This window comes from Aphis gossypii, chromosome 1 (genome assembly GCF_020184175.1).
Source record: "Aphis gossypii isolate Hap1 chromosome 1, ASM2018417v2, whole genome shotgun sequence".
NCBI lineage: Eukaryota > Metazoa > Arthropoda > Insecta > Hemiptera > Aphididae > Aphis > Aphis gossypii.
Genome location: NC_065530.1, coordinates 23,980,473 through 24,050,929, shown reverse-complemented (window position 1 = coordinate 24,050,929; position 70,457 = coordinate 23,980,473). Strand labels below are relative to the sequence as shown.

At 27.4% G+C, this 70,457-nt stretch overlaps 5 protein-coding genes and 1 long non-coding RNA gene across 8 annotated transcripts; 5 read left to right on the top strand and 1 right to left on the bottom strand.

The window, feature by feature from the left end:
* Nucleotides 1–1,210: 1,210 nt before the first annotated feature.
* On the top strand, nt 1,211–14,062 carry LOC114124064 (protein masquerade). The gene is made up of 8 exons (XM_050198640.1): nt 1,211–1,899; nt 7,100–7,332; nt 7,744–7,804; nt 8,363–9,166; nt 9,310–9,546; nt 10,467–10,728; nt 12,168–12,600; nt 12,885–14,062. The coding sequence occupies exons 1-8, from the start codon at nt 1,782–1,784 to the stop codon at nt 12,972–12,974; spliced, it is 2,238 nt and encodes a 745-aa protein (XP_050054597.1). The 5' UTR covers nt 1,211–1,781; the 3' UTR covers nt 12,975–14,062.
* Nucleotides 14,063–24,180: 10,118 nt separating this feature from the next.
* On the top strand, nt 24,181–30,054 carry LOC114124098 (uncharacterized). Of its 2 annotated transcripts, none has more exons than XM_027987276.2 (8): nt 24,181–24,306; nt 26,053–26,141; nt 26,684–27,461; nt 27,740–27,879; nt 27,946–28,074; nt 28,131–28,222; nt 29,166–29,296; nt 29,770–30,054. In XM_027987276.2, the coding sequence occupies exons 1-8, from the start codon at nt 24,290–24,292 to the stop codon at nt 29,786–29,788; spliced, it is 1,395 nt and encodes a 464-aa protein (XP_027843077.2). In that variant the 5' UTR covers nt 24,181–24,289; the 3' UTR covers nt 29,789–30,054. The 2 variants fall into 2 exon arrangements, with proteins under 2 accessions (XP_027843077.2, XP_050054598.1); XM_050198641.1 differs by having other exon boundaries at nt 24,221–24,306; nt 26,034–26,141.
* Nucleotides 30,055–33,794: 3,740 nt separating this feature from the next.
* LOC114124097 (proclotting enzyme-like) lies at nt 33,795–54,671 on the top strand. Of its 2 annotated transcripts, none has more exons than XM_027987275.2 (9): nt 33,795–33,966; nt 43,240–43,305; nt 48,602–48,969; nt 49,470–49,750; nt 52,014–52,213; nt 53,222–53,414; nt 53,545–53,822; nt 53,892–54,031; nt 54,091–54,671. In XM_027987275.2, exons 1-9 carry the CDS (start codon nt 33,939–33,941, stop codon nt 54,244–54,246), a joined length of 1,710 nt encoding a protein of 569 aa, XP_027843076.1. In that variant the 5' UTR covers nt 33,795–33,938; the 3' UTR covers nt 54,247–54,671. The 2 variants fall into 2 exon arrangements, with proteins under 2 accessions (XP_027843076.1, XP_027843075.1); XM_027987274.2 differs by having other exon boundaries at nt 48,602–48,973; nt 49,462–49,750.
* On the bottom strand, nt 36,235–37,905 carry LOC126549459 (uncharacterized). Its single transcript, XR_007603568.1, has 3 exons — nt 37,822–37,905; nt 36,462–36,624; nt 36,235–36,379 (listed from the first exon to the last, which is right to left on the bottom strand). It is a non-coding gene; the product is annotated as an uncharacterized LOC126549459 (long non-coding RNA).
* Nucleotides 54,672–54,780: 109 nt separating the features above from the next.
* LOC114124076 (aldo-keto reductase family 1 member B10-like) lies at nt 54,781–59,834 on the top strand. Its single transcript, XM_027987244.2, has 6 exons — nt 54,781–55,748; nt 58,065–58,232; nt 58,302–58,418; nt 58,490–58,693; nt 58,770–59,125; nt 59,215–59,834. Exons 1-6 carry the CDS (start codon nt 55,674–55,676, stop codon nt 59,255–59,257), a joined length of 963 nt encoding a protein of 320 aa, XP_027843045.2. The 5' UTR covers nt 54,781–55,673; the 3' UTR covers nt 59,258–59,834.
* A 2,357-nt stretch (nt 59,835–62,191) lies between these two features.
* On the top strand, nt 62,192–64,837 carry LOC114124075 (aldo-keto reductase family 1 member B1-like). Its single transcript, XM_027987243.2, has 6 exons — nt 62,192–62,561; nt 63,493–63,660; nt 63,718–63,834; nt 63,908–64,111; nt 64,184–64,539; nt 64,621–64,837. The coding sequence occupies exons 1-6, from the start codon at nt 62,487–62,489 to the stop codon at nt 64,661–64,663; spliced, it is 963 nt and encodes a 320-aa protein (XP_027843044.1). The 5' UTR covers nt 62,192–62,486; the 3' UTR covers nt 64,664–64,837.
* Nucleotides 64,838–70,457: the final 5,620 nt, after the last annotated feature.

Here is a 70,457-nt window from a genome sequence, read left to right as displayed (position 1 = left end):
TTTATTAACTATTATTAATACTGATTTTGGTGCTTTTTAACTAATGTTAGAATGCTACTGTTTTCCTGACCTACACGAACACGAATATGTTGTCTGATATAGTATTCGTATGTAAATATAGTGTTTTGCAAAATGATTTATCTGGTTTCAACTGATTATACATTTTGAGTTTTTAGGTTTTAATAATTTGTACAATAACAATAAAAGATTAATATGTTTAAAATTTAGCTTAAAGTATTTATAAAAGGTCTCCTGAAAGACTTTCCTTGGTTACACGAACAACGTCAAATCGATAGTAAAATTCATCGCACAATAATTATTCCATCATATTTGTAAGTATATTGACAGTAATGCAATTACTTTTTAACACATCTGTTATACACTTATACACGTTGTTGGTTATTACGCAGTATATTATTCAACACAACCCAAAAATAAGTACACACGCGGAATAAGACGAAGAGAACCATCACAGGAGGATGGCCTAAAAGGCCAGGTGTTAAGCAACATGTAAATAATCGTTTTGAATAATCCTGTATAATATTTTATATTTTGTGTAAATTGTTATTGTTAATGTTATTACCTATACGCTTATTTTGAATCAGAGAAAATACGCCAATAAACCGTAGATACAAACGTCGCTGTGATGTATAGGATGATTGAAAACTGCACTCAGGGAACTATATAATATGTACGTATTTTATCAGTTTTCTACGCGATCGTGTAAATGACTTTGACGAAATCTTATTAGATACCCAATCAAAATATATATAATAGCCAACACGATTGAATATAATAACAAAACCATTATCGTGATCGAAAGAAAAACCTCCCTGCAAGAGCGCGGATGATAATAATTCAGTTAATATGTCATATACATAATATTCTCGCTCTTTTCCGAAAAAAGGATCACAATCTCCCTCGTTGCCGGTTGTAGTGTTTTGGCCCATCCATATATCTTCTTTTTATCGCATGAATATATAATAATATTTTTTATGCGTGCGGGTGAAGTTTACTCACAGATTTCTATATATACACCAAGTACGAGATTCTCTTATTATTATATTATCTACTCGGGTATAGTGCGGTATAATATGTACGGTCGCCGGTCGCGGAGAAGCCGACGTCAAAGAGCTGGTAGAGGGGATCGGTGACGACGAAGACCGGACCGCGCTCCGACCCGACCGGGGGCCGGTCCAGCTGCGACGGCGGCGGCCACGGTCACAAACGTTTCGCGTGAACCGCTAGCAACGGACGTCACGAGCGCGCATCACGTCGTCGCATCTCGTTCAATCCACGCCGACAAGTGCACTTCACCCTTTTCCGCCCGCGCGCGCGCTACACTCGGTTTGCGGTGTCGTACACGCGTTTCGACAGTCGTCCTGTCCTCCGGCGCGACGGACGTTTGCTGTGTGCAGCCGTCTCAAGCAAGTGGTGCGCACCGGAAGCAAAATATAATAATACACATACGACCCGCACGAGTGTGACCTGCGGCCGACGAGGGATAAGTTTTCGGACCGTGGACGCACGGGGTGCCGCACTGCAAGCGCGGTCGAACCGACTCGATCGTCATGACAACGTGCCGAAGTCTGCCGATTCGCAACCACGCGGCCCGTGAACGACGTCGTTGACAGGTGTTCGAAGTCGCTCGCCGCCACCGCTCTCCGCCGCGGGTGTCCGTCCGTATTCCGGGTGTAGCCGTCGTCGCCCCAGCACTAGCCGCCGCCACTGTCACCCCTCGTCCGAGGGATCGCCCGTCCCGTCGTCCACACCGCCACGCGATGGCCCGATCCGGGTTAGTGGCGCCTCTCGTCCAGTTGCTGCTGTGCGCGGCCGCTCTGCGACCGGCGATGGTCAGCGGCCAGGACGCAGACTCGCTGGCCAGTAGTTTTTTCTCAGGTATGTCGCACGTTTTACTATTTATGCAAATATTAGTGTCTGCGGGACAATAATATGAGGTGATACTAACGTATATTCAGTTATATGCGTTTTACTTTTACTATTATGTGTCAATATGGTCTATTCCCTCCCCATATGATATACCGTACAGTAAAATTTACAAATTTAAATATTTTTTTCCGACTTTGTTTAAATAAGCCATAAGGATTAAAAAAAATACTCAGCAAGTGATACTATGAGTAATATATTATAATGAATGATTTGTAAAAAATCAAAAACGATTCTATTAAGTCCGTAATTTTCACTTTTCAACACCCGCAGTGTATATTTTTAAAAAGTTCATACAAATATACTTCACTACACACATAATTTTACCATAATATTATTATGGTATTTAAAAAATTATTAACTAGGATAATTATTCGAGATAATATTTATTAACATGCTAAAAAATCGATTCCTTATTTTTATTTCTATGAATTCTTTAGAGACAACAATAACTACCATTTGTATATCGTATTACTCGATCCGTATATAGATGAGATAATTATTGTTTTAAAAATTCCTTAGTTGTGTGCGTTTTCTCAATGTATTATTCAGTAGTAAATTTAAAAAAATCCAAAAATATGGTAATACGTCTCAGCGAGGGTAGTTTTAATCTTATAAGTTTAACTTTACTATATCTGTGTATATCTGTCCATAAATATCATAAGATCATCACACCGTCATTATCGATTGAACTCTCGATAATCAAAGTTCAAATTGTTGAAAAATAAGTCAACATATATGGGAATGGGAGACACTAAAACGTAGGTACGAACGATTTGCATTGTCAAGTGGCGTGGCTACAATAATATAAAGTAATCGATTTAAAAGTCTCGTTGTTTTGAAAACTCAAGTTAAAATTTTTGAAAACAATTTTTCAAATTATTTAAAATCAATATAAACAGGATTTCTAAAAAGAACATTATCGTTTTTAAAATTGTTCATCCTATATATTTTTGGTCTCATATTTCTATCATAAGTTTTTCGAATAACACTTAAACTTGGATGATCATTGTGTATGGATATACGTATAATAGTTTTATATTGATTCGACTCGTACGTCGCGTATAGAAGAACCCGGAAAGATACGGTGAAATGTTTGAGAAAACGGAAACGTCTTCATCTGCACCGGCAGGATACAATAGCGATACAATGTATATAATATATCATAATCGTCATTATCATCATCGCAGACATCATTATCATTATCGTATGAGCGACCGGATGATAGTGACGACGACGACGACGACGACGACTAGGATATGAACATTTATAATATTATATCGTTGTCGGAACGAGGACACGAGCGACCGACGACCACTGCGACGACGTAGGTCTAACGGTATCTGGCGTGCCGGCGCAAAACAATCGGCGTGCGCGAGTATAGGTACGACGTTTTGTAAAGAAAGCGTTTGACCCCGATCAGCCGCCGCCGTACAAGTCGTCGTCTTCGTCGTCGTCGTATATAATATATATATAATATTATAAGCACACCAAACATACCTATACGTATAATAATATAATACCTATATTTATTACTCGTTACAGTGATCGAAACGCTCGTCTCGGTGTCCCGTCGTCATATATTATAGTTTCACGCCCACTTAATATATATACGCGTACCCATATTATTGCACGCACAGAGTGACGATATAGCGATGACGACGGTATTTTACTATTACCTATCGTTGTCCTGCCTGCACGGACGAACCGACGGCGGCGGCGGTGGTGATGTCGGGGACTCACGCGACCTTGCCGGTTACTGAACCCGCGCTAGACGATCGGCGAAATCTCCGCTGCCACCGCCCGAAATCGTCTTGTCCTAGTCCAGGACAACTCCTCGTCCCGACCGCGATGACCATAATATAATAATACAATAATATATTACGTTATTGTAATAACTATAACGAGGTAAAACGCGTGCATGTACGCCCTGTTATAATAGGGGCGTTTTGAAGGAATGTATGAAAAAATAATAACCATTGTATCGCGATCCCCAAATCCCATATTATTACTATGAATAAATCGGCAGAGGTCGCCGAGCAGATGAAACCGACTTTTCAAAAACGCTTACAGGCAGTTCGTTATAGCTTTAAATATATACCTATACCTATATTATAGATTATTGATTTATTTTAGAGGGTGTAAAATTCGAGAAAAATATAATAAAATCAATCGTGCCGTGGTGATGGAACGTCTGTTGTCAGAGGTACGCATCTATTGTTATATTGGAAAGTTCGTAAAATTCTACTTATAAAATGATTATTATTTCGGTATGTCGTCGTCGTCGATGAATAAAAATATAATATGTACGTGAACAACGCCACGTCATTGCAGTCATTCATTAATTGCTTCTAAATTCTCATTAAATATCGTTACTTTATATTAAAATATAAATACAAGCTAGCGCATATGTGTATGTTTTTAACTTGGTTCCGTGACCAGGCAGTTTTTAGGAATATAAAATATTATATTATACTTGTGTGTTTCGAATTATGAAGATGTTAATTTTGAAACCTGTTCCTCAAACGAAACCCGTTTCCGTTATGTTTTTAAGGTGTTACTCCTAAGTACGATTTGATTCACAAAACCCGCCGTTATACGTATCGACATATTAATATGAAATATTACCGTGTTATAGAACCTTCAGTACGTATTAATACAACGCACGTGGTTATTGTGTTATAGTTATAATTTTGTAATTATAATTATTAATATTCGTTCGATCGCTAACGTTTTTTTCGCGTGTACCAACAAAGAATGTTCACTACCTGAGGCTTGGATTTTTTAGAAAAATAGATCGTACTAAAGTATATTTTATAATAATTGCCAAAAAAATCATTGGTTTAATTTAAGCTTGAAAAATACAACATTAACAGATTTAAATTTATATTATGATCATTAATATTAAAACAAATTTACTTCCATAATATATTCAAATAAGGTTAGCTCATTAAAACTAATTTATTTAAACTATAATTATTTTATATTTATTATATACATTAATAGTTAAAGCAGTATCATTATGAGTGTTATGAATATTTTGAAAAAAAAAACATAATTTAAATGGTGAAACACGAACATTTTACCAATTTCTAGAGATAAAGTAGTACTTTTAGGTAACCAGATTGATAAAATACAATCATTTAAAGAAATCCATGAGATTATTGTTGAAATAATTAAAAAACGACGTAAAAGTTAATAAAAAATTACAGTCAGGGAAAGAAGCAAAATATAGTTTATTACACGCTTTATTACTCGTAAGAACGGTACGAAACGAATTTATTACAAGGGTTACGTTTACATCTCACTATAGTAACCAAAATCGCATTAACTAAAAAAACAGAGTCTTAGTGGTAACTGAAAACGAACTTTTTGACTCTTCAAACCCAGTCCATTGGCCAATAGAGTATAATATACTCTATGACCCAGTCGCTATATTACAGACTACGGTGTTATCGCACATTAACTATTCCTACGCATAGTTATGATATTATTATCATACGAAGAGTTGCCTCTACATCGTCTGTATTTTATAATATAACCACTACCACGGTATGTGTAAGGAATATTATAATAGTAGTTTGACGCGCCCCGGGAATGCCGTTGCCGAGACTAAACCATATTATTATTATAATATTGCGGCAAACCGCGACGGCTGCTGATAAAGTGTGGCCGGCTGACACCTGCATTTTCCTATGAGTGTATAGATCACGAGCTAGCACCAAGATCTATAATTGTATAGATCATGGGCTGGCACTTCCTATGACACACACACACCACTGCATCACCATTGCCGCCACTACCTCCGCCGCCACCGCATGGATACCGTTACGGAAACGTGCGATCCGCGCAGGACCGTTATACACACGCCACGCATACAATGGACCGGGAAAATATTATACTTTGGCGTGTGACCCGAATACCTACTTATATTTTATTATTATTATTATTATTGTTGTTGTTATTGATATGGACGAAAAGCATTGTGATAATTTCAGATAAGTATTATTGTTGTTGCCACCTTCCACTACTGACAGTGACGATTCCAGTGAGGGGGGGCTAGCAGGAATGCACTCCCTCCCAAACATGTATTTCTAAAAAATTGTATACTGTTAAAAACAAAATTACAAAAAAAGAACATCATATTATTATAATATCGATTATTATTGATATATTGTATAAGTGTGTAGTTAAGAGCGTTTACCTATTGTCTATACGATAAAGTATAAATAAACTATAATACAAAGTATACTATGCTATGATGTTATTATGAATATTATGATTTAATTCCCACTCTCAATCAAGTCTCTGAATTCGATGTTGACTGTTGGTTTGGACATTTCGATTCACGCGTATACGTATAGGTTCATATTATAGGTATAGTATAGGTAATTATTATGTATTTATGCGTCTTACGATGCTTCTCCTACTACGACAAAATAAACCACTTAGTATCCAACTATCTTTTATTATTGGATCAATTATAATTATTAATTATTATTCTAAATTTTAATTAATTAATTAATAGCTCGTATCTACAATACAAGTTTTAAAAATATTATACGTGTCTACTTTATTACACACTATAAAATTTTATTCGCATATAGTCTGTTTATATGCAGAAACTATACCTTTAACAGTCTTGACAAAGTGGAATATTTTAGAGATACACATTACTCCATCTTTTAGAGTTTTCTAACAACTAATAAGGATGATTATACATTTAAGCTACCCAATTTTCCTTTGTCATAATAAATACATAATATATGCATGGGGCCGAAATTGAAAAATTGGAAATTTTTTTGTCATAGGTACATATACTAATAATTACATCTATAAGCAATAAATATACACTGCCTTCATATAAGTGCATATCATTATATGCTTTATGATTTTCATCGCATATCTTCACATTTATGCATCAGCCATCGCCACGTTTGCAAATCGTATGCCTGCAGGCCAATAAGGCCAACTCGACCAGTTGGGGGATATACCTACCTACTACAAATTTAAACGGAAATCAATAATTCAGCCTACATTTATAAAATAAATTTTTCAAACGGTAGTCAATTATCGGCAATAGAAACAAATTTAACTATACATATTATTATAATTATAAGTTATGATTTACTACGATTTTTGTTGGACGCAGGTTTACTGGACACTATCACTAGTACGGCAGACAGCAAAGACTGTCCGGGCGTATGCGTACACACGCTGGCCACACTCATATGCTACGAAGTGTTGGAGAACGTCAAATGTCCTAGCCCGACGATGCGGTGCTGTGTGGAACCTCCCCCGCTGCCAGCCAACGGCACAGTGGCCGCCGTCAACAAGGTGGACCAAACCACACCGACCACAGTGTCCAGCGCCCGTCCACAAGCGGTGAGTGATATCCCTCTGTTCGTTTTAAGTTCGTGCCGTTTTGAATTTTCAATATAGTTGGGCAGTTCTCAATATAAAATTTGTTAAATTTTATAAAATACCAGTATAATATTATAACATGTAGTAGGTACGTCATTGCGATGTACAAATAAAAATAAAATTTACGACAGTTGAATTTCTAGTTTTTTCATTTAATTACAACAACAAAAATATTCACTTTAGAAGTATTGATATTTTTGGCTTTAATACATTGAATAATACCCGATTATATTGTATTCATACTACATTCTTAGCACATATCCAAATCCAGAGTCCCGAAAAATAGACAGTTATACCGATCTCACTATTACAAAACTAAACTAAACTTTTAACAAAATTACTGATGAACTGTTTTGAATTTTTTTCATTTAGGTCTCTTCTAGCAGCCAACAGCAGAGGCCGGCTGTTAACTCGTCGTCCGCGGACAATCCGGGTAAGAAGGTAAACTGAAATAGTAAACGGGCCATTTTTTGACATGGGAACGTACACGCGCTTTAAAGTGAAATGACTAACGAGACTAATCGACAACTCGGCGATACGATTTTAAGCGAAATGAACAATGTAAATTTATTTTGGGTACACTCGTATAATATACGTGTACATATATTACGATATATTTTGTTTTTACTTGTTAGTATTTGATAGTACAGACTTTAGAAGGATTTTTTTATTTTCACAGTTATTTATATTTATTATTGCGTATACATACTACCTATTATTTATTTGAAATTTCCATTGTGTAGATCCGAAAAACTAAAAAATTATTCGTAATAATGCGTTTCATCAGTCCAACTATTTTCTCGCGGTATCTAAAACCGTTTTTCATAAGAATGTCTTAAAAGAAAAAAAATAAGCACTCAATAAGTATTTTTATACAACGAACAAATTTTACAAAAAACTTAGCTACAAATGATTACGGATTAGGTTAGGTCAGGCGGCCCATTATAATAATATCGTCGTATAATGGTTATCGTATGATTTCATCTCGAAGGGATCGTGTGTCCGGGAGTGTGCGTGGCCGAAAGGATAGCGGACTACTGCGAGGCCGTTCTGAACGTGACGGAAATGTGCAAGACGGGTCTGCGGTGTTGCGTGTCCAAGGACGCGTTCGCCGGCGCCGAACATCTGGTCGTGTTGGACAGGAACTCGACCAGGATCAGTTTGAACAACGCCCCACACCGGCCGCCACCACCGCCGTCCACCACCACGACGGCGGCGACGACGACGGCGGCCGCGGATACCTCAGCGTCTGCGGCCGCGCCCCCGCCCGGCAGCAAACAGTGTCGCGGCGAATGCGTCAGCGGGCTGTTCGCGCTGTTCTGCGATGACGTGGACGCCGACGCCTACTGTCCCGGCGACGACAGCAGCTGTTGCGTCACCGCGCCCGCCGACGGCGGACAGTCGGGCCAGCAGCAGCAGCCGCCGCCACCGCCGCCGCCGCCGCGTCCCGCCCAGCCGCCCAAACAACAGTCGACCAAGCCGTCCACCGCGGCCACCACGGCCGCGGGACCGCCGTTGCCCAAGTGTCCGGGCTTCTGTCTGCTCAACCTGATGGCCGCTTTCTGCGAACGGCCGTCGGTGTTGGTCTCGTACACGTCCACGTGCAAACGCGGCTCGGTGTGTTGCGACAACACCAAAGCGGCCGCCCCGTCGCCGGCGCACCAGACGCAAAGGCCCAAGCCCCGGCCACCCGCGCCGACCACCACGACGGTGGCCACGCCGCCTGCGCCGCCCGACGGACGTCCCGAGTGCCCGGGATCGTGCATTGTCCCTTACTTGTCGTTCACTTGTTTCAGTAAGTCGTTTGTTGTTGTTATAATATGCCCTTTTCTCTATCTATACATAAATAATTATAGATATCCGCGAAAACAAAGTAATTTGTAAGTTTTCTGAATTTAAAAATAAAAAGTTCATAAAGGGTTTTGTGTTTGTTTTTAGGAAACGCCGAAATGACGGACGTGTTCAAATGCCGAAAACCGGGGACGCAGTGTTGTGCTTCAAAAACTCAAATCCGTGAAGTTGTCGAACAGAAGACCGGTGTCATCAACCAAGGGCCCAATTCGCCGTCACAATCTACGCCGCAAACCTATGGCGGATTTACGCACAGAAACGACACCATACCGCCGTTTAGGCCGCACGTGCCCAGTTCGTTGCAAGTATACACTCCGTCGCCAGGTTAGTACATATGTATGAGTAATGAGTTCACATAAAATGTATCATTATAATTTATAATAAACATGAAAGTTACAAAAAGTTTTGAGCAACCCTCTAGATTGAAAATTAGATACAAAACGATATTTACACTTCTCGTGTATATCTGAACTTACGTTTTTACTGGCATCATTTTTCTTTTTTTAAGCTGTAAAATATTAACAATTAATGTTGTCTTGACGATCTTCAAATTATAAGAACTTACAAAAAAATTTTTATTGAATTTATTCTAATGGTTAGGTACATGTATTTGTATTATTTATAATTGACTATTATAATGGACATGGGCACATGGCACATCTCGCACATGTCAAACCGGCTTCAGTTCAAAGTGGGACACCTATACATAATGACACGGTTGCTAAATACTAAATTTGACAATCGAAGATTCTAATTTGTAGTTGGACTATAAAATAATATGGTCGATTAAACATATTATCGTTTTAAATTAAATAAGAAGGATTTCAAATCTTTTAACACTATAGGTTCCGTTGATTTACACGTAAATAAGTTTTATCGTTCCTTTTATTAACTGTTAGGTATATTATTTATATTTTGATACCTACTTACAAGTCCATTATTGAACGCTTTCACGAGAGTACTGCGAGTACTACTCAGAATTGATTTTTGAAACACAATTGTGTAGTTTATGATATTTTATTAACACATAGTATAGCATAATAGCTCTCAAATTTAAATACTATATTATTAAAATAATTTTATAACATACACGATGCATAATACGTATACATGAATTTGTACTCAATGATACGAGTATCGGAGACATCCGGTCATCTCTATGAAAGTGTCCCTATACTTTTAGTATAAGTCTTGTTATGCATTATTATTTATTATCTTACTAATTGTTGCGTATTTTTGCTTAGTCGATTACTCGGCAAATCCTACAGTGTCCACGCTGACCACGTCAAATCCTGTACCTTCCAAACCGTCGACGTATAGCAAGTACGTATGTGGGGTAAAGGGAACGTCTAGGACGCGGACGTCAAGAGTAGTTGGTGGCGAAGACGCGGAAGCGGCCGAGTGGTGTTGGCAAGTGGCGTTGATAAACTCCTTAAACCAATACCTATGCGGTGGAGCATTAATCGGCACTCAGTGGGTGTTGACCGCTGCGCATTGCGTGACAAAGTGAGTGATTTGACTTGATCATTGGCTTATAACTGCACGCCTTGATACGAGTTTGTACCTGTACTTATATATCAGATGTAATTGTGAGATGGACAAAATATATTAAAATAAAAAAAGCATTTAGTTACACTGTAAATTATGGCATAAAATTCAATAAGAGTCCAAATAAAAATGGAACACTCTGCACATGTTTGTTCATAAGGCATTAGAACTTTTGACTATGTTCTTTTCTTCATGAAATACATCAGACATTTTCTAATTCTTCTGGCTTCAAGTATTGTTTCACCCATTCACTGCCTTAACACTTTGATATTTATTATTGTTACATACCCAAGTCCGGTTTTAACTCAAATTATGAACTTATAATTATCATTTGAATGCATTATTATTTTTTTTAAGTTATTAAGTGCATAGTAAGTTGTAGTAAAATATAGGCATAGATAACGGTAAAATGCTATATAATATGTAACTGAGAATACTGACACGAGAATTATAACGGTTCCTACCTAGTTCAGGGTACAATAACATGGAAACTAATATATGGTTAGCGAAAAAAAGTATCAATTACAATTAAATTAAATAACAATATTGCAATTTTTTGCTAGATGCTTATTACATATAAAAAATATATTACAGTTATAAGTTATGATTGTATTTAAATTACACCATCTCAATTATTAGTGTATTATTACTTACTATTTATTATTAGTATAATTGTGTTATAATATTATGATCTATAATAAATTAGTTATTCGTTTATAAACAACATTCCAATTTCCAAGATATTATTATTTTTTACTATCTTAATTATTAGTGTATCATTACTAACTGTTTATTATTGGTTTAATTGTGTAATAATATGATCTATAATAAATTAATAATGTGTTTATAAACAACATTCCAATTTCCAAGTGAATATTATTTTCTTACGCCCAACTGAAATATATTTAATATTTATATATATATATACATAATTGAAATGTTTTCTAGCTGATTACTCCAAAAATGTAGGTATTATAATGTGTACGGTGTTTTATATTATTTCAATAACATAAAATAATATATTATAATATAATTCCATAAAATTCTGCAAAAATTTGATAAATTATAATATTATTTGATTAACTACGAACAGAAATTATTAATCATAAAACCGTATTACATTAGTTTTCTTCTTGGCACTATTGTTTTATAAGTCTCAACGTAGTGGTTCGCAATACAAATTATACTGTGGATCGGGTTATTCTTTCGGAATCACTCGAATAACGAAAGGTGGATATAAGTATAACTATCCACTAAAGTTTTTCATTTTATAGTTTTAATTTCAAAGATATATGCTTCTAATGATATTAAAACTATTCGCCTATTATGAAATTTGTCATCCCCCACCAGCATAAACCTATAATATATAATGATTGTAACGTTTATGTGATTTTCAGTATTGTAAGGTCCGGCGACGCAATTTACGTGCGCGTGGGCGATCACGATTTGACCAGAAAATACGGAAGTCCGGGTGCCCAGACGCTCCGAGTGGCCACCACGTACATCCACCACAACCACAATTCTCAGACTCTGGACAACGACATCGCCTTGCTCAAGCTCCACGGTCAAGCCGAGCTCAAGGATGGCGTGTGCCTGGTGTGCCTTCCGGCAAGGGGTGTCAGTCATGCAGCTGGCAAACGATGCACGGTCACAGGATACGGATATATGGGCGAGGCTGGTCCGATACCGTTGCGTATTCGAGAGGCCGAGATACCGGTGGTCAGCGACACAGAGTGTATCCGCAAGATAAACGCAGTCACCGAGAAGATATTTATACTTCCAGCCAGTAGCTTTTGCGCCGGTGGTGAGGCCGGAAACGACGCCTGTCAGGTGAGCTGCACTGCTACCGGTCCGGCCGACAGTATATTATAATATTACATAACAATTAGGACTGTAAATGTAATACTATATAACACCTTAAAGAGTATATTTCAAATTTTAATTAATGCATTAAGTCATGCATTTTTAAAAATGTTAAAATCTCAATTTAAAAATACAAAGAGTGTCAAGTCCTAATACCTAATAATAATAATAATATACCTAGGTAAACAAATAAGGAAAAAATTAAAGAACTAATATATAATTTTTTACTAATGCTAAAATTATGATTATAGGGAGATGGCGGTGGTCCTCTTGTGTGTCAAGACGACGGATTTTTCGAATTGGCTGGATTGGTATCTGGGGTTTTGGATGCGGCAGAATAGACGTACCTGGTGTATATGTTAAGGTTTCATCGTTTATTGGGTGGATCAATCAAATTATTAGTGTAAACAATTTGTAATTTTAAATATTCAAACATTAAATTGCGTCAGTTCAAATAAAAAGTCGAACATTGTTTAAATTTAGCTTAAATTCATCAATAATTTATTTATTATTTATTTGTATATAAACCATAAAAATTATTTTTATGATTAAAATGACATAAAATATAATATTATATACATTCTTGTCTAATCATAATATTAATGCAATTTGTAAATATAAAATAAAACCGTAATTTACGTATAGATTAAGTGTAAAATTGACATTGGTAACTTATTGTAATACAAATATGTTGCCAATATTAATTATTAGCTATAAACAAATATTAGTCTAATTAAAAATATATGTTTAAAAAATTACTTTTTATCACAAATCATTTTTATTATATCTTTTAATGTTTTATATTTAAATAAATAAATCATTGTATTAGATATGTTGAATTTAATGAAAGTTTAATAATTTTATATAATTAAACGTTTTATACAATAGAAAAACGTCAAGTTGATGTCATCATGTTAAAATTTAATTTTTCATTACTCTAACAAAATATCATTACTTTTATAGAAAAATACAAAAAAAATTTATTTGAAAAAAATTTTAAGTTAAGTATAAATTCTATGGTAAAACTAATATAATGATTTTTAAAAAAGTTGCCTTCATTGTAATAAGTTACAATTTAACGTAAAATGTCGATTGTGTGAAATATGAATACTCAGAATTATATTATTGTTAATTAAATAATGAAATAACATTTACCCAAAGGTTTTTCAATAAATTCAACAATATAATTATATAACCATCATTAAATTATTATCTGTATTGGCGTTTGTTTTAATTCGAGTTACATGATGTTTAGAGACATTTCAGGTTTTGTACCTCGAATATAAAAATATTCACTACCTATAGCATTATACTAGTTAAAATAAATATAATGTTTTATGGACATTTAGAGTTTATTTTAAGTTTTTGTATTTAAATTTAAAACTTTATTATAAATTAATAAAATTAAAGATAACATTGTTAATCTTAATCTTGTATTATTATAATTTATAACAAAGTTTTAAGGCGAAATTGAGTCATAGGGTTTAGAAAACAATTCTCGAATAATTACAATTTAATATTAATAATGCGTGGTATTAATAATAGGTATAACATTTTTAATTTTATTAAAACATCTAAATGAATTTATACTTATAATTTTTATTTTTATAAGAGTAGTTTAAATATAATCTAATATTAAGAATTTAAGATAAAATAAGAACTAAGAAAATATTATAGTAATGAAAACATACTCACCTCGGCGGTAGGATAGTCGTTGTACTGGAATATAAATACTTATAAAATTTGAAAATCACGAAAAATTTGAACGAAAATTAAGTGGTGTTCAGTTTATTGAACCTAAACTGGCTACACTTGATAATATTTATTCACTAAGTTATCACAAGTTATCATTAAATTTTTGTTTGAGCTTAGAGAAATTATCGAAACAATTAAATGTAACTCCTTTGGAGATTCAACAGTGATATAAAGACTCGATTTCCAATCGGTAAAAATATTACATCAAATTCCCTAGTTCGACATTATTAATGCACATTCAAACATAACTATAATTAATAATCTAGTCATTTATCGGAATTTTGTTCAAAACATTAAATAAATAAGGTTACTATTTGAATGCCAATGTTGATTTATATGATTTATGAATATTTGTACAGTGAAAATAATTTTTTTTTTTGTTTATCGGATGGATCATCGAATATTTGGATAAATGTATTATTATATGATGATCTTTTGGCATAACAGATACCTATCTCAAAGTAAGAAACACAATTATTTGAACGATTATTTAACAAATTATAACTTATAAAAAACTTATTTTTATATTTAATCTGTAAGAATTAATACTTAATACATACTTATATAAGTCTTATTTTATATTTAATTTTATAATGATGTGAGCATTGTGAGCAATAAGCATGTCCAAACTTCAAAGTCAGGATTTACCATAAAAACAGTTTGAGTGGAGTTTAGTAAACTAAGCACATTCAGTTCTGAGATTGATACCCTCATTGCCATTTATGAATAATTATAGTTATTATTGTATATTAATAAATTAATAACCTAAATTGTTACTATACTAATCAAACCTACTTAAACAGGAAGTGTGAAGGGTAATGTGTAGGGCTCGAATTTTAAAGCGTATGTTTCTTTTTATATATGAGATAGAAATCTAATTCTTATAAATAGATTCGTTTCACGTAATTTTGATTCCAAATAAACCAATTTATTTTTGCTTTTTTTATGTAAAAATCTTGCTTTGCATTTTTTATGTTTATTATGCTATTGTAGTATAAAAAAAAAGTTATAAAAAATGTAAAAACCCAGAATACTGGAAAAAATTGTTTTCGTTATCAGCTTATTTATTTAATATATTAAACGTAAAGATTATCGATTTACATACAGCATGCAGTACCTATAATATGGTCAGTATGCCTATTACATCGATATCGAACACTTCAAAATTTAAGATTTAGTGTTGTAATTTGAAACCTCTTGTATGCACCGATCACTTCAGTAGATGTAGAGAGTTCGTTTTTTACGTATAAAAATATTCTGTCGGACAATTGAGTCAGTTTCACTACTGACAATCTAGGGAAATACAAGGTAGTTAATTCTCTTTTTTAATTTAAATTAATATTTCAAATTTTTTTTATTCATTTTTATAACTAGTTCAATTGTTAATTTTTGGTCATGCTTTCTTTTTGATTTTTTAAAAAATAAATATGCTTCTTTTTGCTTTTTTGAAACAATCGTGTGCTTTTTTAGTTCCTTATTATACTTTAAAATCCAAGCACTAGTAATGTGAAATCATTGTGTAAACTGTGATCGTATAAGGCTAAATTAAAAAAATGGGGCTTCACTGCTTCATCATCCCAAGCTTTTTCATTTAAATTAAAATTGCCACTATTATTACGTTTAATTTTCAATTTGTTGTATATATTATACTTTCCTATACATTGTGTTGCAATTATATTGTTTGCTAAGTATTTTCTTTAAGATGTCAAATCTCATCATTTTTCATTCATTCTAGTCAATAAATTTAAAGCTAATAACAAAATCTCTTTGGTATACTAGAAATCATATCTTACACAATGAAATTAAAATCTGCACGCTTCCAATTCTTATCCGTATCTACTATTGAAACTTTCACGCACATACTCTCAGCCATCCTAGCTAACCCATTAATTTCCAATTTTTCCTTTATCACTATTCCCGACAATCCCCCGCCCCACGTCTTAAACGATTATACGTATTATACTCAACTTGTCATTAAAAAAAATCATCACTCCTTGTAAATATTATTATCAAATTTTTCTTATGGTATCATTGATTACAAATTGTAAATACTTATTTAAATAATAAAAAAAAGGATTTTCTGTAAAATTAAATAAAACTATCAATAACGTAAACGTATTTAAATTAATTATTATAATCTGCTTATTTTATTAAATTATAAAAAATAATATTAACAATATACCTATCTTTAGTCGACTATTTTAACTCTCAAAAAATAATTTATTTTTATAATAAACCATATATTACGAAACCAGATATTTTTACAATTGTGATAGTTTTTAAAATGTTAATTAAAACGTTTATAATTTTTTTTTTTTCGAAAAATATAAACTGGTGCTGGCATACCCACTCGACTGTGGACTCATACGCAAATAATAACTACGGTAAAAATTATAAAAACTCGTCATCATTAAAAGGTCACGAATAGATTTAAAGTTTCAAAATATTATCGAATTGTATATCTACTAACGAGTAGGTACCTACTATAAAAAACCCATCCTAAATAATAAATATATTATATATATACACTTATACATATACACACACATATATATTAATTATATAATTATATTAATATAAGGCATATATTGATTGATACCTTATTCAATTATTCAACTTCTGAAAACCCCAAAAATGTTGTTATACAAAATGGATGAAAATATATATTATTGATATCATGTATATCTTAAATTAAATAATTTAATATACATCGTCAAAAACTTAAAATTATTCACCTTTTAAATTTCATTTTGTTATTCAACCAAACAAAGACGCCCTTACTATTTGTTTTATGTTTTAATATAAACTGCAAATAGTCTCCTTTCAAGAATGATGCGGAATGCCAATATAGAACGTTATTTCTCTTATTCATAACATTATATAATATATATTCTTATTTCTGGTAAACATCCCATTAATTATGATAATTATTATTTTAAAATTATACCTATCTAGGAATTTCAAATTTGAGAAAATGTTATTTTAAATATATTTAAACATACAATTCAGCAAATTAAGAGGTTGAAAAAAATTACAATTGAAAATAACATAATCCTAAATCTTTCTACTTCTGATCATGACACCATTACCATTGTGGGCTACCAGCTCATATTTTTAATAGAATTGAAATAAATAAATTAAATAATTCACCCTTGTAATTTATTATGCTATTAAAATAAATAATATACTGTTAAATTTCGTAGAAAGCACAAAGCTAAATGACTTTTTATTTTTATAAATATTTACCAGAGTTTAGCGTTAACAGACAAATCGATCAATTCTAATTTAATGAATAATATATATTTTTTTCGCTATATATTTACCGTTTTTTTTTTTTTACCATCTATAATATAAAAAATTCACGTACTTCGTCTGTTATGATTGATCAAAGTGGTATTGTATTAGTATACACTGTTATTTGTCTGTATAATGTCCACGACCCCAATAGTTTCGTGTCCGTTTAGTTGCTATAAGTATTTAAGTATATTATTTATTATACCGTTTACTGCAATCAATAATAATAACGAATAAAACCTAATATATATATATCAGTATATATAAATGTATTGTACTAGTACGTAGGTATATGTATAATAGATATCATTCGATATCTTTATGCTATCAATAATTTAATTTGAATTAAAAACTTTCTATACTAATAAGAATCTGTATTAATATTAATGTTATTATTGTGCGCTAATGAGTATGTATAGTAAGAATAGATACATTGTATACTCTATAGGTATTGAAATATGTTTTATGGAAATCATTGTACAACTAATTACACGTTTTGAAATTTGAATTCATATTTGGTACTTTACTGTAAGCATATATCACATCACATTTCATCAAAATCAGCCCTGATCATTATTAATCATTTTTTTTTCGTACAAAGACAATACTATAGTTTTTCTATGTATAACGTAGGTATATATATATAAATATATGACACTTTTTATTATTTTTAAAAGTAACATAAATTTCTTTAATTCAAATTTAAATATGATTATAAACTAATAGCAAGGTGCCAAGGTGCCAAGGTAGCTTATAAGATGTACGTATATAATTTAAGTAAAAGCAGGTTCATACAATAGTTCTTTATTCCACTTAAGACTAATATAATATTACTTAAATTTAAATATAAATAAATACTTTCTTTGTCAAAATGTACCTATTTGTATGATTTCGTGACGGGAGTACTCAATGTATAAAGAAAAATGAAAATCAGATTGTATATTAGCATAAACATAAATAGTTGCATATAATATGTTTATTGTGTGCACAATTTATCAACGACATAATTCTTAGAAAAATTGTATGTCTATAGGTCAATGTTAAACGTGTTACATTTATCTTTTAAATGATCTTTTTTAAAAAAATCACATAAATAAGTAAATAAATAGAATTCTGTTCAAACCTAAGTGAAACCAAAATTTAATCATTTACTGTATGACGTATAAGATATAACTGTAAATTAATATACTTACCTTACCTATATGAGTAAGATGTTACATATTTGGTATCTCATCTAATAAAGTGAATAAAATTATACTGATCGTAGTTGACATCAATAAAATTTTAAGTTTTCATAACAATTTCAACCAGTATTTTTTTAATAAGTTTAAAAATGAGATAAGTCTGAGATCTATTTTCCGTTTTTAAACAATGTAATTCGCACTAAAATTCTTTTTTGCCCAAGCGAATTTCATTTAGTGAATAAATATAGTTGCTATAAGATAAAACTGATATAATCTATGAACCTCAGATTTTTCATTTTTCTATTTCATAATTATAGGTACTTACGTAGATTTATTGGAAATAGTTTATAAAATAATAAATGTATTACATTAGTCCCTATATAATTTATTCAATCAAACACCTATATAAACTTACAATACTTGTGCATACATAACACACTATAATTTTAAAAACATATTTGATACTTATAAGAAATACAATGGAAATATTATTATAAAATATAATTCATACGATTTGTCTGATATCATTTTACCTGTCCGACTGTTATACAGAAATGCCTAAACATGTGATGTGATGTGATCGCTGTAATGATCTGATTCAATGGATCACAGCGGGAGGCCAAAATTAATCATTTTGAACTCAATAGGTGACGTCTATACATGTCTATTCAATAAGACCATGTGTCATCTACGCGCCTTATAGAACTTTCATACGGATCTTAACAACAGTGTTGTATATCATAATTTAGTGAAAGTCAAATACACGATTAAGCACTAAATTATATATTTACGAGCACGTTACTGGGCAATTTAAAGAAGTAAGAATCTGCGTTTTTTTTTTTTTTGCAAGACTCGCTCATCCTGGTGGTCGTTACGCCTCCTCTGATCGCTTGTCTTTTTTTAGTGTATTCAAGTCCGAAGGATTACGGTAATTAACATGTTTTTGCTTCTTACAACCAGTAGTTGTACATCAACAAATTTAAGTTGATTTATGTGCACAACCAGAGGTAAGGTTATAATTACTTTCGTTATATAGGTGAAAAAAAATATTAGATTAGATTTTAATAAGAATGCATATTATATAGTAAGTAATTAATCAATTAATTAAATACAGTTAAATAATAATTATACCCATATAGGCATCTGTAATACACATACCATTGATTAATTAATATATGCAATACCTACGTAGTATATTAATTAATCAAAGCACATACTAATAATATTATATACTTGTTATAAATATTATTTATTATCATTATGAAAAATGAATACATCAAACAAGATATAGTTTTGTAGGTACCTATAAAATACTTTTAAAAAATAAAAAAAAATTAAAACATCCATATAAATAAATACTTAAATCAAGTAAAAAAAAAAAAGTCTTAATAAAAGCATAATGTAATTAAAGTTAAATTAATACAAAATAAAATCTTATAATTTCATATTATGTTAAGCATCTGTTTAAAAATAAATAATGAAATCTGCAATTTTTTATAAACGTAACAATTGAAAAAAAAATTATACTCCCAAATACTATTATTTGAATTATTTAATATTATTTCTATAAGCTATCACATATTTATTTAATATATTCTACGAATAAAAATATATTATACATTTAAACAAATTAAGAAGCATACATCCTACGAATATTTTTACTTAAGTTCTGACGTATTTTATTAACACCAGTTTTATTCTTCCTACGTATATAGTATAGGTACCTATATATTTTTTTATCACTGTTTTGCACCAATTGTCAGTTTTCTAACTCATAACTTAATAACTTAATGTATCCTTTGTATACAATAAAACATAAAACTATCTTTTCTCACTAATGATTATAATGATTAGATACAGTGAAATTTAATATGGGATAGATCTTTGTAAGTATGATATTATTACTATTACTTTTTTTTCAGTCATAAAAAAATAACTTTTTATACTTTTAACGAGTAAAACAACTTTTATGTATTAAACGGTAAAATACATTAGAAACAAAACAGTTTGCACTTTCATTACTTATATTTTTTAGTATAGCTGATTTTTAAAACTTTCTAAATAATAGATGTTATATATTATGTCATTATATAAATATTTATCAATATAGTCAAATATAGGTATACGGACAGATATAAATTATTTCTGATTACCATATTTTATAGTTATAGTAATAATTGACCAGTGGGTTCATAATATTATGCATATCGCACAAATAAAAACATCGAAGTACAATAAATAACATTTCACTATCGAGATGCTTGCATTGTTATTCTGATGGTTAATTTATTATATAAATTATTAAATAATAATGTTTCATTTAATATAAAATTTTAACATAAATCAATATTACCTATGTATTTCAACTTTTAAATAACTATTGATAAAAGTTTAAGCTGAAAAATAAACTAAAGAGATTTACAACTATTTAAAACCGTTCATCGATGGTATGTATTATAAGTGATAAATTACATTAACGACACATTAGAGATAATTATATTTTACATTTTTCAAATATATATTGTCCAAAGATAGATAGATACTAGATAGATGTAGGTATGCATGAGAAAAAAAATCGTACATCACAGTTAACACAACTTTATAACATGAATATACTGCAAGTCATATACGATGATAAGATATACTCATTAAAATACTTTATTAGTATTAATTAATAATAACACGGTAGAACCAATTTTTTAGTAAATTAATGAGTTTATTTTAAAAATAGATTCATGATCATAGTTTAATTAAAAATGAATAATTTCATGGCTGTACTGTACTATACTGTATTTATTTAATAGGTAGTAAGTACTTTGGTGGTTGATAATTTAATTAATTACTTAATTTTAATATTAATCATATTCAAATTATGTAACTGTAATATAAGTAAATAACTAAGCAATATATCTACTATGATATATTTTATTTGTTTGTGTATATATTTAAAATATCATATTATAAAATATGATAAATAAAATTTAAGATTCAAATATTCAAATAAATAAAATAATTTTTGAGAATTATTAATTGATATTACAATAAAAAAAAATGTATTGTTATACATACTCACACATGTTTAAGCAATGTAAATACAAAGCAAAATAAAGTATTTCAATACGAATTTTGCTGTATTCAATTAATAATTATTAGACTATTGTTTAAAGCGGAAAACGGTACTTGGTCATTTGGCAATAATACGATAAAAATAGAAGTACCGTTCTCTGTCAATCCATCAATACATATTAAAGTTTGTAACCAGTTATTGACTGTAACTAAAATAAACAGTTTATACAGGTTTTTAAAGCTGCTTATTATTGTACATCATTAGAAAGACTGTAAAACTAGACTCATTACAATACTAAAACCACTAATTTATAATACTATTCTGTTAAAGCTGCCTGTTAGCTGATTGATGCACACATTATATATTGTACACAACACATATATCCAATCAATAAAATACATGAAACAATTTACATCATACATTCATACATACATAAAATGATAGACTTTATAGGTAAGTACTAGAGCAAACATAACTTAAAAAATCTAAAAAACATTCTGAGAAATAAGTAACTAATAATATTTTCATCATTTTAAATTACATTTATTTATAGAAGTAGAAATTATTAGTTACGACGGTGAACCGTTTTGTTATCTATTGTTATAAAATTCCAAACAGAAGAAAGTGGTTTAACAAGTAACAACGTATAATATAATGCAATAATGTTACAATATATTTATTTATATTACTTTATATACAGAGTATTTACATATTTATTTGTAATAAACATGTTTATCATTTCACGAAAACTTTTATTTGATTTTATGATAAAATCTTGTGAATACATATTTTATTATTATTATACACATAAAATTGTGTTTACCAGTAATCTACCACTAATGCATTATATTTATTACAGAAAGCATGGACAATGTATGGTCGTAAAATAGTTAGACACTTGGCAACATATCTTTACATGAGCAACCACTTACCTCATTACTACCTATAATTATACGTAAAACGAACACAACATCAACTTACTAAATATGAATGCACATCTAAGTACAAACTAATAATAAATTCTATTAAATGGGACAAAATAGAATTATTTTTAAGCTACCTTTATTTGTATTAAAATAAAAGGGTACCTACTTAAAATAATCTCACATATTTAAAACCTAAGATGTATATTACAAAGAAATTAACATAGGGCTATATAATATACTAATAAGAAATAGGAAATAAATATTAATAAATATTTGCTTTTGTGCGTTTAATTTAAATATACAATAACTTAATTACATATTTTTATGTTTATAAAATATATGTAATCGAGAACTAATTCTTTTAATTTACCAAAATACTAAATACTTATATTATGCTTACAAATCACAATATATCATAAAGTAAATAGGTATTTATACAATACGTTATATTTGAAACAATATAATCTCTAAGGGCCTATGATATTGGCCTATAATTTTTTTGCAATTATAATTATTCTGAACTGTAAGTCGTATACTACTTTTATTTATACAAAATACGAATTCAGAATATTATAATTTATTTAGTTCATACATACTTAATTGGAATTATATTATAAAGTACAAAGTACGATGTATTTAAATACAGTATATATATTATATGATATTTAATCAGTCAGCGATTTAAAACATTTATCTTATATAAATATCACTCATTAGAAATTAGAATCTTTTACAATGTAATATAAGTACATGTCTCTTAAAATGTAATATAATACTTTTATAACCATTTATAGATATGGATATATGTTTACTAGTAGGTATATACTATATTATAATGACTAACGTATTTTTTTAGGGAGAATATACCTACAATAATCATTAATGTATTGTGTTTTTATGAAATTAAAGCAGATAATATGATGAACATTATTTTAATTTAATAAAAATGATTATTATCTGATTACCTATATTTTAAATTATTAATAAAAGTTACGTCTTACGCGTGGGGTTCAAACTTCAAAAACAAATACGAGTTTATTAATTCAAAAACTTATTTCGTTTGGATTATCTATTATACATATAATACATCTAATATACTTTACGATCTAATTAAAACCTAATTTATTTATTTTCTGTACACCCTATTTCAAAATATATTCCATTAAATAACCAGAGGCACTATGCTTGAACTCGTTTGACGAGATACAAATTATTGAAGATAAATAATATTTGAGTAAAATACTATTAATTTTATTAACCTATAAAATGTATCGGTAAAACTTTGATTGATTAACAAATAATATTGGCGGGGGGAATTGTAGAAAGAAGAACAGTTCATTATAAACTAACAAGTAGTCTGTGGATAGACATTGTTCGTTATCACGGTAGTTGGTTAAATATTATTTAACCAATCGTTCAAGTCTCTCAAAATGGCACATAATACAAGGTAAATAATAGGCAATAAATGTCTATAAACAATAATCACAAAAATAATATATTAACATTAACTAACTATACTGCTTTAATACATTATTATGATTTATAGTAATTATATAATAATATAACAACTTTACTGTTTTCAAGTGTTTAAAATCTTAATTTTTATTCGCTTAAGTAAGCGCTCTTATTTGAAAATAAGTAAAAAGTTATTAAATCAACTGTTATTTACAGCACGTATTTTTCAATAGCATCTATAATTAATTATTACTGTTAAAAATATCGTTTAAAATTATGTACTTTACCTATATTTACTCAAATCGCATAATTGAAGTAAATAATAATAATAATTATATTTAGCAAATCAAATCCAGTATACATAGTTGAAATAAATAACGAAAAATACAAAGATTTATAACTTTCCTATCAGCATATTGATTGTGATGCAAAACTATATGCATTTGAATATTTATTTTAATTAAAATTAAGAATTTAATACTCTGTACTGACATTTTAATTTACATTCAATTTTTTATATAAAACTAACAATAGTAATAAATCTATAACATATTTCTTAAATAGTATATAAAATAGATATATTTATTTTTGATAATATTATATTACGATAAGATATACTATAAAAAAGTACTAAAAAAATATTGATGTTAAGTTTAAAATATAAATAGTTATGTGAATTGTACTACTTCTATGGTAAAAAATATCAATTGAAATTTAAGGTATGTGTTTAGAAGACCTTGACCTGTAATGTACGGTCTTGAATCTTAGTAGGAAATTATTTTGTATTCATCATAGTTTAAAAGCTATAATAGACCCAAATATAAAAAGTATTATCTTATCTTAGACTGTTTAAAAAATAATAAGATTATTTAAAATTCTATTCAGTTATGAAAACTACTAAAACAATTTCTATTTCTCTCCATTTATATATATTGCATTATTATACTACTTAGGACTACTTTTTTACTCTTCATAAGTTAGAGGGAAAGTGATGAACTTACACATTTTACATTCATTTCGAAATGAATTCGAGGTAAATTGAATAGTCGAAAATAATATAAAATATCAATCATTTTAAGCTATAAATAGTTCCTTATTTTGTAAAAATATAATTTCACTAGAGTACACTTTCATTATAAATAATTCTTTAGTTCATAATCAAAATATATATTTAGTATTTATATACTACGAATGTATAATATATTACCTGTATAATAAATAATAGTTGATACTTTTGTATTGATTTTTGTTCATCGTGAACAAACCATGTCAATAAAACATAATGATCGAATACTGATTGTCATTCTTGGGGAAGTTTATCAACATATGAATAGAAAAATGCTAAACAGCGATGCCCTATAATTTAAAAATACTTTGTAGGTCATTTTGGTCTCAGGTCATAGAACTTTACCATACACATATATATATATATATTGTTCTTCACAATTAAAGTTACGGTACTCCAAGTACGTGTCCGTACGAATTGCACTGTATACCATGAATACTAAATAATGTATGTCAACCAGAGCGGGTGTGTCTTAGGCGAATTTATTTATTTTATTTCTTTTGACACTGTAAGACCAGAGTCAAAATAATGACTCATATATATATATCCTATATGTTCCGATATCTCACGAAGACGCAAAACTGTGAAACTGCTAAACACTTTGTAGCTGAACGTCTCGCGACTCGTTACTTCCGCATTGAACACACGGGTAGACTTGTTTTTCTGTTTTAGGCCCATCATCGTGATGTTATTCCTGATAACCCTTATATGCATCGTGACCTCGTTGCCAGCATCGATGAACATGCCACTAGTAGACCCAGGTAAGCAGATCATACATATAATCATTTTTGAATGTTTTCAAGTGAAATTGTAATTATTCAATATATTCATTTTGAAAACCTGACCTAGCCCAATCTGAATAATGAAATATTATTCATAAATTAAAACGTACGAAATAATTCAAACCCCTGGTGATTAAAAGTCAAACTTAAGTTATTTAAATTATCAATCTGAACTATAATAACTATTTTGTTTATAATCCGATGTATTTATGGTTTAAAATTAAAAAAAATAAATATATATATATATATATATATATTATATATAAAAATTACTTTACTCAAATCATTTTACGAGAGTGAATTTTATTAAATTTATTTTTATTTTCATATTGTAGTTAAGTATCTAAAATAAAATATTTACATTTACATTAAAAAAAAATTCCATTTGATATAAAAATCTTTTTTTACCTACCTATCTATATTTTATATAATACATAAATTATACATTTTACGTTCATTTATTTACAATATTTTTCTTTTACTTTATATGTCAATTATAATTATAATTATTTTATTTAAAGGGCTCTTTGTAATATCAGGCGTAAAAACTTGTGGGAACACCCTCGGTTATTGTCTTCTGGGTAGTGATTGCACCATGGATGATGATTTTTTGCCTGACCCAACTGGTAACTGTGATGGTTTGAAACGTGCATTCACTCCAAGTGCTCCTTTTGCTTGTTGTAAGTTTAATCAAAGATCAAAGCAATCAGGGACGCCGATAGTAGACACTAATACCAAAAAGACAACTAATACTGTAACTAAAAATAAATTTGGAAGAAATACAAGAGAAAATATAGATTCTTCACTAATGAACAGTGATCAATTAGCAAAACTAAATGAAATTGAGTTAGTGGTTAAAAAAATTGTCGAACAATTAATAAATGAAACTGCAAATAATATTAAGACCGAAGAACCTATATTAAATAATGAAACAAAAATGGAAGAAAATACGATTAGAAATATTATAAATGATGAAAACCCTACAATGAATGATATTATTGAAATAAAAGATGATACTACTGTGGATCCTTCAATAAGTCCAGAAGAAACATTAGACGAAGAATATTTGAAAAAAGATATACCTCTAGAAATAAAAAACGACAATGAAACAAATATATTGGACACAGCTGAATTAGAAACGGAAGAGTCAACCATTGATGATGAATTTAAAGCTGAAAAACGTATTTGTCAAAAATCCTGTAAAAGTGAAGTAACTTTTTTGGTTGATAAAAAACCAATGTGTTATGGAACGCTTTTAGATGACATATGGATACTAACTTCTGCCACATGCGCTTCCAGGTAAAAAATTAAATAATATCAGAATCTTATTTTCGTGAAAATAAATGCAATATATTAAAATAATTATCAACTTAATCAGAAAATTCATTTTTTTTTAAACTTATTAATATCTATATACAATTTAAATCAAATATAATTTAACATAAAAAAAATTATATTTAGAAATGTTTGGTTATGCATATAAATAAAATATCAAAATCCAAAATAAGTAGAGATCATTCCCTACATTTTGTATGACTTACATTTTGCTTATATTCCTTCTATGATTATCAATTTAGGTTAAATAAATCAGGTATAAGGAAAGTAACAGTAAGTCGAAAAGATTCAGTGGGAGCTACACTGAGTATTTCAAATATATTAGTGCACGAGAATTTTAAATCTCCAGTTTCTAAAACTACACCAGAAAACAATGATTTAGGTAAATATTATTATGTTAAAATGCGTTCATCAATATTAATCTAAATTTTAATGAAATATTATTTAGCACTAGTTAGTTTAACTGTTCCACTTGAAGGTCAAGAATGTACTCCGTGTTTTAGCCAAAAAAATTCTCTAACAAATGAAGTATGCAGGACTTTTCAAAACTCCAATTTTAAGAATACAGTGAAATCAAGTTTGTATAAATTTAAAAAGAAAAAAACTGTAACTTTATTATACAATTTATTTTAGGTGATAACTGTGAAGGTCGAGTACAGATACGAAAGTTGATTAGCAATCCATATATAATACTGCCGTGCCATCACTGGAGGATGCAATACAATGTGAGTCTATGCGCATTTAGTTTATGCGTATACATATCTATACGCAGTTCTATTCACACGAGGTGTCCAAATATATATTTGTTTATTTAAAGAGTTCTGAGTAACAGTTCAATAACTAATTATATCTCTTGTTATCAAAAATAAGATGTTAAAATAATGGTGTATTATGTATAATGTATATGTATCATTGTACATTAGAAACCATATAACATTTTCATATAGTAATAAATACCTACATAACTAATATTAGTAATAATATAGAAGTAGAGAAAGTAACAATAAGTTATACAAAATATTCTAATAGAAAAATATTCATAAAAGTGTATAAATATTAATGAATTAGGTATTTAATAAATATTTACAGGGTTTCCGCGTAAAATAAATAAAATGAAAGGAAATAATTATTAGTAGCGTATCTAATAAATAGTATATTAAAATTAAGTATAATATATTCTTTAGAAAATCTAATTTTAAAAGTTGAAGAAAATGTTAAGAATCCATTAAACCAATTTAAACACAAAAGATTAACCTTTGATCAAATCTTGAAAAAATAAATAAATAAAACGAGACAAAACCAGATATTGTATAATTCTATATATTTATGAATACTATTAAAGATGAACAATTTCAAATAATTTCTTATATTAATCATAAAAAAATTATCTAATATTTTTATGTTTTGATTTTTAAAGATCATAAAAATACTAAATAGTGAATAGATAATTGATTCTATATATTAGTAAATAGATCAATCTACATAAAAAACAAAATGATTGCATATACAATGTATAGCACAAATAGATGGTATATTATAACATGTAGGTATAACACTAGTCAACATTATTGTTTTTAATCTTGCACCTAAATGAAAAATATTAAACAATTTTCCTTACTAGTTTTGCCTTAGCTAAAATGGAATTGTGTTGGTTTTTTTTTTTTACAGCAAGAAGGGCGATTGGGAAGCAGCTTGTGGTGTGACGGTAAACTGGCTGGCGTCCAAACTGGCGTTGGCGTAGGGTCGTTGATTTATACACCAGTGAATGAGTACGCCATGTGGATATCCGATAACAAGAGGTAAAAACTTGTTGTTGATTTCCGGGTAGCGAATGAGCTTGGGATGAAAAAATTGCTATACATATCATATGTATCAGAATTACACATGTCATATTATAAACAGTGTAAGCTTGAATTTAAAAAGCGCATTAAACTTGATTTTATTATTATTATTTTCATACATTCAATAGGTACTATATAAGTCATGGGATAAAAATGTGATGTCTGATTAGACTAGAATACCATAAGAATAAATAATTTATTTGATATCACTTCAGACAGAATATTTTAGATACACACTTTAATCTTGTAAAATGAAAGTAGTATTATTTCAAATTATGCATAGGTTAGGTGAAAATGCATTTACTCAAAAATGCAAAAATTTTGTTTATAAATTATGAGCACAAACAATATTATTTAATAGGAATTTAAAACAAAAATATTCAAATTAATTTTTTATAACTTTAATATACTCATACATATACATATTTCAGGATTGAAGAAAGAAGATGAACAGAAATTTGATCAGATGAAGATCTTGTGTATTAAAAGACTGTGCAATTTTAAATTTATTTTATATCTATTTTATATATATACTATTTATTGATAAGTTTTTAGATTGTATTTATTTTAATATAAGTAACTTTATAAATTAATTTTAAAACAGTGGACATTCGAAACAAAACAATATATATATTTTTTACTTTAAATCCATTGCTGGAGGTTTTTAAAATCATTTTAAATGAATCAAAACGAATAAAAGATTATTTCTATCATAAGGGGTTGAATAATTGTGTTGTTAGCCTGTCTACACAATAGGATAATTTATTATATACATATTTTTTAATAACTAGTAGGTATGTTATTTCTAGCCGGTTTATATTATTAGAGATCTTTTCGTTCAGTATATTGGTTTTATTACCTGACTAAGAATATAATGGGGTTAGATTCAAGGTCATTTCGAAGGGAACGATGAACGTTCGTCAGCCTTATGTCGTTTTGATGATCTTTGTATAAAATTATATTTTAGAATATGAAAATGAAACCACATTTTTTCTTTATATATAACTCAACATTAGTAGCTTACAAAAATAATTCCTATAGAATTTCTAACTCAAAATAATATTATTTTATTTATAGAAATGTATAATCAAGTTGTACATTCATAGTTCCAAATAGTTTTTGTGCAGTATTAGCAAACGAAACATAACTTTCATCGTTCACGTAATTATTTTAATTGATTGTCAGAATTGTTCTCGTTGATTAAAACTGTAATTGTATCATAAGAAGTGAATAATTCTTATTAATTTATTTGTATTTATTTTATTTTTATTTTATTTGTATTTATTATTTTAAGAGAATAATATTTTTTTATTTTAATATTATAAATGGCCCTTTGAAAAAAATATTTACATAATATTTACTTACGGTTTTTTATTTATTAAAATTCAAAATTACACAAAATTATGTAAACGTCCAAAATTATTTTAACTTATTTATTATTTTATTTTTAAATTATAATAACAATTTTTATTTGATTCTTAAATTAGTAAAAAAAATTGTATGAATATAAAATATTATTCAAATTCTTAAGAAATAGATATTATATTTGAAGAATTAAAAAATGTACCTACAATCTTTTTTTAAATTTTTAATTACAATAAATAATAATGATTTAATTTTATATCATTAACAATTTACAAATAATTATGTCACGTATATTTAAACAAATATGTCATAATTTTGAATAAAATATTTAAATATAAAAATACAAAAATGAGTATAAATTATATTTATATTTTTTTCTTTTGTTAATTTTTTTTTTTATTGGTCATGAAAACTAAATTTTGACTTCAACAGATAAAAATTTGGTTACATATTTTATAATAATATAAATAATTGTTAATGTGATAAAAATTTAATAGTAATATTATATAATAAAATAAAAACAAATTTATTTATAAGCTTTTGGAAATGGTAAATCATGTATTTTGATTTGTTTGAAGAATTATAATGTGTTATTTTCTTTTTTATTATTATTATAAATACACAAGGCAATTACATCGGTCATTAGCCGATATTAGAGTGTTATACAACTATATATTAATGTTATTTTCATTTTTTAGATTTGATCCCAATTTTGATTAAATTAAAATTGTATTAAATTTTTTTAATGTCTTATTATCAATAAATTACTATACCTACTTATTATTTATAATCTAAATTAGTTATTAGTCAATCTACATCTACTAATTTACTGAATATTTTAGTATCCTTAAGGTTTCTTATTGCTACCTTGACAATGAATCTATTTATAGAATATATTAGGTACATAATAGATTAAATAAAAAGAGCCAGAATTTATATTGAAATTAATCTACTAAATACAACAGAATTAAAACATTTGTTATCCAAAAAAGTAAAACCACTAAATGCTTTAATCCCTATTTCAATTTTTATATAACTATTAATTATACATTCATTATTTTTATACCTATACCTAATTTTTTGAAAAAAATGTTTTAATTTATACTATATATATTATCAAATATCTATTTTATCTTATCAAATTATCAAACAAGAGCAATTGTTTGAAAATTGTTTATTTTTAGTATAAAAACAAATAAACGTATTTTGATTAGTACCGTTTATTTAAACTCTTAATCATTACATTTTGCATTTTTGTATTTCATTAACAAAAATAAGTTAAAGTTGTGTGAGTAATGAGTTTTATAATACCTAATCTAACATATCAGATATTATACTAATTATATATGTCAACATAAAAATGCATTAAAAAATGTCTTATTGTATTGTATATTTCTATTTTCTATGCACACTCGAAATCCATACCATTACTTTGTAACTAGAAATACATTTTTTATACTCAATTTTTGATACTTGGTTCAAGAATAAGACTTAATTTTAAATTGTTTTAAAACATCATAATTTTATAAATAATACAATTAAAAAACTATCAGTATTTTTACGTTTTGAGATGTTAATAACAATGAACTTAGTATATATATATATATTTAAACATTTTAACCGGTATTTATTTCACAGTAAACTAAATATTAATTTCGTATATTTAATTGATGCGTTATAAATGTTAAGTACCTATGCTTGTTTCTAAATATTACTTAATGAATTATCTAAGAAGGAAAAAGAAAGTTATATTTGTTTTAATAATGTACTTTGGTATATACAATAATAAAATTCGATGTAATACCTATACGTATATGCGTATAGTACATCCTGTAAATATGGAAAGTGAACGTGTATTCTTGTGTGTAATTTATGTTAGTCATAAGCATAACTCATAAGAATAGACCACTCGAATTGATTACTGCGTTACTCATCAACAGACTTTAATTTTACAGATATCGTTCAGAAATTAACAAAATCGTAATCATTTTCTTGTATATTTTTTTCTTTAATATATGCATTTGTAAAGTTAACATCCCCCATTAAAAATATTACGGTAAAACGGCTTAAACACGGTTTAGCGTAACTCAAAAGCAGTAATAGCTGTATAATATTTACCATATACTATATTACGTTAAATAAAGTTTTTGCTTTCGACCAAGTACCAACGGTTCTCGAATTCACTACAGGCCCGTAGCCACGGGTGGGCGAGAGGAGGTATTGCCCCCCCCCCCTTCAAATATTAAAAATATTAGAAAGACATGGTTTTTATACATAATGCCCCTCCCCTCAAAAAAAAGTTTACTTTGACACATCTGAAAATTTTGTTTGGCTACGGGCCTGTTTCACTATCTAATATTATATTTGAATATTCGTTGACACAAACATTCCTCCCAAAACGCGATCGAAACAGCGCTTGCGACTTGCCATATACGCTTTTTCGCATTCGTCTTGCTCGTTTCTCAGAATATCACATCGAGAACTGCTCTGAAACACGATTATTATACCGATTCTACCTAGCTGATGATGCTGTACAGCAGCCACTGCAGCGATCTGCAAAGTGCAAAGTATTAGTAAATAACAACAGTATTATACCATCTCACCTTCAAAACCGGCCGACGACTTGCGGTCGACTTAACGCCATCGCTTTCTATATAATGTATAATATTATTATATTAACGTATTTAATTATTTTTACCTGTAATAATAATATCATAACCCCGTATACATATTATATTGTTATTATATATCGTAATAACAACATGTACACGGTTCGTGCGGTGTGTGACGTCACCTTCGGCGTCCTTGCCCACGGTCGTCCGGGGGATTCACTTTCTTCCGAACCGTTGCACACACACACACACTTACAGACACGAACGACGGCGACTCGGCCGCGACTCTCTCTCCTTCTCGCCAACCGCTCGCCACTGCCACTGCCGTCCGCCGGAGCGATAGTACACCTCTCCACCTACCTGTAACGCGCGCGGCGCGGTCATCGCACGCACTGGAAACCCAACGGACCGGCGTGGCGGGCGGGGGCGGGCGGCGTTTACTCCCACGATTTTCGGCGGCGACGGCGGTTAGAAGAGATCCCGCGCGACGACGCGACGCAGTGCCGCAGTATCCGCGGGCCCCGAAATACTTACGGTCCGCTCTGGTTCGCGTCTGTTATGTGCGTTAATCGTCCGCACCGCCACCGCCAGCATTACTCTGCCAGGGACGACACGCTTGGAACATGTGGTCGAGATGCGTCCTGATATTAGGTTAGTCGGATCACGTATAGTCAATGTAATGTCTATAAATTAGAATTATATATTTATGATATAATAATATTTTATTATTATTATTATTATATATTATATCATACATGTCCGTTTGGCTTACACACACGATTGGGGTGGTAAGACGTTGTAATATTATCGGATAACCGAACGGTCACAGAGCGCATTGAAGGAAAACTATTATATTGTGTAGTAGGTGGTACTCGAAATCGTGTGACCGAAGAAAAAAAATACGTCTTTTACTGATATAATAACTACTATTGTCCACTCAGGTACCTACCCCCAGCATCCCCCATTCGATTATACTGCACTACGGATACACCATTTTACTATAATTATTCATTCATTTAATCTCAGTGTACTATGAGATTTGTTTTTTTTTATTTTACGAACCTAATAAATATCAGTAAAAAATAATAAATAATACCAGTAACAACATTGATCGAACTTTACTAATAGCGTAAAGTTGGGAAACGCAACCATAACTATTCTTTGTAAATATGTATGGTTTTCTTGTTACCTGAAAAATCACGAACTCACTGCGTGAACCACATATTAATAAAAAAAAAGTTTTTTTAAGCTTCCATAGAAAAATAACTTATAATTTTTAGATTATTTTAGATTCAACTTTAATGAATACGTTTAGATAAATACCGTTGTCTTGTTTTGTTTCTTTTCATCTTCGGTTTGGTAAAAATAGATTTAAGTGAAAGGGGGCCTTTTGTGACTTCGTTACAGTGCAGATATACTTTTCCCTTTAAAATTAGACGCTATTTTAACACTACATTCAAGTTTAAAGATTTACATAGACATGTTGACAATATATAAAAGTAACACAATTATTATATTTAATTAATTTTAACGAATTTGTATGATTTTTCTGACTACCAATTCTCATTTTTACTAAAATTGTTCAGAAAATATGCGTATAAACCCATTATTTGATCCCTTAAAATGTATTGAATTATATAAAACAAATAAATTTAAAAAATCTAAGTGCCCCTAATTATAAATAGGTACCTACCAATTGTTTCACATTAGTAAAATAATTATTCGGTATATTAGTGTACAAGTGTATGTATGCTAAAAGTTTTAATTGTATTTCTTATTTCCTTTAAATTACATTTTAAATTAAAAAATGTTTTAATAATAATTTGATATAATAATTATTTCAGTCACAATGTAGTTTGAGTACCTATTAATTTTTTTTCAAATTTAAATTATCACATTTTTCGTACTATAATTTCACAATTGATCCCATACTGGAACACAGCCATACAGCTAAAAAAAAGTAGTTTTTTGAATACTGAAATTTGTAATTCCATAAAAAGTATATTATATACATCATACAATTATATAATACATTAGGTAACATATTATACGTACAAATGTGCATTAATTATACGTTATAATAAATGTTTATTTGTATTTTAGACGACAATTTATAAAGTATTAATTTAATAAACTACAACATAATTTAATTCATAATTTGTTTGCAATTTTAGAACTTACTTTTTTAAATTCTGATACCTACCTACTTTTTGTTTAAAACTAATGCATATTACTGTATTAGTATGTAGATTGTAGTATTATCTAAAATACATTATAATATTAAATTTTGGCACTTATTCGTAAATCATAACCCATAAAATAGTTATAACGTTATAATTAACATTTTATTATAGAATAGTAATATAGTTTGTAAACTAATGTTTACGTTTTTTCAATAACATAAAAAAATAAGCTAGAAGTGCAAACGTATGAGTCTTTTCAAAACATCACAAATTGAGCTCATTAATTCAAAATATTTTTAATTATATATTTATATAGGTAGGTGATACATATTATTAGCATAATACTCAACTGCATAAAACCAATCATTATTCCTTGCTCATCAAAATATTATTATTCTAGGTAATGTTTTGCTCTCTAAATATAAAATATCGGACACGAATTTTCTTATTTTTTTTTTGTGTGTTAAATTATAAAATGACTTCGCAGAAATACATGAAAATATTAATGTAAAATAAATAATTTTTTTATTATTTTTGAGTAGATTAAATATTTATATAATTAATTATACTTACATAATTGATAAAATTATATTCTTGAAATTATAAGTAAGCTTGACATATTTTAATATCAACTAAACTCCATTATACAAGGTAGTCTTGATAACCGAATATAATTGTATAACGAAAACACAATTCGTTTCGTAGAGGACCAATAAAGATTACAGATTATTGTGGTATACTTGGCGCATTTCTCTAAACGTATTATCTGACAAGTGACAACATAACAAAGTCCAATACTAATTTCGCCCATTATGGTTTTACATCCTCGGGCAAAACGTTATGATTTGGTCTATTAAATTGCCTTCCGGTCATGTCGTGGACTTCCCGTTAAAAGAGCACGCAAAAATAAAAAAATAAATTATAATAAAAAATATGGCCCGTTATGTAAAACTGTACTCATACTGAGAGGCAAGTCGTCTTCAAGTAATTCATTCAGTGAACTCATTCGAGGGAGACGAGAAGCGATATGTTTATTTTTTTGACAGTTTCCGATCAAAAACAATGGTCAATCATGTCCAACGTTGTAACGTATCAAATGTTCTCACTAGGGTAATGATTCGTTTTACTGAAATATATTGGCACATTGTTTCAAGTAATATATTGTTTTTCTTATTCTCGGAGACACTAGGTCATTTTAAAACAGTTATATTTTTTTGTTTTTTTTTTTTTTAATACAATGATATGCTAGCATATCATTAGACATATTGAGTAATGATTTAATTTAAAAAATGTATAAGAGCACAATTCCACAAACATATAGTTAGTATTGTAATGTACCTATGTTTGGACTATGTATTTTTGAAATAACCTAAAACCTTCTAATAATCTTACACATTAAAGTTGATGTTTTTAATAATTATTATTTTATAAGTTCATTTTAATACATAAATAAAAATATATTTTTAGAATTTCAACAACAAAAATAACTATGTTTTTTAAAAAAAGCAAAATAAATAATTATAAATCATTAAAAAAATTGATGGTAACTATATTTAAAGTTCTAAGAAAAAAACACTGAAAAATTACATACTTACTCTACTGAAACTAAAATATATTATGCATTTTGTATAGAATTAGTTTTAACTATTATAGCTAAATAAAGAATATAATCAAATTATTGTTTTCATAACCAAACAACAATTTTAGAATTCCAAAATATTAATACAACTTTTATTTTAAATTAATTCAATTTACTTAGATTTAAAGTAATGTCCCTATTTATCTATACTTGTTGATTTAAACATTTAAATTTAAATATACGCTAAAAATATCAAAATTTATAAAATTAATTTTACATCATTAACTATATATTTATATGAACATTTTACATACAAATTATATTCGCTTAAATATGCCTGCCATGATAGTACTTGTAATAATTATGTATTTAAATGTTAATGCAAATTGTAATTTAAAAAAATACATTTTTAAGAAACTAATTATTTTATTATCATGGTATAAAAATATTAATTAACATAAATTATGTTATAACTTATATATTAAAAATGTATGCAAGATACAACCTAATTCTGACTAAATGACATATTTGACTAGTGAAAAAGGAAAAATCTCCATTATTTACATATCTAGCTATGTTTATATATTAATAATATAAAGACTTTTAAGTAAATCAATTAGTCCTGTTGGAACAGTCGATACTCCTTGAGATACACTAGTTAACTAAATGTCTGGAACACCCGGAAATATTTAACGACCGACAGACTCACGTATTCAAATACTTAAACAATAATAATTGACCTACTTGTGGCGGTTTTTTACTCCTTTTATGTTTTTTAATGGTTGCCCTTTTGTTTCGGGCTGAAGCGAAAGCCAGACGAGACAATAAATCTGAATTTATGACATCAAGCCTGTGTGCTCTGGTTGCCTGTCGTCCAAACAGAGGCTATATAATAACTTGAAGAATGCACGAACCACACGCAACCAATTAACAGGGATCTAAAATGAAAATCTTAAGTTTTTAATTATTATGATTACAAGAGGAACAACAATGAATATCACTATGGAATTGGTAATAACTAGTATATTCGTATGTCAAATCAACTTGACCCGATTCTTCGAAGTTGTGTCATGGGTGAAACCATCATGTATTATTGTATATGTTTTTTCCGAACTATTACACAATAGTGTAACATCAACGAAATGAGTCAGTAAGAGGAGTGACGTTGAAATAACGACTGCAAGTCCTTCATTTTAATAATTTCAAGGAAAATGCGTTTTTTAAACATTGTAATCACAATCTATTTAGGTAGTGCTTTTATTATTGTATTCAATCTGAATTCAAATTCAGGTATTGTTTTAATCTCTAAAAATATTGATTGGTCATTGACTCATAGGTAATTACATTTATATAATGTTCATCAATCGGAATGCAACAATTACAACACAAATAATTATTACTGATGATTTTCTATGTTATTGATATAAAAACTAAATGAATTCTATATTAAATATTAATAATATAAAATAATAAGTGTCCGTATACTTAACTTTGCTAAAAAAAAGTCAATAATATTGATTTTAGAAAACGAAAACATGCATGTTGGTTTGAATAACCAGTTAGTATCTTGTACCTTAACTATTAATAAATCTCATATTTCATGAACAACTGGAGTTTCTTGTTCTTTATCTTCTAATGTTAGAATTTAAATAAGGTACTTATGATAAACAAACCCAATATTACCCATACTTACTTTCGGGTTTTTTGGTTAATCAATAATATCTTAACATTAAAGATTTAGAAATCTATATTTGGTAGGTATTACTTTAAAATTAATTAGAATCTATTGAGTGATATTTTTATTAAAAACGCAAAAGTGAATTGAATATAAATTATGTGTATCCAATTTAGAGTTAACATAATTAAATCAATAAAAAAAACCACCTACAAATACTATACATTTTAAAACTGTATAGAATAAATAATGTTTCAATGTCTTAAAAAATAATATACTTGTATAGGTACTGTAATAGCTGTAAAAAATGCTAGGCTTCCAATTATTCATAGTTGAATCAAGGAAACAATAATTTATAATAAAATGATAAATATTATTTTTTTTAAATATTAGTTAAAGGAGATAATTCAAATATACCGTTGTTCTAATACCATGTGACAAGTAACTGTAGTTATTCAAAAATAGTTAACTTACATTTTTTCTTTGAAAATGATTTTATTTTTTTATGAAATAATAATCAACTTATAATATCTATTTTGATTACCTGTCTCATGATGGTTTTTAGTTTTTTACTAACATTTCTATTATTTTTTTTATGAATATTAAAAACAAAGTCACACTACTACATCTATGTATTACTTTTAATAATATAATCTTAAATTTTTCTTTTTTTTCTTTTAATTTAAATAAATAAATTTTTTATATAGAAAATATATAATCTCTATTCTTATCATGATTTTATTTTAAAAATGTACATAACACGGTAATCGAAATGGTAAATACTTTAAGCTCTACTAATTCATTTTAACATGATCCAAGTATCTGCGTATCGAATAAATACCTTTAAACATATGCTGTATAGTATATATATATAATGTAACAATAATATATAATAACTACATATTTATACCAAACGTCTTGTTAAATGAATTGTCAAGCATTTGAAATATCATTGTAAGATTAGGTAGCTATTTACAGCTATTTAGACCTTGATGATGCCCAAGATATCAACATGCATTTAGAAACAATAAATTAATGATGTAAAAAAATCAGATTTTTATTTAAAAAATTACTAATCAATGACTATATATTATGTACACAATTACATCGTGTACTTGAAACAAAAAAAAAAATGTTCCGTGGTTTTCCGGCCAGTCTTTTTTTTTCATTTTACAACACCCATATAATCATCAACTCGGTTTGTGTCAACGGTGGTCTCCTAGCTATAACACATCGGAGAAAGCGATATGTAAAAAAAAAAATAGACTCATACGATAATGTATTAAAATATATTCGTATCTACATACCTACCATTATACATATCTATATTATAATATCGTTGTACGCAGAAAAATATTCTCTACGCGCTGTTTTTATTATTTTTTTCTTTTTTTTTTTTTTTTTATTACAACGTCATCATAGGCCGGTCGAATCTTACGGAAACGCGACCACTGCACCGCCGTTTGGTCGTCATCATAATAATAATATTATCCATATTATATGTATATATTATATTTAATTCTACGCGTGTAAGTATATACCTACATATTCGTTTTCGATCCGAAATACGACGTCGCTGCCGTGAGCGGTTTTTATAGAAACCGACGATCGCGTCGTCGGCGCTCGGCCGTCGGGTCCGCGGTGCAGCTAATGCGCGCGCGTGCTCGCGGAACGCCCGGCGCCGACGGTGCGCGCGATAAAGACCGCTGTTACGGCGACGACGTCACCCGAGGGATATTTTCACTGGTCCGCGGAAGGAAACGTCCGAGAAGAAGAAACACAACAAGAAACGTGTTATTATTGTTTATAACCTCCAATTAATAATTTGTTCACCGCGATTATTCACGTCCGCGCGCCGTATACGCATTGCGTATATGTGTATCTTGGTCACGACCTTCGAGCATCCGTGAACGGCCTTGTTGGGCCGATATTCGAGTGAGAGAAAAAATATAGGCACACGACGGATATACTAGTTTTCTTTTTCGTGTCTACAAAACCGATATAAGCGTGCACGCGCATATAGGTACTGCTCACACAAATGTATTAAAGTAAAACGTACATATAATACAATATATATATATATAATATGTACTTGCACGTAAATATTTTAAGACAGTGAGAGAGAGAGAGAGAATACAATTGATGAGTATAGCGTTACATTGCTGCAAAAACGCCATTTCGTGGGCGGATGTATCTCCCGGATATTGTTTACTTCGACTTTCAGACAATCTCGTTTTCACCAGTCATTTCAACAGTAACATCGCTTTCAGTCAAAGTATAATAATTTAAACCATCGAATAGTTTGTTTTTTCTAAAACTAAATGATATATATATATAGTAATAGTTATATATATATATCAAGTGAATTACCTAATAACAAGCTTTTATGGTACGACTATCAATATATTTTTGGTCGTATTTTAAATTTAACATAAAGTAATTTTGTTTTATGAAAACCCATTATTCGTCCATAATCATGATAATATAACATACACCATAATATCATTAACCATAATACTATATTTTGGTTTCTTAATATTAACTTTATTATACATATCAATTATTTTATTTTGGCTAATTTAAACAATCACTTAATGTTTACACTTATTGTTTCTAGAAGAAAAGAATAGTTAAAAGGATAGTAAGCGTGAGACACAATATTGAAGTAAAAAAATCATACCATATATCAATTATTTACTGTTTCAACTTTTACCATTATTTGTTACATTTTGTTTTTTTTTTTTTAATTAGTATTATTGTTTGATAGTCTATGTAATTTGTTGTATATTTCATATTTAAACATAATGATAACTGAACCAAATATATTCATATACATTATACATATGTAGGTAGGTACTTGAAAATATTATTATATTATAAATTTATAACCTTTAGTATAGTAGGTTCCTTATAATAATAAATTTATTAATTCTACAGATTCAAATATTGTTATAAAATACCCTGTTTTGAATATTTTATTTTAGCTATAATAACCTTTACAAATTATTATTATCTAATTAATGAATTCCTAAAAGGAAGGTACTATTACATCAGTTGAATATAATTATTTAAATTTGAAATAAAGTTTTAATATATCAATGATACATGAGTCAATATAGTAAATTCTTCGTTTATGGTTAATAGTCAAGTAGGGTCAACACGTCATGCCTACACAATGAATAATATATAATAGTTTATAGGTGGGATTATAATATATTTTATTCTTTGACATACATTTGAACACATAATGTATTGTTTTAAAAAACAAAATACAAAACTACTTGTATTAAAAAAATAACTAATATAATATATAGGTAATACGATTTTAGTAAATTGTTTCTTATTTTCTACTTTATCGCCATATTTAATATTTATATAAGTTATAAAAAAGTAAAAATAGATACTCGGATATAATATACTTTTAATTTTTTTTTAATTTTTTTGATCTCGTACACTTTGATTTTGTAGATCATCCTAATTTCCAATTTTAGATTTACATGCAATATATTATCTATTATTAAAATGTATTCAATATTCATAAGAGTACCGGATTTTTTAATCATTTTCTCTGTTCTGCCATTAATTAAATTCTACATACACGTATGTTTAGTTTCATAACAAATATTCCACATTATTTATAAAACATAAAAAATTGAAACAAAGTCACAATTTCACTAATAAAAATATAAACAAAATTAATATTTCATTTTACTCATGAGTGTGATTTTACAAATTACAATTAAAACCCTCTTGAATTAAATATGCATGTATAGTTACAGTAGTTATTCAGTTTAAATTAAATATGCATTAGGCTATATAATAGTTTGTGTTCATTTTATAATAATTAACGAATACATCTATACCTAGTCTATTAATAGGTACTCACTGATTCACCATTATTGGTTTTGTAAAGTAATCACGTACCTACTTACGTGTTATGTACGTATATTATTGAGTAGTAACTAATAAATAATTCTTATAAAATACTATCTAAGCCAAATAGTTTATAGAACCAAACACATAACCAAATATTATATAATATGAATTATACTCAAATTGATTCACCAGGTATATGTATACTTATCTGAATTTCATTCTTTAATGATGTCTATATTTAAATTTTGATTTTTGAACTAGATACCTATTCTTAAAAATGGTACCTATTTTTTATATACTATAAAAGGCCTGTGTCGGTATAAATGTCTTATTAGTTTTTTTATACTCGTAAAATGAGAATACCCACATTTTGCTGTAATTTTTTAGACAGATAATTTTATTTCCATTTTAATATACATATACAAATTTATTTTTAAATGAGCAATATCTGATTTATTATCCCATAATAGATGTACTAATAATTATGTTATTAGGTATTATAATGACTAACAAGCTTAAAAAATATATATATAATTATATTATATAATATACTATACTCAAAATTACATATAAATATATAATAGTAAATTACATTTTTTTTTCTTTTACAGGGATATGTTACTTAACCGTAAAAGCTAGTGATGCAGTTCGTCATTTTGAAAACAGTTATTCACAAGGTAATTCCGATGATTCATATACTAATACGTGTGTGTTATAAATAAATATATATATATATATATATATTTAATCTATATAATAGGTACCTATATAATAATAAGTATGAACTATGCAATATACACCCATCTAGGTCATTATCACCCTGACGGTAATTCATAAAAATAATAGTTGCATAACATATTGACCTCTAGCACTTTCTCCAACCAAAAATGTTTTGGTAGAAAAACCTATAAGGTAGGTACAATTTTTTTTCTCCACACCTATCACGATTGTCTCGTATGCGTTTTTTTTTCTAAGAAGTCACAAATAGTTGCATAACCGGTGTGTGTGTGACATTATGTAACGTATGTATAAATATATTGGACAAGAGAAAAGTAAAAAATAACATGTGTGAGAGGAAAAACAATTATGTTTATTTTGGCGTACATGTAATATTACATATATACCAATATACGGAACTGCATTTCCGATTTTTATGTTGTCGCACTTTCTCTGATGTTCCATAAGAATTAATTTTGTATACCTATGAACGTTATATATTTTTATATAACATGGTACCTAGTTTGATTGTAATTATTTGTATTCTAGATATTATATTTTACGTTACGTTTTTTTTTTCTATTAAAAATAAGTGTAAGCAAAATACAAATGGACCCTTGGCTGGTGTATTATTGTTAATTATATTATATTTTTGTTTATGTATTACGTTCTTACAAAACAAAAGACCTTACGCTGTTTAAACATCTGACGGTAAGGCACCCGGATATCGTGCATAAAATGGAAAGTAAATGATTGTGGGCGGTGTAATATATTTTCTTTAAAAACACGCCGATTTACATATTATACGCAGTCTGTTTTGTCGGGTCGGTGAAATATAATATTAATTTTGTATATATGTTCAGAAAGGTTACAAGTCCACTGTTTGCCACACGATCGGCAAGTTCAATTGGTTGTACATAATTTTCACTTTGAACAACCTACGAATAACATTTTTAAACCAAGTTTATTTTTATTGATACAATATATACGTAGGTTTAATATCTAACCATTTTTAACCTACACGTTCATTTGTTTTTTTTTTTATTCTTTTAAATTATTATATAGTCACTGTACTAGAAAGTAACATAATTTTCAGCTTAAACTTATAATTTCCCATAACAATAATATAATAATATACGAATTAGCTAAATGGTATGAGTAGTTTACATTTCTAAATAATATTATACGACATTATTTTTACTAATTAAAAAAATATTTTTATAACTAATTTAATTAAGTACAAATGTACATATAAAAAGTATACTACTATACACTTCAAAATCTTATAATAATAGTGTACATTAAATACATTATTTATATAATAAATAAATAATAATAATAAATATATATTTATACATTTTTAATACTAATACAATACATACGATAAACAATAGGCATAAATAACAATTCATTTTCAGTTCACTTATAATAATTATATAAAAAAAACTTGACTTTTTTTCATAAATACTATTTTATAATGAATCATATAAATTATAACAATAATCTACTTTTAAAATTATTTCTAACTATAAATGATTTCAAATATAATCAATTAATCTTAAAAGTAAAACGCATAGCTAGAATTGAACACACTCATTGAAAACAAATAAGATTTTTTTTATACAGAAAAAAAATTACAAAATACTCAAACCTACATATTATGCAGAGTCAAACTGTGCCATGATTAATGGTAACTTGTAACATTCTATTTATGAGCGTAAACAGTAGCAATGAATGATCACCAAATAGAACTCATTTAAATAAATGATTGATTAGAAGATGAAGAATAATATTGACTTTAAATTATTTAAATATTTTATAAAATAAAAAACTAAGTATGCAGAAAACATTAATTTTCAAAAGTAATAAATAAATGTATCCTCCCAAATATAATGGAAAATTAAATATTGCTCAAAGTTAGCTTATATGTGTAATATATATATACTATATAATATATTTTAATATATTTATAGTAATTTGTGAGAATATAATGTAACTGGCTACTAATTAGTGTGGGTTGTTGTTGTTTTTTTAGAAAGAAAATATACACCACGCCTCGGATGCAACCAAACGAGTGAAAGTTTTTCAGGTGTAAATATCGTTTATTTCTGAGCAATATTTATACCAGTCATACGCATAAAATCAAAATTTACTATTTCTAAAAATAAACTATATATTACGTAGTTGCAAGTCATTATTTCGCTATAACTGTTACAAATAAAAAATTAAAAAATCATTTAGACCATTTAGTACTTCTTATTATTGCCGTTATTTTTCAATTTTATTAGTTAAAAAAATAGTAATGCATTTAAGATTTAACAATAGTGAATTATAATATTTAGTTTTATACATTTTTATTACAATAAAATTTATAAATTATATAAAACTATAAGTTAGGTAATTAACTTTAATTCACATGTCATACTATCATATTATAACAACTAATCATTTTATTTTTGAACTATAAACTATATTGATTAATTCTAAAACAATCATATCTTAGATAGTTAAATCATTGTATAAATATTAATTGTAATATATTTAAAAGTGTTAACTTTTATTCACTGTTTATTCATAAACTCAACTATACAGATGAGTGTTAATAATACGAAAGTAATATTTTATCATTGACATATTATACTTCAATTAAAATTGTATACCCTATCTATTACAATATAAAAGTGACCATTAAAGTGAAATCAGAATTGAAACTGATAAGGAGATACCTATAGGCTATATTATATGTATTTAAAAAACCTTTACATGTCTCAGTTTCTTGGATGTAATAAATATAGATTTAAACTATGATAAGACACACAGAAACTTTTGTGTAAAATCGTTTTCTTATTTCACCTACTGATTAAACAAACACAATATATCTCTTATCGACTATCGCAATTATCACATGAAAGTTACAGTGCTGTTATAAACTATTATAGACTTTTATAGAAGGCGCCTAGCTATATTTAGATAGGTAATATAAATAAATGTTATGTTTCATGGAACCTTCCAGAGAACTGATTAGTGATTAGTTAGTTATCCTAGTGTTGCTAATTTACTTTTAATATCAAAGTAGGCCGACATTATCTTATCGACGATTGAATTCACTCTCACACTATAGATTTCCATCTAATTTTTCTCATTCTTCGTCGGTTTTGCGGTTGCAACTCTATAGGGCGTCCGAAATTGTCTAATGATACCTATGTAAGTGTGTGGGGAGCACAAAAACAGATAACTTTCTATATGTGTCAAGTATAATACTTAGTTATTTTGTTTTATTTTTTTATTTATGATTATTATTATCTATTTTTATTCTTGTTGTACCTCACCTAAACTGATCGCAAATTTATAACCATCGGCGCAGCACCTACGTCTATTCATATAATTAGCAGTACACTAAATCTAAACAAAAAAAGTAGCTCTCACCAAAAGTTAAACGTTATATTATTATCTTACGTTACATAAAAAACATATATTTACATTTAATCGTTAATCGTTATTATGATGTCAACACGTCTCATTTATAAATGTTTAATGGAGCTCCTACTGAAACTTTTAATTACAAATAACATTGAATATTGATTTTAAGATATACCATATTTTAAAATCAATGCAGATACTAATAAAATATAACTTGTATGATTAATTAAAATTATTCTAGCTGTAAATTCTTTCAAGCGAATCTTAAATACTAAACTATATAGATCAAACATTTATAAAATTAATAATAATTTATACAAAGTAGAAAAAAAAAGATGTAATTCATTTACAGTTTTTATATGATTTTTAAGATTTTATTATTAATATGTTTAGTAGTTTTGACTTTTTGACATATTTATTAAAAAAAACCATTAACTTTTTTTTATTAAAATATATTAATCAACCTTAATAACTTGGTTCTTAGTTCATGAATTAGGACCCGAATTTTTATGTTAAAAAAAAGTCAAAATATGTAAATATTTATGTTCTTATTGTTGGCAAAATATGTATTTAAAAAAAAAATATTACAAATTTACAAAAAAAAAATCGGTATTTTAAATTCATTTAATTTATTTGATTCGATTTAATTCATTTAATCATATTCATTGTTGAAACAATTGGATACAATATACATTTGGAGATTATGGCTACATTACAAATCGTAATATCCCGCTAACAGGTTTATCAATTATCTTTTATTTATAACAATTCCGTATATTAATAGAAGCTGATATATCAAAATTTCCAAATTCTAATATAATAATTTTAATACAAATAAAAACTGTATACCTAAGTATGAAAAAAAAAATATTTACGAAATATTTAAAAATATGTATTTACATCAAAATATGTGAAAATATGTAAAATAAAAAAGTCTCATTTTATTCAGAGTGTAATAAAACGTGATTAATTTGTATTCAATAAAACTATGTGTTTACATAAAAATCCACGTCCTAGTCACGATCAACTAGCTATTTCCAACTATAATAACTGGACTAAAGACCACCGCCGTTTGTTACTTTAGTAGTATGTAGATTTTGGAGTGTAAGGTCTTAGAAATAACCTGTGATTAATTACCTTTATGGCATGTTAAAACAGATATACAACTCGTGTATAAATATGAGTAAATAACACTACTTTTACTTAAATAATTGAATACAATTAACAATATAAAATGTTACTTCCCATCAAAATTGTAATTTCTAACAAATGGAATAAATTATTCTTATTACAAATTTGAATAATTATACCCAGACAATTGTTTTCGTCTTTTTACCTAATGAACCTACTGTCTTATTGATAGTATTTATATTATAAAACTTATTTTTGTATGTCATACAAAAATCCCTGTGTATGCACTTATGTTATATGCCTATTGTAATATTGTAGACTGTGGTATAGTAGTGGGTACTAGGTACCTACCAACGTAAGGAGAAAGTGATAAGTGGTGAATCATTTATATGAATTATTATCATAATAATAATTATTGCCCATTCAAATAATAATGTTTTATAAAACAATCATAGCAATTAATAATCACGATTCCCCACTATACGGAGTAGTTAGTTTAATTACCTACCAATTACAAATAAAATAATATTCAGGTATACCTATGTTTATTGTCTTTAAAATATATAATGATTACATTTAAATGCAACACTCGTTCTAGATCCCCTCTCCAAATAACTATAGAACATTTTTCTACTCATTTTTAGTATTATATTTAATCATAAAGTATACATTTTTATTTTTAATAATTTATTTATTTTATAACAGCTTACGATTTTACTGGTAGACATCAGTATCATATAAATCGACCACCTAGACAAACTGTCCGAGAATCTTTTCACTTTCCTTCAAGTGATAATCAGGATCATACAGGATATAGCGATGTCACATATCCAGAAGGTAGAAATGCTAAATCAGGTAGACGTGCCAAATTACCATCCGAGTTCCAAGAAACTCTACCTGAGGAACAGACTGAATATCCACCCGTCGGTACGGAAGAAGCTCGGTATTTATCTCCACAAGCCATAGCCAAAATTTCAGAAACTCTTGGCGCTATCAATACTGTGGGGAGGTACCTAGTTAATTATACAAGAGGAACAACAGATGACAGACTCGACAGTCCACAGAGTTATCCAGTAAGTAAGTATATCTTTATAGAGAATAAGATAAGAATCTTACATAACATATATATACATATAAATACATATAAATACATGTAATACATACATATAAATATATACAAAACTTATTAAACATGATTTAATTAACTTTTGAAATGATCAGTCTCATATATAATATTTAATTATGTGAATTATAATTTATATTTTCTCACTGCCGTAAATATTTTCATAGATGAGAATTGAAAAATAAAAAATGGATTTTAAATTAGATATCTATAGTTTTTTAAAACGTAATATTGAATATTTAGCATAGTTTATAAATATAATTTATTTCTCACTTAAATATTTGTGCTTTATGCAAACATTAATTAGGGGCATTCGATGCGTAAATAATAATTTAAAGATACCATAAATAAATAACCAATAAACATACATAAATAAATTGACTTCCGTATTAAACCGGATGGGTCAGCTGAAATTTGTAGACAAATACTGATGTATGAGAAGGTTTGCAGAAACAAGGTGACCTGCCATCTGCAATATTCACTATCAGCAAGAACGTACTTGGTCGAAATATGACTGATATGGTAGTTAAACCACTAGTGAGTCTGGGTTCAGGCAAGGTGGTGTCACAAGACAATAGACCGTGCTCTACACCAGATGGTTCTCAGGGAAATTGTGAGGACCTTAGCAACTGCCCACAGTTGTTGCTCAACTTAGGACATCTTAGACAATCCATATGCTTTAAGAATCTGTTCGTGCCAGGCGTGTGTTGCCCAAAAAAAACATCTGAACCGTAAGTATTTACTATTTACTATATAGTAACGTAACTGAAGGACTAAAAAAAAAACCAAAATTTATATTTTTCAAAATACCTTATAATACGTATGCTCAGTGTAAAGGAGATTTCAGTAAAATTATTAAATTTTTATAATATTTTGTATGTATTATAAAATGATACGTTAAAAGAAGAATTTGGTACAAAGTATCTCTGATACATAATTACTTACACAGTCACACAATACACATAAGTTACAAAATGTTCACTTTGGTCAACAATTTAAAACAGTTATTAAGTTTATTGAAATTAGTATATTTCTTAATTTTGATACCTTTATAGATCTGTTATAGCATTTAATATTTATTAGTTCCTAATCAATATTTCTACAATACTTTCTTAATGACAGGGAAATAAAATATATTGACCTATAACCAAAACTATTTTTATGATAAGTTAAGATACAATTAGTCTTTAAGTACTATCTTCTTAAGTGATTCTCTAAACTAATATTAATTTATTTTATGTAAAATAAGCATGTATTATGCTAAAATCAATAATAATTATTAATTTGTAATTTTATTATTATTAGTACCTATACGTACTTTTTTTGGAAATTGTCAATGGAAATTTTTTGTCTTAACACAACATAAGAGTAGAAAGTAATCCAATTGGAAGGGAAAAACGATTTTTAATAATATATACATACACACACTATATTATTCTTCTTTAGACCATTATCTCGTCCGTTTGTCTTATTCATGCGTAAAACTTAATTGCCGATGACCTTGCCCACCACATTCACCGTGTCCTCACGCGCGCGCGCGCGCTTTCTTGCGATTACGATATATAAGTGAACAGTCGCGTCTATGCACGACATGCCGAACATTACCGAAAGGATAAAGAAAGGACAAAAAAACAATACGCGGCTATTCGATTTGTAACCGCTATTGCGCTCTATTTAACGCGCTTACTAAAAATTTCATTTGTTTATTAACACGCCTGTCTATGCGTGTTTGACTATCTAATCAAACATTGATTTTCACTTTTCATTTTCACGTCACAAAAATATTTTATTCACATATAAAAGGAGCTAATTACAGTGAAAATGTATTAGAATAAATTAGGAAATTCTCATATGTAATGTATGTGTTGAAACCCTCTGTTGTGTAAGCACTTCCGCCGCTATTATCTATTAAGTTTGACATGATTTTCGTTTTCACTCTTAGTATTAGATAATGCCATTGTGTCAATGAACAATATTTTTCAATATTTAACGAATGACGGAAATTAAAACGTGGTAAAACATTCATATACCCCAACGTATTTGTTGATTATAGTTCAAACAAAAATGTATTGAATTTAGAGAAATTTTTTGTGGCAATAGCGATCCAAGTTTCAACATTTTATATATTACATGGATATTATAATAATCGAATTTTATGAAAGCATGAATCTGTGGTCAATTCAACAATTAATTTCATAGATACTGTAAATTATATACATAAATAATATAAAAATAAAAGTAAATTTAAATGGTTTAAATAATAGTTATTCAATTTTTATTTCTTTTAAACATGATCATTTTTTTAAAACTATCTATTTTATATTTTTAAACAGATTTTGAAATTCATACATTAATCCTATTGGCTATTACTGAATAAAATTAATGATTTTTAGGTTTAAAATAAAATTAAGAATTTTATTATTTATCTAATAATGCAGCAACAGGATTTTTAACAGAAATACATTTCATAAAAAAGTACTTTATAACTAAAATACAATTCATTTGTTATATATTGTATATATATATATATATAATATATATATATATATATATATATATTATATATATATACATAATTATGTAATATATTTATAGCTTGGTTGTAATATTATTTTACTCATCCAACTAATTGTGGTTGAATACAAAAACAAACATATTTTGGATTTTAAAAATTAGAACGGATTTTTATTCAACCTATATACACAAATAAAAATATAAATGCTTATATATACATTTTAATATTATACCTAACTATGAATATTAAAAATACTATTATTTTAAATAAATAGCATGCTACTGAATGCAAAATCAAGCACTTGGTCCTATATGACATATACATTATATTCTACCGGTACCTTCAGATTTAGTATATTCTAAGTATTCTAGGAGATTAAAAACGTAGATACTAATTCAACATAATAAATAAAAATAAAATTAGATTAATGCCTAAAAGTTAAAAAAAATGTACTCAAATATACTGTTATTTTCTTATAGTCCTGTTCCTGAAAAACCTTCAAAACCTGAACACTTCGTGACACAAACTGCAGTCACTAGACCGCCAACAAACACCAGGCCACCACCGGCTACTCGACCACCGCCTGCTAATATTATCACATTGTCTACAAAAGCACCAGTACAAGTAGCAACTAAACCAACAATAAGCTCGGTCGTGACTTCTAATACTATTGATGAAGGTATAAACAATTGATAAATAATATGTATAAGAATTAATATAATAATAATACAATTTATTTAACAAATCAAAACATTATACACATTTAAATTATGATATAATAACAATCTAAATATTTATATACTAAAGCTTATATTATCTTGTGATTTTTATTTAAATTTTGTTTAATGATTTAATGAATTAAATATTATAATAATGTATAATATGTATAATACATTTACACGTGCATTATACATTATATTTTTTATTATTAACTAATTAATGTGAAATCAATGTTTAAAGACTTCCTTAGAACTAGGTGATTAGTATAAGACTTAAAATGGACTTGGAACAATTTCCCGTTAAGCTTCGTATTAAATAAGCAGTTAATAATATTAATATATTGTATCACAATGTCACGCTACAGTAAATATGTTTATTTCACTCAAAGCTGTTATGTATTAAATATTTAGGTATACTACTGTTTTTATTTATGACAATCGACTTAGTAGTAAACTTGTTTAAAAATTATACTCCAATTATTTTTAGTAGTGAATAACTTTTATAAAATAAAATTTAAGTGAACTGCGTAGTTAAAATAATGGTCCAATTAACTTAGTTAAGACTTATAAAAATTATTCATGGAAAATTAAAAGAAAGATTAAATCTATACATGGCATTAATAATATCCGTTGTGTTGACATTTTCAAGAGATTTATAAAATATAATGTAATATTACTAATATTTCCTAACTTATGAGAGCTTATAATAATAAATTCAAGTATAAATAAACATACAAATAAATTTTTTTTTTTTTTGGATTGTTGGTATGTTTATACAATAACTAATTATGTAATAAATAATATTAATAAAATATTATAAGTTATAACAGCTAAACAATAATTTAAAATTATTAATGTGAACTTCTCTTAAATGCTAATTAAAAAAAAAAAATCTATAAAATTCAATCATAAATATTTATTTTATTTTTTAAATGAGTTACTTGTAAACATATTGAATTTAAAAACAGACTGTGGACGACCTGAAATACCAAAATTCCGAGTAGTCGGAGGAGACGAAGCTTTACCAGGTCGATGGCCGTGGATGGCTGCTATATTCTTACACGGTCCCAGGAGAACTGAATTTTGGTGTGGTGGCTCATTAATTGGACCTAGACATATTCTCACAGCTGCGCATTGCACACGAGATAATAGACAAATGCCGTACGTTTTATTCATTAATCATATATTAAGCTTAAATGACCATGCTAAGAAAACTTCATATTAATAATAATAATAAAAAAATTCATTGATAGATTAAAGTAATTTATTTTCAATGAATTTAACTTTTCAGTTTTAATGCCAGACAATTTACAGTGCGACTTGGTGACGTAGACTTACGTAGGGATGATGAGCCTTCGTCTCCTGAAACATATTATGTTATTGAAGTTCGTGGACATAATAAATTCTCCCGAGTTGGTTTTTATAATGATATTGCAATACTCGTATTAGATCGACCTGTCAAAAGGAGCAAATACACAATACCTTTGTGTTTGCCTCCTAAAAGTTCTAAGTCAGATACTTTTGTTGGGCAAAGTCCAACAGTTGTAGGATGGGGCACTACGTACTATGGTAAATCTATTCAAGTTAAAATAATTATATAATTAAAATGATAACATTTAACTAAAATTAATTATACAGGTGGTAAAGAGAGTACCGTTCAAAGACAAGTTGATCTTCCTGTATGGAATAATAACGACTGTGACAGAACTTATTTCCAACCAATCAACGAAGACTTCATTTGTGCAGGATTGAAAGAAGGGGGGAAAGATGCTTGTCAGGTAAACTTTAATCTAAAAGTATTTTAAGTGAATCTATTATAAAAAATCTATTATTTTAGGGAGATTCTGGAGGTCCATTAATGCTAAAAAAAGATGGTAGGTGGATACAAATTGGTATTGTATCATTTGGTAACAAATGTGGTGAACCTGGCTACCCTGGTGTATACACAAGGGTTACCCGATATTTGGATTGGATCAATGAAAATATTAATTGATCAAATTTCGAAAACTAAAGAAGCATCAATGATAAATGTATATTAGTTAATGATAGCGTAAATGCCAAACTTATGTACCTATATTTAATATTTATACATATATTTTAAATCAAGATATTACAAAATTCATAATTTAATACCTACATAGTATTTTTTTAATTGTTGACATTCTCGTCATTAATAAATTAAAAAAATATTTTAAATGTTAATCGTTTTGTAAATAAAATATATGAATAGAATCTCTCATGATTAAGTTCTTAAATTATCAAAGAAATATTTAATATTAGCTATTTATTTATCGAATCATAACCAAGACTATTAGACATATAAGTAGTCTAAAATCTTAATTATGTTATGAGTTGTAAAAATATTATAAATAAACGATTACATTTAAATATTTTATAAAATATCAGAAAATTGTTTACACGTCTTATATAATGTATAATTTTATAAGAATTATCTTATTTGTATATTACTGAATTATATTCATTATTTATAAATTGAGTTTCGAAATGTATTTAATTTTTTAAATAAACATTCAACTAACTATTTAAAAAAAATAATTTATCCATAAAACATGTATATTATGTAATTTTATATGAAAAAATGAATATAAAAAAAATGTATACAAATTTATGAAAATCACTGGATAAAATATTAAGTAATCCTTTCTTTTATTATTCTTGTAAAAATTAGGCAATATAGCATTTAAAATAGTTTCAATACTATAATATCGAAGAAAAAATAATTATTGTAAGACTTTCTATACCTTAGATATTATTATAAAGTATCTAACAATGTCCTACATAACACATCAAAAAACTGAACGCAATTTTTAAATTATATAACTGTATAAATTAAATAGAACCCAATTATTTCTTATTATATAATAGAAATGTTGTCAGTAAGTATAAATTATATTTTATTTGAATTAGAAAAGTCAAATTTAACCACCAAAAATAATCTTTTATACTATAATATAATATTTCTTGTAAACCAATTATATAAGTATGTAAATATTTTCTTTTTACGCAACACATAATAAAATAAAACTAAGAAAAATACAAAATTGAAAAAAAAAATCCATAACTAATTTAATTTTTAATTTGCGTTTAAAAAGTTTTTACGTTCTAATATTTATCTTCTACCAATTTTACTTTAATATTACGTTGGTTATTATACAATATATTATTATAAATAATTAATTAGACATATTGAAACTGATCCACCCCTATTGTAAAATGAACAATGACAACAATAAAAAAACCTGTATTCACTGTTCATTGTTCAGTTTATCGACACTCTAAATCGAAGTTTTTACATTTTACTGTTGCTTATATTGTATTATTTCAACATTGCACTTTGTAAACGCATTGAAAACTTTATAGTCACTTTTAAAAACTAAAACAGAATAAGTACTCAACAACATGGCATCAAGTAATCAATTTGTAACATTTAATAATGGTGAAAAATATCCAATTTTAGGCTTTGGAACGTGGAAGGTAATTATATTTATAATTTTTATAAAAAAAAAATGTATTGAACAAAGAGCTTTAATTTATATTTCTTATTATCAATCATAATTGTTTAATACCTATTAAACAAAAATAAACAGGATATATAAATTTCATAAAAATAAGTTATGTAAATTGTACCTTTAAAATGTTTCTAATATATTATATAGTTTAAACAATGCTTACAACACTTTTTCTGAAGCTTTATTTAAAATAAATAATATATTGTACAAAAATGGACATTTTTTAAATTTATTATAATTAATATGATTAAGAAACGTTACATGATGATTTTTATTCATTTTTAAATGCAAAAAATATGTTACCTCGTCAAGATTTATAATCTATGCATGTGAAACATAGCAAAAACTTAAGCTCACAGAGAACAAACCACCATTATTTTTTGGAATAATGATTTTATAATTAAAAAAATTATGTATACGTAGTGAGGTAGTCTATATTTAACATAAATAATATAATAATACTTTTAAAGGCATTAGCCATTTATGGTAAAAGATTAATTTATTCTTATGTTAAAACAGAGACTACACATTATCGTATCCGATTCCATCAAGACCAATTTATATATTATATCTCTAACTAATATAAATTTTAATAAAATCAAAGAATGTATTTATAATCTTCATTTAAATGATCACCATTTAGAGTTTAAGTTACTTTGTATCTGTAATACTTGTCTTACAAACGCATACCATAGCAAATTGTATGTTTTGAAAATCTATTTAACTTTATTATGTTAATATTAGAATAAGTAAACTACAGATTTTTTATTAAGTTTACAAGTAGTTCAGAATAGTATCTGAATAATTATATCTTATAGCATTTTTATACCAGTTAAAAATGTTTAACCCACATGATAAAGAAAAACCAAAATCATCGATTAAAATTAAAATTAATAGGTAGTGCTAATGAAGTTATGGATAAAATCAAGACACCAATGTTGATAAAATTTGAAGGTGAAAATTTTCAAAATTCGGGTGTTAGGTTTAAAAGGGGTTTTCAATGTATTATGGTGAATAATTGGTCAAAAGTAGTATAATATATAAAGATAGTCAGATTAGGTTAGGCAACTTTAAGTATTGGAACATAATTTCTTTTATTATATAAATATAAGTACCCTTACCTATTTTATATTATTATATAATATGAACTTTATTTAGTAATATAATATGTATATATAAATCTATAATATATATATATATTGTTATTTGTTTTATTTTTTATTCTTTATAAATTTGTATATGTACCTACTTATTCAAATATACCTATCAATAGTTTTATTTTCATAATTTTTGTAGCTAATATTAAAATTCTTTTGATATGCGAAATATGAACAGTTATCACTTATTATTTTGTGTGATTTATTTAACTAATAAACATAATATAATAAGACGTATTATATTTTATATAAATTATTTTGACTTACATAATAAATGACATAGGTACCAATGTGCATAATATAATATGTTGTATAAGTTATCTATACATTGTTAGATTTTATTTCTTATTGGTACTCTTTGTTGTTACACATTCAATCATTTCCAACGTCCAATTGTTTAGTTTTATGTGTGCCAACTACAAAGTATTTTTGATCTAAAATATGAAGTACATATTATGATAAATGAAAATTTACTATAAAATAAATGTACACATGATAATATTACGCATATAAATAAATATTACAACAATACCTACCTTATAAAAAAAAAATAAGTTACTGATTGTTTAGATTGAATTATGTGTACGTATCATAAATGATTAATAATATTTTATTTAACTATTGAATTGCAACTTTACAAATTTTATTAGGTATTAAAAAACAGTTCATAAATATTTCATTTTAACTGTATAAAGCTTGTTAAATAAATAATAGGAAAAAATATTGAGTCCCTAAACCCTAGAATCATATCTTTAAGCCTTTCGTATTGATTTTTTTTAGTTAAGGTTATAAAATATATTTCATAATTTTTAGAAATCTTCAGTACTTACTACTTAGTATTTTTTACTGCCTCAGAAACTAATAAAAACATTAATAATCCAAAATTCCAAAATAATACTTTATTTTGAATCAAGCCTTATGAAACGTTTTGAGAAAGAGAGAACATTTTTACGCCCATACCATTCGTTGTTTCCCCGTCTTAAAACAAAACACATAATATTAGAAGTTGTATATTGAGAATAATAAATAATAACATAAATAAATATTTCATAATTTATTTTATACTTAACACTTATGTTTATATATTTGAATTATATGTATATTATTATAATTTTATAATGTAGTCAAAACCTGGCGAAGTTGAAGAAGCAGTTAAAATTGCGATTGATACAGGTTATAGACATTTTGATTGCGCAATGTTTTATGGAAATGAAAAAGAAATAGGGGATGCTATTAATCAGAAAATTGATGAGGGTGTAGTAGTTCGTGAAGATTTATTCATTACTAGTAAAGTAATTATATTTTAATCTAAAGAAATACAGTAATATTTATAAAATTATAAATTATATTCTTGCATTCAGTTATGGAATATTTTTCATCAGCCTGATATTGTTGAAACCGTGTTAAAAAAGACTTTATCAGATTTACAAATCGAATATTTAGATTTATATTTGATTCATTGGCCTATGGCTTTCAAAGTACGTATTATTGAAAAAGAACACAAATAATATTTATACCCATATAAAATAAAAATAATGTATCATGTTAGGAGGGTGGATTAAATGATGATTTTATTCCTAAAGACGATAATGGCGCAACAATTGAAGGTAATGGTTCATATATTGATACATGGAAAGCTATGGAAGAATTGGTAGAAAATGGTCTAACAAAATCAATAGGTGTATCAAATTTTAATAAAAATCAAATACTACAAATATTAGATGTAGCTACCGTGAAACCTGTAAACAATCAAGTATAAACTTATATTAAATACATATACATCTGACATTTTTAAGGCTTATATCCTTAATACTTTTTATTATTTATAGGTTGAATGCCATCCATATTTAACCCAAAAAAAATTAAAAGAATTTTGTGACGAACATGATATAATATTAACTGCATATAGTCCACTAGGAAGTCCAGATAATCCATGGAAAAAACCTGAAGACCCAACTATCTTAGAAGATCCCAAAATTATGGAAATTGCAGAAAAATATAATAAAACTTCAGCTCAGATATTAATAAAATATCAAATTCAAAGAGGAATTATGGTTATTCCGAAATCTGTAACTAAGAGTCGTATTGAATCCAACTTTGAAGTATGGGACTTTGAACTTGAACAAGAGGATATTGATCAAATCGATACATTTGATTGCAATGGTCGTTTTGTGCACATGAAAGGGTACATACCTATAATATTAATTAATTCTTTAAGATATATTTTAAAATAAATTCACCATTATTTATAATGTTTGTATATGTATATTTTAGGAACATGCATTTCAAGGATTATCCATTCAATGATGAATATTAAGTTAATAGTGACTCAGTATTTTATAAAATGCACATTTACTTCTACAAAAAAAAAAATATCATTCCTAAAGTTCATTTTTAAAGTTTTTTTTTATTATTATCAATATGCAAGGCAAAATAAGTAGTAGTTAATATAGTAAAAATATTTCAAATCAAATTAATATCAGATATATAAATGTATTATGATGTTTTTTTAAGAAAAAAAAATCTAAATTTTCTTAGACATCTAAATATATCTAAAATTAGTGAATCCATGATAAATCGTATGAATTTATGCTATCAGAATACAATGGATGTAGCTTACCTAACACATTTTAGTTTTTTTTCTTACCTACGAGATACAGGCATGTACCTACCGGAACTGATTGGTGTAGCCGTGTAGGGAACGACTTGCCATATCTAAATTAGTAAAATTACAATATAAGCACTAATTAGTATTTAGGCTTAGGTTTAGATTATACATACGTCAAAAAATTAATAGTGATAATGATGATTATATTGATAGGGATATTATTTATGATGTGTCTAGACGCTGTAGGGAAACCGTACCTTAAATAAATGATTTATAGATTGACAAATTTGGTTTTTTTTTTATATTTAAGTTATTGTGTAGAAAACAAAAGATGATATCTAGCTAATTGTGTAAAATCTAAATTGTACTATCGTTTTAAACTCGTTATAATACGGATGTTTCGAAAAAAATATTAAATTTCTTGAAAGACATAGTAAACTAAAACTATTGGTTTTAGAATAGACTATTCTATAAGAAATGTAGCAATTATTTGTACAGACATATTATTTGTGTATATTATATTATGTAATATTGTTTGTTTCAAATAATTTAAACTTGTAAGAAAATTTTGTTTTTCTCGTTCAATTAAGTAAATAAAAAATGATATAAAAATAATTTTCAAAAATGAACATTAGTAGTTTAACTCTAGAGTGAGAAAATCCTAAATATATTTCTCAGTCACTGCACCTTACCGGTATCCATAACAAATCCAGACTCCGTTAATGTTTTTGGAATGAAATGATTAATACATTTATAATTTATTATGTACCTACCTAGATAGCCTGTATAATAATTATTATATAGGCTCTCTACCTACCTATATTATTTTAATGCATGTCAACAACACAATATTATCATTTGGCGCTTAGGGTAGGCTACCAAAGATACACAAAATATGTTCCTGTCCTTGACTTCTCTTGAATTTCTATTTCGTTCAATCAAAAATCGATTTCCGAAGATGTATTTTCGCTTAAAACAGCCATTTGAATGTTGTAAAAATAATTATTTATAATAAAATATAAAGTTACATTGGACTTGTACATAATAATAACATACATTCGTTTAGACAGAATACGATTGTTAACAATTTTCGTTTAAAAAGTTTTTTCTTATAACAAAAAATTATTAAGTAAATTTATATTTACTAACAATTATTGGTTATAGTAGGTAAATGTAACTATGTGAATGCATAATAATAATTAATAAAACGTCAAGTCCAGTCGAAACGTGCGTTTAACCACAACAATATTATTAATATTTTTCTGAATATTAACGTGGTCAATGCATAGAGTAATAATATGCTGTCTTTACTATAATATAGTTTGTTAAGAAAAATATGACACGCATTTTACCATTGGCTACACTGATTTAATTATCTTTTTTTCAATGATATAAAATATTAAAACGACAGGTGGCAGCGAGCCAGCGATTAGCCGGCTGCCGGTTGCCGGCCCATCGCCCTTGGGCCTTGGCTAGTCGGCTCTCGGATTCTGCCGCTTCGAACAGGACCGACAGGTCGGACAGGTGGACGGTCGGCCCGGACGGACTCGCCTTTGGGCATTCGGCCGTTGCCGTATTCGTAGTGTTGTTTACTTGGATTATTTGTATTTCCGTCCGTTCACTCCCTTTCGTGCAATATTTATTTGTATCGTTTTAAACGAATTATTTTATAACTAATTGATTTCTGGTATTTCATTTCGTAATTTCGTATTGCTTTTATTACACGTCATATTGCCAGTCACATATTAATAATCATTGTTTACTATGTTACCATCAAACATTGGACAAGGATAATAACATAATTATTAATTAACAAACGAGTCGGAACTTTTTAAGATATAAATTAGAAACACAGACTTGATTATTCCCACTGTGCATTAAAGCGTAGTAAATCTGGATAGAAAATTTATGATTATTAATAATTTCTATCGCGAATAAAGATAGAGCAACCGGCGCGACTCGTCGTTTGCCCGTGTTCGTGAATTCGTGATGAACGGCACTTTTTAAAATACGTCAATATTATAAGCCATCTGTCAACTGATCCATAGTGATTTTTAAAAATAAAATGCCGCTAAACCCAATGGTTAGCTTTATGGCAAAAAACTAGAGATCGTACAACTGTGAGATTAACATGAAGCTTGTGGTGTTAAGCCAGTGGTGAATTTTGATTATTGAGTAGTAACTATGTACACATTTTGCAAATCATTAAGGAAAAATGATTACAACAAAGTGAACAATTGAAATTAGTTTCAAAATGTTTCGTTTTTATGTGAGCTTTAAATGCATACATTTTCTATTGCTAGCTTATTTTAGAAACTAATACATGATTACAACGATGAACGAAATGCAAATAATAAATACCTAACATGATTAAATATTAAATATTGCCTGTAATGTTGTCAATGTTGTCATGGTAAAAAGTAAATAAAATATTTAAACGTACAAAATGAAAATGAGTAAACACTAAATTGTATATTATAATAATTTTATTATATTATCAATTTATTACAGGCTTCAGTATTCCAAATTTAAGTGGGGGTAACCGACCGTTCTATAGCAGCTTTGCTTTTGTTACCGAGTTCGCGTTATAACTTATATGTATAGTTATATTATATGTATATATACATAACGTATAAAGTAGTATTATCTGTATTTATCATTATCTGACTCAACTGACAGTTGGACAGTCCACAGACTTCACTATAACCACTATTGTAGAATAATATATTTAATATTATAATATAAAGTTAGTGTCTCGGTGAATCGCTAGTCGCTACCCACTACCCAGCACCCAGTTCCAGTACCTACTCGACAGTCGACACGACACTCCCTAGTCAGTACTCACTACTCAGTACTCACTGGTCAGTCTCAGACTTCAGTCGTAACCTCGTTGTTTCTAGGATTTTGTTGTTCACAAACACCAAAAATTTTAAACAAAATGGCATCAAAAAATCAATTCATCACATTTAATAATGGTCAGAAGTATCCAATTTTAGGATTTGGCACTTGGAAGGTAAACATTAAATTAATTTAAAATAACTAACACTTAAAATTGATTTTAATTGTATTCAAGGTATGAAATATTTAGAAATAAGCTGTAGATACTGAAATTGAAATATATTTTATCTAAAAAATATTCAACTTTTTCAATGATTTTCAGTCGCTACATTTTAACTGTATTTGTGACTGACATTAGTAAATATTTAGGTAATTATTTTATTCTCTACGAAATAATGGTTATAGATTATGAACCCTATTTTTACGTCACAAAAGCTATATAGATATTATTTTTTAAATTGTAGCACAACTAGCATTTAAATTAAACATTAAAACTCCTAAATTACTTTAAGTAATTTCTTGTATGTTATTATGATACCATTTACTTATATAAGCATATTATTGCTAATTATGAATACCTACTGAATGTACATATTCTTAATTATTTAACTATTTTTATTAACATTTTATTAAATAAAGTATGTATGCATTGGTGCATCCAAGAGTTATGCCTATCGTACTCAAACATCTCTAGTACAGTTTGACGAAACACTTATTCAATTTTTTTATTCTCAAATAATTAGGTAATGATATTTTCTTTCAAAATTTGAGGGTCATACTACTTACCCTTAACTAATTTTTTCCAGTTTCACGTTCATATATTTAGTTTATATGACCCCGAAGAAGTCTGAACAAAAGCTTATATAATATTTAGGTACTAAAAATATATTTTAACATAAAATCAAACCTTTTTATATAGTCTGATATAGGTAGCTTATATCATTGGTTAAGTTTACTTAATCTATGCTTGTCGAGCTATAGTATTGAAATACAATAATAAAATTAGATAACCTAATTTTTAAATAAATTAAATAATAAAACACTTAATGATTTCTAAATGTATAAAATATACTATGTATATAATTAACTGTATTTTGTGTTTATAGTCAAAGCCTGGTGAAGTTGTAGAAGCAGTCAAAGCTGCTATAGATATAGGATACAGGCATATTGATTGTGCTATGGTTTATGAAAATGAAAATGAAGTAGGGACAGCTATTAAACAAAAAATTGATGAAGGTGTTGTTAAACGTGAAGATTTATTCATTACTAGTAAAGTAAGAATATTTATTAATTTGTATGAATTAAAATAACTATAAACACTACATTTTTAGCTATGGAATACTTTTCATCAACCTGATTATGTTGAAACAGTAATAAAAAAAACATTATCTGATTTGAAAATTGAATATTTGGATCTATACTTAATACACTGGCCTATGGCTTTTAAGGTATGTTTAAAATTTGAAAAAAATATCTAATGACCACTAAGTATCTATAATAATTAATTTTCTATAATATTAGGAAGGCAAGTTGGAAGATGAATGGTTCCCAAAAGACGCTAATGGAGTTACACTTGAAGGAAATGGTTCTTATGTTGAAACATGGAAAGCAATGGAAAAATTGGTTCAAAAAGGTCTTGTCAAGTCAATTGGTGTATCAAACTTTAGTAAGAAACAAATAGAGGATATCCTAAATGTAGCTACCATTAAGCCAGTTGTTAATCAAGTAAAAATTTAATATTAATTATGTATAAAATTAAATATGCAACAAAAATACTTTATCTCTGTTTATATTTAGATTGAATGTCATCCTTACTTGAATCAAAAGAAATTAAAAGAATTTTGTGAACAAAAAAATATATTGATAACTGCATACAGTCCTTTGGGATCTCCAGACAGGCCTTGGGCCAAGCCAGAAGATCCGTCTTTATTGGATGACCCAAAAATTATAGCTATTGCAAAAAAATATAATAAAACTTCTGCTCAAATTTTAATTAAATATCAATTACAAAGGGGCAACATTGTCATTCCAAAATCTGTGACTAAGAGTCGTATTGAATCAAACTTTGATGTATGGGACTTTGCATTGGAACAGGGTGATATAGATGTAATTGATACTTTTGATTGTAATGGCCGAGTTCTTCATCTAAATTGGTATGTTACAAATTAATAATTATTTTTAAAAAATGTAAAATTTGTTTTAAATTAACAATATATTTTTAATTTTATTTGCAGGAATAATCATTTCAAAGATTATCCATTCCATGATGAATATTAATGTTCTTATGTTAATTAAAAATATTTCTGCAATACAACTAATCATTTTTAATTTTGTTACTACAAAATTTAAATTTATAGCTTGTTAATAGATTGTCATAATTTTCACATAGTTTAAAATATTTTTGTATTATTATTTAAACACATAATAAAAACAATTGATTTGCAATAGTTATTACATTTGTTTTTAAATATTACTAGCTGATCCCATGCACTATGTTGCCCATTAAAAATGCCAACTCTATAATAACAAGTTTTTGATTGAATGCTATTTATTGGGGAAAAATACCAGAAACATACAAACTGTTTCTCTATACCAGTGGTTCTCAATCTTTTTGGTTTCGCAGACCACCTAGAATCTAAAATCTAGATTTAAGTAGGACTACGGACCACTGGGTTTTGGTTCGTTTAACTACTGTACTGAAAATATAATATTATATTACACGGACCGGTACCGTTTTTATCGCGGACCGGTGGTTGAGAACCACTGCTCTATACTAAATATTATCACAATCGAAACGGTTTAGGAATGCACAAAAAACTCACAAACATTCATTTATATAAATAAACTAGTTTGTTGATTTAAATTTAAATGAATTAAATGTCTGAGCTATTAAAAATATATTAATATACCTATTTAATATTTTAATAGTTACTTTTTAGTTTCGATAATATATTTTCACTATCTATTAAAATTGAACTAGTGTCAGAAAACTAAATAGTTGTTATCAAAATATTAATTAAGTTTTGTTACTTACCAATGCATGTATATTAAAACCATAGTAGAATTTATAATTTGTTTAATATAATTAAAAATGAGAATGACATGTATAATAACTAGGAAAATTTGATAAAATGGGTCCAAACTACAAAAATCTACATTTAAAACCTTGTACTTGGTTTGATTATGTACTTCATCAAACATAATCATCAATCAAACATATATTATATAGATTTAGAACTCAAATTAACATATTAATTAGTTATTAATTATAATTAACTATAAATCTTAAATTATAATTATGATTTAGTAGTTGAATTTAAAAATCTACTTCAATATAATATACTGTTATCTAAATTGTTTCTTAAACTATAAAAAACTTTTTCATTTAGATAGTACTATATAAGCACTTATAACAATATCATAAGTATTAAATTAATAAAATGACTACCTACACTACTTTGAATTCATTTTAAACATCATTTCTCATCATATTACTTATGTTTGGTACCTTATAATTTACCTATCTACTAAGTATTAATCAATATGCAAAATATATCTACATAAAAATAAATAATGAGTATGTTAATATTAAATAATTTAAGTTATAATTAATAATTAGGTAACTGGTAAGTACTCTGGAAATGAGAGGAGCCTTAGTTAATATTTGGCATGTCTCATGTATTGAAATTTAACAATAAAAAAAAAAAAAAATTATTTTTAATAATGAAAAGTATACATTATAATAAATTCAGTTTGAAAATTACAAAATCTAAATAACACGTTCAAGGATAAATATTCTAACCAATATAATCATATTGTATGTATTTCAATAATAAATCATTAATGTAGATAGAATTATCATTTATCAATAACTAATTAAGTTAAATAATAGGAGATATGAAGGTTATTTTATTAATATTTAGACTAGTAGTATTTATAATTTTTTTATTTTATAATTATATTTAATTAATGGCTATTAATTGGTTAGGTTATGACATAATGTTTTATTCGTGTACATTTCCACATAAAAATATTGAATGCATATTTTCCTAATAACTTTTTTCTAAAAAATAAAATAAGTAGGTCGGTATACTGTTTTTTTTCATTTACATTTCTACAATTCTCTTATTCTCTTACCATCATATCTGATTTTTCTCCCTATATAGTAAAATTTAATATAATATAATATATATCTACCATTTCGTTTAATATTTATCTATATTTTGATTGTATGTACAATATTTTCTATATACCTATATAAAGAATGATTTATATGCTATATCAGTCTTATTTTTAAGTACCAACCTATAGGCTATAGTACTATAGTGCTCTACCACAGACCAAGGTCTTAGTTTTTGCACCATGTACCTACTTATTATTTTAATCTGAAAATCCTTTTTAAATTAATTTAATTAAAAAAAAAATTTTTATAACTTAAGATATTATGGATATTTTTTGGGGGCTAGATTAAACATTTTCCTACTTTATTTACACACAAGTAAAACAAATCATTTGACTCAGTTTTTTTTACACCTAAATATATATTCAAAAACAATTGTCACAACGGAAAATCGTACGTACAACGGAATGAATTGTCCACATCCTTAACAAGATTTTCATGCCACAGGGGCCAGGGCAGTAGGGCACAGACAGTCGACAGTCATAAACCATAATAATTTATAATATTAAGTTTAATCTTTTTTCTATACCCTATGCCCTATGGTCATTGGTCATAAACTCGAGTCAAATTATTATTCGATCTGACGTCATCGCTAATATCTTTAAATCTTAAAATAATTTACAACGAAATAAACGATTGCCACAAACCTTATCAGTAATCAGAAATCACGTACTATTAAAATGTGGAAAAAAACATTCATTATTGTAATATTACATTTGCCATCAGTGGCGGATTTAAGGAGGGGGCCTCCCCTCATGGTCATAATATATATAATAATATATTTTAAAATACCATTATACTAAATAATATAAGTGTTTTTATAAAAATATTGCCCCCCCCCCCCCCCCGAAAAATAACAAAATCCTAGATCCGCCACTGTTTGCAATAGCCTATGATAAACTTAATGTTAAAATTAATTTTTTATTTTAATCTAATTAAAATTCTTTTCGGTGGTAGTGGGGCTTAAGCCCCAAAGTCCCACCATGGCACCACGCGTGCACCACTGATTTACTCCATTTATAATAAAACAGTAGGTACTTATGAGTATAAAGTTATAGTCTCTTTGGGTAGATATAATATAATAGATATTATTATTAATACCAAGTTATACATTTTAATGTATTTATTAACTAAAAATCATGTTACTACCACATACCTTTTTACTAATACCCATCTGAGCACCTAGCCACCTTTAAGGTTAACCTAACTATTTTTTTTTTATGATGAACTATGTATGTATTAATTGTTTAGTTTATAAAAAATAATAGGTACCTATCGTTTGATGTTGAATTAGGTACTTAGATATTTGAGGAATAGATTGTAAATTCCTACAAATGGTAAAATTATTACGTAAGTACAAGGACAGATCTTGGATATTTTTATTTATGAAAATACGATGTAAAAGTTATATTTATATAGAAAATTAGCCGAAAATGACACCAAAACTTAAAAAATAGCACTAAAAGCTAAAAATCTTAAAAATATGCAAAAAAATAGCAAAATAAAATTTCATATTTTGAGTCTCTGGTGCACAAAACAAATTTATAACTTACTCTGCTATTTTTATCTATATCCAATAAAAGTTAGCAAATGCTATAAAAACCGAGCCCTGCTAAGAAGCCAGTTATTTGGCGCTGAGCGTTTGCACGATTAAATTGTGTTTTTGTTACCTACTCTTGGAATCCTTATAATATAAACTTTTATTATAATTTATAACTGTATAGTCTGTAATTATACTTGTAACTTGTTTATACGAAAATCGTTTTTAATTTTGTGTATTGTAGTAAATACATTTTTAATATTATTAATATCTATAATAGTAGTATAATAAGCACCTAGTCTTTAAATTTAAAACTTGAAAGTCCTTGAAACGATAATTAACCCTAAAATATGTTTCGTGTTAAATGGTAGACGGTAGACTAATAGCCATAATAATTAATAGGTAACTAATAGAGACGTATATAGTTACAATCATGGTTAAATTGTATTTTAAGTTTTAAGTGTTTTAACCATGATTACAACTTAAAATAATTCGTGTACCTATAACCAACAAAATACAAATCAATAAAAACTCATATTTTTTTATAATTGTACCTATACCCAATATAATAATATAATATGTAATTGTACTTTTATTAATATATAATAACAATGAGTACTTAGTACACTTTTAATTTTTAACAATAAAAAAAATAATTTATTAAATACAAATAGGTAGCTAATAGCAATTTATTTTAGTATTAACTATTAGGTATCAATAAAAATAATATTACAATAATACATGTGCAGAAAGATTCTTTCAATAGTACTTAATTATACTTACTATATAGTATATACACACACAGCCACACAGGCACACAGCTTCAAGAAGTACAATGATTTTGAAAAAAAATTATATTTTAATTCTATTATTTATTATCATTTATCAATTTATCATTATACTTGATGTTATTCTTAGGTTTTTATTTTTTTTTTTTAATGACTACAATATATTACATACACGATACTTAATACCTATAATTCTAATTTGATATTGCGAAGAATAATTGTCTTAGGTACTTTGATGTTTAAAAATCAAAATATATCGAACGAGTAGTTATAGTTAGTTTTAGTTGGCACTATAGCCTGTAGGTACAGGTTATAAAAATATTTTGTGTTAGTACACCTATTCGATCCGAAACAAATCCTATACTACACAGTCTATTAGAGAATATTTATAATATTTTATTCTGTCAATTTACTCGACTCGATTACGAATTGATTGATAGATTACCATTTACCTACTAAAATAAATTTTGTGTGAACAGCCAACCCGATTATTATTGTCTTCTTCTCGTGTTTAAATTTATTAATCACCTTAGTTTTATAGAAATGTTTTGTGTTTGCTACCAATCGTCTCAAATCGTATTACTGTATCAAGCTCTTGTGTCTACTAGTGGTCTTCATAAACCCTTTATAAAACAAATAATTATACGTATTCAACTATTTCAACTAATTAGGTACCTACGTGTAGTGTACTTATGATATACCCGGTAAACGGTCAAAAAGTCCGGGGACAAAAAGTCCACGGACAAAAAGTCCAGTATGAAAAAAGTTGGACAAAAAGTCCGGATTCATTTTTTGATTGCCGGACAAAAAGTCCGAGTACATTTTTACTGTCAGACAAAAAGTCCGAAAATACAAAATAACAAAAATATTAAAATTATTTTTTATATTTTATTATTTCTACGATTACCGACACAGAAAAAATTATTTAAATATTATATTTAATACTATATACATTACGTTTGCCTATACAATAATAATAATAATAATTTGATACCTATATACAATACGTTTCCCTAAGAAATGATGTCATTACAATAATAATATTTAAAAAAAAAGTTATACGTTTTAAAAAATCTAGTCTACATTTATAATAACCTAACCTTCCGTTATATTTTAGGTATACCTAAGAAATAATAAGAAGTAATAAAATATAAAAAAAAATACAATAATATAATAAAAGTAAGTACAACAATTACATTTTTAAAATAAATATTAATTATATATGAACTGGCTATATAATATAATATTACATTTATATAATACATATAGACATTATAGACAATTTTATATTTTCGGACTTTTTGTCCGACAGTAAAAATGTACTCGGACTTTTTGTCCGGCAATCAAAAAATGAACCCGGATTTTTAGTCCAACTTTTTTCATTCCGGACTTTTTGTCCCCGGACTTTTCGTCCGGGATTCTATATACCCTTATCTTTTTTCCTAGTCTTTTATTAAACTTTAGACGAAAATCTTTGTAACCACATCTAGGTAAACATTCTAACCTTAATCTGAATAATAAATTGTTTTTTTATAAAACTCTTGAAGTCTTTTTGGACCTATG

Coding starts and splice junctions, on each gene's coding strand:
- LOC114124098 (XM_027987276.2), top strand. Junction 26,142..26,683: donor CATGCCACTAGTAGACCCAG/GTAAGCAGATCA, acceptor TTTTATTTAAAG/GGCTCTTTGTAATATCAGGC. Junction 28,075..28,130: donor TAAGAATACAGTGAAATCAA/GTTTGTATAAAT, acceptor AATTTATTTTAG/GTGATAACTGTGAAGGTCGA.
- LOC114124075 (XM_027987243.2), top strand. CDS start 62,487: ATGGCATCAAAAAATCAATTCATCACATTTAATAATGGTCAGAAGTAT. Junction 62,562..63,492: donor TAGGATTTGGCACTTGGAAG/GTAAACATTAAA, acceptor TTGTGTTTATAG/TCAAAGCCTGGTGAAGTTGT. Junction 63,661..63,717: donor ATTTATTCATTACTAGTAAA/GTAAGAATATTT, acceptor CTACATTTTTAG/CTATGGAATACTTTTCATCA.
- LOC114124076 (XM_027987244.2), top strand. CDS start 55,674: ATGGCATCAAGTAATCAATTTGTAACATTTAATAATGGTGAAAAATAT. Junction 55,749..58,064: donor TAGGCTTTGGAACGTGGAAG/GTAATTATATTT, acceptor TTTATAATGTAG/TCAAAACCTGGCGAAGTTGA. Junction 59,126..59,214: donor CGTTTTGTGCACATGAAAGG/GTACATACCTAT, acceptor TGTATATTTTAG/GAACATGCATTTCAAGGATT.
- LOC114124097 (XM_027987274.2), top strand. CDS start 33,939: ATGTGGTCGAGATGCGTCCTGATATTAG. Junction 49,751..52,013: donor CCAAAAAAAACATCTGAACC/GTAAGTATTTAC, acceptor ATTTTCTTATAG/TCCTGTTCCTGAAAAACCTT. Junction 53,823..53,891: donor ATGGGGCACTACGTACTATG/GTAAATCTATTC, acceptor TTAATTATACAG/GTGGTAAAGAGAGTACCGTT.
- LOC114124064 (XM_050198640.1), top strand. CDS start 1,782: ATGGCCCGATCCGGGTTAGTGGCGCCTCTCGTCCAGTTGCTGCTGTGC. Junction 7,333..7,743: donor CCAGCGCCCGTCCACAAGCG/GTGAGTGATATC, acceptor TTTTTCATTTAG/GTCTCTTCTAGCAGCCAACA. Junction 9,547..10,466: donor AGTATACACTCCGTCGCCAG/GTTAGTACATAT, acceptor ATTTTTGCTTAG/TCGATTACTCGGCAAATCCT.